The 72,089-nt window shown below is 31.8% G+C and overlaps 5 protein-coding genes across 5 annotated transcripts in view; 1 reads left to right on the top strand and 4 right to left on the bottom strand.

The window, feature by feature from the left end:
* Positions 1-1,100, bottom strand: part of LOC114286700 (HIPL1 protein) — a 6,998-nt gene extending 5,898 nt beyond the window's left edge. The window contains exons 1-2 of the mRNA XM_028229904.2: positions 815-1,100; positions 564-721 (exon numbers count right to left, since the gene is read on the bottom strand). Coding sequence (XP_028085705.2) covers positions 564-721; positions 815-890 — 234 coding nt within the window. The 5' untranslated portion in view covers positions 891-1,100. The remainder of the gene's footprint in view (positions 1-563; positions 722-814) is intronic.
* A 4,773-nt stretch (positions 1,101-5,873) lies between these two features.
* On the bottom strand, positions 5,874-13,388 carry LOC114286699 (uncharacterized). Its single transcript, XM_082871337.1, has 8 exons — positions 13,162-13,388; positions 12,645-12,753; positions 12,214-12,287; positions 11,857-11,946; positions 10,878-10,945; positions 10,714-10,755; positions 6,452-6,553; positions 5,874-6,055 (listed from the first exon to the last, which is right to left on the bottom strand). Exons 2-8 carry the CDS (start codon positions 12,706-12,708, stop codon positions 5,911-5,913), a joined length of 585 nt encoding a protein of 194 aa, XP_082727463.1. The 5' UTR covers positions 12,709-12,753; positions 13,162-13,388; the 3' UTR covers positions 5,874-5,910.
* A 16,354-nt stretch (positions 13,389-29,742) lies between these two features.
* On the bottom strand, positions 29,743-34,171 carry LOC145792045 (uncharacterized). The gene is made up of 4 exons (XM_082872529.1): positions 32,708-34,171; positions 32,172-32,624; positions 31,970-32,060; positions 29,743-31,286 (listed from the first exon to the last, which is right to left on the bottom strand). The coding sequence occupies exons 1-4, from the start codon at positions 34,169-34,171 to the stop codon at positions 29,743-29,745; spliced, it is 3,552 nt and encodes a 1,183-aa protein (XP_082728655.1).
* Positions 34,172-47,303: 13,132 nt separating this feature from the next.
* Positions 47,304-49,572, top strand: LOC114286698 (glutathione S-transferase U17). The gene is made up of 2 exons (XM_028229902.2): positions 47,304-47,786; positions 48,931-49,572. Exons 1-2 carry the CDS (start codon positions 47,466-47,468, stop codon positions 49,303-49,305), a joined length of 696 nt encoding a protein of 231 aa, XP_028085703.1. The 5' UTR covers positions 47,304-47,465; the 3' UTR covers positions 49,306-49,572.
* A 2,214-nt stretch (positions 49,573-51,786) lies between these two features.
* LOC114286697 (glutathione S-transferase U17) lies at positions 51,787-55,870 on the bottom strand. Its single transcript, XM_028229901.2, has 2 exons — positions 55,408-55,870; positions 51,787-52,464 (listed from the first exon to the last, which is right to left on the bottom strand). Exons 1-2 carry the CDS (start codon positions 55,723-55,725, stop codon positions 52,102-52,104), a joined length of 681 nt encoding a protein of 226 aa, XP_028085702.2. The 5' UTR covers positions 55,726-55,870; the 3' UTR covers positions 51,787-52,101.
* Between the last annotated feature and the right edge of the window lie 16,219 nt (positions 55,871-72,089).

The raw sequence follows: 72,089 nt of genomic DNA, 5'->3' as shown, positions 1-72,089 counted from the left end.
AATTTCAACCTATTTTCACAAATTAAAAATACTTAGAAAATCTTTTAATTGGCGAAAAAAAAAATTAAAAATTTTGGTACAAAAATACAATATTTTTAAGTTCACGTTTTTTATGCTGGATAAATAATTTGAGACATTGAGAATATTATCTAAAGCACACAATTCAAAACTTGAAACTTTGTTATATTTTTCTTTTTGTTTTTGTTTTTCAAGAATACCCATAAAATTGTACTGTAAAAATTCCAATAACTAACTACGAAATAGTTATCAAATTTAACCTCTATTTCTCATTTGTCAAATTACCGTAAATTTTTTGGGTGATTATTCAGTTTATAAAGTTCTGATTGGTAGACTGGGGTAAAAGTCCATGATTTATATTGGAGATGGGGAATAACATGAGACTAAATAATTAATAATTGGCTTAAAATATAACTGTTCCGGAATTATTAAATAATTTTTCAAAAATTTAGATCTACAATTGCAAATGCATCGTCGTGTAAATACATCTATAACATATGCAATACATGGGTAAGTATTATCAAAGATTAAAAAAAGAAACTTACTGCACAGAGGATAGATTTCACAACGGAGGCACATCCAGAATCAGAAATATTCATGGCTTGAAATTGCTTCTCAAGTTGCAAATCCATGGCTGTGTCACAGCATACTTTCCCATTGTGTGGACAGAAGACCAGAGGAGTCTTTGGTATGACGGGTGCCCCTAGTCCCAATTGCCACAAAACACCAATTTCATTCATTGAAATCAAAAAAATCTACTGGGGAGAGAGAGAGACAGAGAGAGAGAGAGGCTTACTCAAATCAGTGCACAAGGGGAGTGAAGAAGAAAGATGTGGAAGCAACAAGAAGAGGATGCTAAGAACACCTAACATTGGTATGGAGAGAGAGAGAGAGAGAAAGAACAACAGAACAATCCTCTTCTCTTTTTTGCCTCTTCAAAGATACAGACAAGCAAGCTAATTTGGACATGGAATTCTATGGCTAAAGTCCGACAAATAAAATAATACAAAATTTCCAAAGAGGTGAATAGATAGTCTTCCACTGTCAAAGTGAGTGAGAGAGTCTTCCACTGTCCTTTTCATGCCTATGGCGGTGTTTGGGAAAGATTTTTTTAGTGGTTTTTTTTGTTTTTTTTTTTTACTAAAAGGCAAATTGGTTATAGAACCAAAAAAAAAGAAATCTAAACAAAATATCATATCAAATTTCAATCATTTCATTTTTTTTGTCACAAATATTACATCACATCTAATTACAAAAAAATTCAATTATCTTCTCAAACATAAAAAAAAATTTCTCCAATAATATCCTACAACTAAAAAAACCTATATAAAAAAAAACTCATTTCCCAGACACTCACATATTCATCTCCGTGGATCACGGCAACTAGGTGTATTCTTTGACACCATAATTGGGCAATTGAGTCTCGGTTGGCCTGTAAATATCAAAACTAGTTTTTTTTTTTTCATATCATTTTGAAAATTTTCATCAGAGTTCTTTTGAACTTATTTTCCAAAGTCCGGTTTTCCCCATTGTGGGCTCATCTTGGTCCATTTTGTTGATTTGAATTCTTTAATTTTCAGTGAATTTTAGGTAGATTATTCATGTAAAAAAAAGTTAGATTGATCGAATATCAATAATTATATTTTTATATTATATTTGCCAGAAAAGTAAATAATTTATCTTTAAATTATGTTTATCATTTAAAAAAATAAATAAATAATTATGATCTAAACAAGTAACTACTGATAATTAATTAACTTAATTTTATCTATGAATAATGTACTCGAGACACTAAAAACTAAATGATTTAGATCAATGAGAGGGATCCAAATGCAGCTATAAGGATAGAGACCCTCCAGTCCATTTCAAGGTCTTTGAATTGGTGTTTTGAAAATCAAATTTTAAAAATAATTTAAATGTGAAAAAAATTCTTAGAGCAATTTATGTTGAAGACATTTGTTTTAAAATGACGTAGGTTTGATAAATAATCAAAATATCTTATGATTCTGGGTTGACTTGTAATATGTCACAGTTCACGGGGGTTGTTAAAAAGGAAAATGTTGAACAATAAATGTGAACCAAAATTAAGTAGTGGTTGCCTTTGTTGTAATGGAAGGGTGATTGTGCCCATTCACAGACCACATTTATTGTTCTTTATATTGCTTGGTTCTGGATCTGAATCTCATTTGACTTTGAATGCAAGAGAAAAATTTTGTTACATATCCGTTCATTTGAATGAAGATAAGGGCCATTTGAAGATGAGGGCTATTCTAGAACGCAGGGAAAAAAAATTAGTTTATTTATTTATTTGAATCATATTATTTTTTTATTTTTTATATTTTTTTAAAAAAATTAAAAAAAAGTCACTAAGTTAGTTTTTTTCTTATTTCCCAGAACAAGGCAAAGTTAAAGGGTGTGTTTAGTTTGTGTTTTGAGATAATTTTCACAAAAAATTTTGGAGAGAGAGTTTAAAATTTTCTTTTTGTTTGTTTGGTTATATATTTTGAAAATAGTTTTAGAGTTTAAAAATTTGAGATGATTTTATGTTTTATTATAATTGAGTAGATGTATGTAAGAGAAAAAATGATTGAGTAAGAGAGAGGAGAGAGAAAGTGATTTTGAAATTTTTTTTCAAAAAATTTGAACCAAACAAAATTTTGAAAAATTTTCTCGAAAATTGTATCTTAAAACACAAACTAAACAAGCCTAAAATGTTTGGGGTGTTGACTTTTTGACTATCCCTCTATTTTTTTTTGTTAAATCAAAAAATTAATTAAAATAGTCACTTTTTTAAACACTCTCACAGTTTTGGAAAAAATCTATAATACATACTCAAAAACACTCCAGTGTGTATTATATGTTCTATTTATAACGGTTATGTTCTTTAATTACGACTAATTATGATGTTAGTTATAACTTAATTATAATTTATTATTGTGTTAGTAACTATGACTCATTATTTTTTTTTTATAGTTATGATTAAAAACAACTTAATTATGATATTTATAATAATTAATATCACAAATGTTACAACTTGCGTAATGTATATCAAGAGCAGAAGATTTTCATGTATTTTCCAGTCCTCCTAGTTGTATTACTAAGCTGTTAGGAGATGATGCTAAGGGACTTTGTACCCCAGAGCTTTGTAACCCTTTTATCTATTATATATCAACCTACGTTTATAACACACAAAAAAAATATATTTTACACACTTGAGAATTTCACTCTAGCTGTGTGCTTATTCAATTATAAAAGGTCGCTTGCTTTGAAAAATAAAGAATACAGTGAACAAAACATAAAATATTATTGGATGTGCATACTACTCGAGCTATTAAATAAAATATGATTTTATATAGAATCATGTGTATTATTTATAATTATTTATCGAAAGTCAAAATATAATTTATAATTATAAAAAGAGTAATGTTATGCCAAACATAATTTTTATATAAAATGATATGACTTTATATGATCCTTTCATTTGATGTTGAAATATTTATTATTGTGATTCATAATTACAAGATTATCATTGTCATTTTAAATATAATTTGTATGCATAATTTTTATATACAAATCATATTTGTAAATTATTTTCCCTAACAGAATGTTATTGTCACATATTTTTTTATCTTTAATTTTCTACAAAAATATCGGGTGTGTTTGGTTTGTATTGTAGAATAATTTTTGAGATAAAAAGTACGAAAATTTATTTGGTTTGCTTTTTTCAGAAATAGTTTTGAAAATTTATTTTGGGGAGAGAATTTTAAAAAAATTGATTGATTTGATGTGTATGAGAGAGAGTGATTTTGGAAAGTAGATAACCAAACAAAATTTTGAATTTTTTTTAAAAAAAATTTGTTTGATTTGATTACTCTTGAAAATTTATTTGTAGAGAATTTTTCTCAAATTTTTTTTTGAAAAACAAACCAAACAAGGCCATCATTTCCCTAATTTAAACACTTAATTTTGCAAACTACAAATATTTTAGGCAAAATTTATTGTGTTTTACTCCATGTACAATTTATCTCCAAATATTTAGAAATAAGCACATAATCCCCTCATATCTAAATACGTAAATAAATAATCGTATATTTTAGTGCATAAGTCACAATAGAATTATAAGGTCATTGGTCAAACCACAATGATATAAAGTGAAATTTGCTCAATATTTGAAGGGTTGTTCAGCTACTAGCTGATGAGTTCCATTTTGTTCACAGACCTGATAAGGTGCGCATTTAAATATATATATATATATATATATATATATATATGTTTGATTAGACTAAAATTACGGAAGAAATGAGTTAAGTGAGTTCAATACACTTTCTAAGCATTCATTTGGCCTAGTTTAAAATGATATTTTTGGTTAAAATAGTCATAAAAGAAAAATAAAAAAAAAACTTTTTAACCTAATAATATAAAATGTCACATTCAAACTATAATCATTTTATTTTTTCTTTTACAAAACTAAAAAAATCAAAAAACTTATCTCAAATGAGATTTTTACCCTTAGACTAAAATAGTTAAAAAATCAAAAAATCAACATACATCCCAAACAAACAAACCCTAAATATGGAGATTACAATTTTAAACTAATAAGGATTCGTTTGGGAAGTCAAGTTTGGAGCTTTTTTATCTATTTTAACCACAAAAAATAAAATAAATTTTTTCATTCAATAAGACAAAATATTACATCTAACTCATAATCATTACATTATTATTCTCACAAAAAAATTAAAATAATCAAAAATCTTTTCCAAATAATATTTTTTAATCCCAAACTAAAATAATTTAAAAAATCAAAAATTCAAAAAACTAACCAACTTCCCACACCAATCCTAAATAGTGATTATTGTGACAGCAAGTCAAATATAACGGCTACCTAGTGGAGTCAAAAGTTCAAAAAGTAAATAACCAAACCAAAGTGAATTATTTCTATTAGTTCTTGGAAGTGGGGGATTATTAGACTACAATATTTTTTTAATTTAGCGACATTTGAAAGTGTCATAAAATTATTTATTTATTGATACTTTTTAATCTTGTGACATTTTAAATAAGTATCATTTATACTCATGCCATGGTAGATATTAATGGCATCTCAGTGACACTTGCAAGTACTATTATAACATCATGGCTAAAGATTTTCAATAATACTTTGATATTATGATGGACACTATTCGTGACACTACCAAGTACCATTAAAAATAGACTTAGTGGCACTTCAGTGACACTTGTAAGTATCATTACACCATTAAGACTAAGACTTTCAATGACACTTTGATGTCATGGTAGACACTATTTGTGACACTACCAAGTGCCATTAAAAAAGACTTACAATCTAAAAAATACCACCATATGCTTTTTTAATAGCGCTTGTTATGCGACAATTGATATTTTTAACAACTTTATAAATGTCACTAAATCCAATTCATTTGTGCCATAAATGGATATAAGTGTCATTGGAGCTTATTTTAGTGACTCTTTGCAAAGCTACTACCACTACTATGAAATGCCACTTACACTACTACAAATATAGATGAAGATCACATTTTTTGTGTGATGTATGTTTTTTAATCACACTTTTTAAGTTTTATTAAAATGTGATCTTTGGGAGTGTGATTAAAAATGGTCATTTTTAATCACACTTTTAAGTGTCATTAAAAAATGATTCATCACATCTTTTAAGTGTGATTAAAAATATTTAGATCACATCTTTTAAGTGTGATTAATAATTAATAAAACCTGTGATAAAAAAAAAAATCGACATATTTGAAGAATAATCAATATTATTTTTGTACGCGCGTTTGAAGAATGTAATATACACTATGTACTATATTTTGAATCACAACCATATATTGAATGAAATAATATCATATATTTCATAAATGAAAGTTAAATGTTCAAAAGTATATACAAAGGAATTAATAAAAAGTTTTTAACTGTGATTACATATATTAAAAAATGAAAAAAAAACTTGAAAAAACTAAGTTCTTGAATTCTTTGACTATATTTTGCATCTCTCCAGGAAATTTCTGACCTGAAAAATAAAAACACAAATTAATTCAGAAACCGCTAGAATCAAAAAATACAATCAAAAAATACATTATGAAAATGGAATAAAACTAAAGAATCATATAACATAGCTCAAGGAAAGAGGAGTCAGAAAGAAAAATATATATATAATCACTTCATTTTTAGGAATTAATCATCGCTAATGCTACTAATTTCAAGTCCTAACATAATGGAGAGTACATCTAGAATTTCAATGAGCAACTGCTCAATCACTTCGATAATATGTTTAAATTCTATCATGATTAAAATATGTTTAATATGTTTAAATTCTATCATGATTAAAATATATATGTTATAATTACAATGGCAATTCATGATCAAATATTTGCAATATAAAACATATGTATGAAATGACACTCACTTTTCATAGAGACCCTTAATTTGTCCTTCCAGATCTTCATTGAGAACTAGACTTTTCCTTCTATTAGATACCCCTTCAAAAGCATGTTCAAAATGTTCCTCACTGCAACAGATAGAAGCAATGAAAATAAGTTTTTTAAACCAAGAGATAGGAAGTGACAAAGCATTTTCAAGAGCTGTAAATCTAAACACTACCTATCAGAATTTTCCTTCCTCTGAATTTTGTCATTTGAAATTGATGTGATGTTTTCCTTCTTTTCCCTATTACTTCACTTGCTTCTTTGCAAAACCTCATGAGGATCCTCCTCCCTACGGTGACATATAGAAATCATCTCATAAAATGATATTTCCAGTTTTCTACATACAGAAATGATCAAGTGGATTCTGTAATTAGTGGGTCCAAACAGATTCTTGCCACATTGACAAGAGTAGGGATTTTACCTTAATGGTGCCCTACCCCACTATTATAAGGCCAGTTTCTGGCAATTTTTTGCCCCTATGGGGCCAATGGATGGCTGATATGGTGGAATTCTTGTTTCATGAGGCATTTCTCATTACATAAATCTCTCAAACAAATAAGAACTATAGTGGAAAATATAGGCCCCACGACAACAAACCACCGAAACCTAGACCTATTAGACAGATGAGTCACTAGGTAGAGACACAATTACCAATAGCCATTACCTTCCAAATTGTAAGACCTATCAAGACATGGATGGTCCCCTATCAACCCATATTCAGAATTTTTTTCCTTTATGTCATGCAACTTTAGTTGATTAATGTCAAGTTGCTCTAGTAGTAGTATGGGTCCAATGATATGAATAAAAGAAACTACAAAAACACAGAAGAACAAGCTGTACTTACATATAATTCTACACATAAAATTATTTGCATCCACAAAAAAACAAAAGAAACTACAGGGTCAACAACCAGACATACATATTACAAACTTGTGCTTTATTTAATTCAATATTTAAAAAATAAATAAATCACAAGGTTGTTTTAAATATTAGTTTTGTGTATGTGTGTTAATTATAAAGACCTAACTAATGAAACTGACAAAGCATCACTCGTAGAGTTATCCTTGAACCCACGATAACAAGAACCAACAAGAAGGTAAACACCATCTGGCTTCCTTCCATCTCTTACATGTAAAAATTATTTGATATATGAAACAAGTTTCATTGGATGTATTCATTACCTAAAATGACCATTACACAGTACTCAAGCTTGACATTCTAAGATTTAATATTTCATTATACCGATGATGGCTATATTATATATGATCTAATGGGCAATGGAATTGGCATCAAACAGAAGACAAGGTGTGAACAAAATAAGACCAAAAGAAAGGGTATGAACAAAAGAAGGCCAATCACTATCATGATGAGCACGTAGCATATTCTATTTATTTATTTTGTAGTAGTGATACTGATCTTCGGCTAACAGAGATAAGTTGTGTCAATTCAATCACTCTAGAGATATAATCACTAACTAAATGTGATAGAAATAGAAGGCAACAAACATCTAATGAAGCAAACAAAGTGCACTTCTTTCTTCTATTTATCTGAGAAAGATAATGCCGCAGAAACTAGGCTAGTTTTTTGAACATATTCTTGCTTCAATGATTAAAAACCAATCAATGTATGATAGTTAAAACTAATTAAAGAAGAATCAATGCACATCATTTCACAATTAATGGACAGATAGGCATCACATAATGCTAAGTATATAATGGAGAACTTAGTCTACATCATAAATATGACAACCCTCACCACTGATTAGTGCTAATCTATGATTAAGCATGTTAAGTGACTGATTGACTGAAATTCTGACTGATTGATTGAGTGTATTAGTTTGAATGCATGTCTATCTGTTTGACTACTAATGATCTGTTCATGTTTTAAGTTTCGAATTGTAAATTGAAGGCCTTATCGGCGGCCGAATCCGGAACTGATTAGTGTTTTGTGTTAATTAGAATTAATGTGATTTTATGGTAAATTTAGTTAAAATTTGATTTGGTATGATTAAATTGGATTAAATAATGTTAAATTGCATTAGTGGGCTTATTTACCAAATTGCCACTTAGTGGACAATTCTAGGACCATTTAGTTGACTCTTATATGCTAGCATTAGCACCTCTTCAGCCATTATTCAAGACCGAAAACCATAGGAAAGAGTGAGAGAGGAGAAAACTTGGCTTCAATTGAGATTTTACTTGGAGAATTGGAAGATTTGAGGGAACTTGCAAAATTTGAGTTTCTATACCTTGAATTGGAGACTTGAGGTAGGAGACTCACCCTTTTAATTGTGAGTTTGAGTTGTTCTTGCATGACTCATGGTAAGGTTAGTGATTTAAGGCATGAATTAGCTTAATATGTTGAATTGAGTAGGAATTCATGCATGCATGTGTACATTGTTGAGTTTTGAGGTTGATTTCATGGAAATCCTCACATGCATGTCCATATTCTAGCTTTGGTCCATGAATTCAACATGTTTTTGGAAGGATTGACTCATTTGTTCTTCTATTAGAAGCTTTGAAGTTGATTAATTCATGCATGTTGCATGTACATCATGTTCTTGAAGTTTTGTATGGTAATGGGTTCAATTGAACTACCGTTGGACATTGATTTTTCAAATTGATCTTTGAAACATGTCATACTATGAGTTTTAAAGTGTTTTCCAGAAAATTAGCCCAAAATTATCGATTTTGATGCTTTAAATGTTGAGTTTCATGCTTGGAGACAAATCTAGAAATTCAAGATTTTGGATCCACACTCGAGCGGGGAACTACACGCTTGAGCGTACACTCTGAGTTCATGTAGTCCGCTCGAGCGGGGAATGTAATGCTCGAGCGTGAAATGCGTGTATCCAGTACTTAGCATGTGTTTACAGTCCGCTCGAGCGAGGAAATGTACGCTCGAGCGAGGACTTGTGTCTAACGCTCGAACGGGGGTCGAGCGCCCGTCGAGCGTGAATTGTATGCATCCAGTACTTTTGCCTGAGTATACAGTACGCTCGAGCGGGGAAAGTCACGCTCGAGCAGAGATCTTTTGTCTGCATGTCCACTCGAGCATAGAAATCCACGCTCGAGCGAGACCCTTGTTTCAGCAAAAATTTGAAAAATGTTTTAAAGTGCATCTTTGCATCCTCATTCCATCCTAGGCATTCATAGGCCTAGTTTAAGGCATCTTAATGAGGATAATGCTATAGAACCACACCGAGTCAAGATAGGGGCTAAGTTATTGTTTCCCAAACGTGCAACTTAGTGTGTGTTCATCTTGTAACTGTGTAGAATTGGCATCCGAGGACGCTCACTAGCCTATCTGTAGCCCAAAACTCTGTGAGTAACAATGTTGTAAAGATATTCAATCATGAATATTTTCTGAATGATCAACTGTACTGCTTTCTGAAATGATATTTCTTACTGAATGAATACTTGTCCTATTTACGAACTGTATTCGTGGCATCCATAGCAATTTACTGTCACTATACTGTACTGCTACTGTCACAGAGATCTCTGTCGGTTCCTATGTTTGGAACCACTACTGTTTACTGATACGACGGCCATCAAATGACTGTTCGGTCTGTTAAGACCTACTGTACTGTTTTGCTATGGGATGTACCACATATGACTGCTATGACTGAATGACTGATATACTATTATAACCGACAGTTTTAAATACTGAAAGGACATTCATTCTTAACCTCTTTACGCACATGTTATTCACTGAGCTTTAGCTCACTATTTATGTATATATGTAGGTGTCCAGGTACTGGATCGAAGCTAGGAGCGTTGGGTTTAACTCCCTTTTTGTCAAGCCAACCACTGTGCCTCACTGAGAGGTTCCAAGTCCTTCAAGCTTAGGCTCGTTTGGGGTGTCTCAGTTCACCCTTCTGTCTCTGTTCTGTAATACTGTATAGACTTGTACTGTACTATTATGTTAGGGATTTGGTCCCTAACCTGAATGCCTGTATATGATGTATGTATATACTGTTTTAGTTCTGAATGTGAATATGTATGAAAAGTCTTTTTGCATACAGACTGTCACAGCTCATTGGACATCTCTTATTACTGTTTTGGCTTCCGCCAGCCCTTGTACTCTGTGTTACTGTTATTACTGTTAAGCAGGCCTTCGGTAATCACGGATTACTGGCCGGTTACGGTGCTAAACCCATAGGGGCGGGTTTGGGTCGTGACAATAAATAAGCAACCAACGAATTTGTGTATCAAACAGCTAATGAAGTTTAGGATATATGAACCTCGTGACCTTCAGCAAGTCCCTTCTTGCTCTTATTGTCATCCTGCAAAATACAAGTAAAATGAAGCTCATTCATGTTACTTTTTACTTTCATATTTAAAATATATATAGTAATATACATAAAAGAAATGAAAAAATGAAAATATATTGGAAAGCATTGATTACCAATTCCTTGAATTCTTTGGTGCTTTAGATAGCAGACTAGGAGCTTTTTGAACATCATCAAAATGCCTCTAAGAAATATGATACAATAGGGGCTAGTTTGGCATGTACTAAATAAGCCAAAAAGTCAAAAAGTCACTATCTTATTTAAGTCACATCATCTTATTTAAATCACATCACCTCTCTAACACATCACATCAAACCCAACCCAGACCCAACCCAAACCCACCAATAAGTCAAAAAGTGCACTTTTTTAGGATATCCCAAACCAACCCTAGATATCTCTTATTAGCAATTCAGTGACATGTATATGTATACACATACATGTATACATACACATACACATACATATATATATACATGTAACTATACCAGCTTGTTATGGTATACATCTATGAATCCCCTTGTTTTATCATTTGGTTCAAATGTTACATTCTCTTTTTACTTGTGATGCTCAATTTCTTCTATCAGTGTTACTCTGACATTGTTGAACATTTGCTTGAATTGCTAATAAGAGAATGCTAGAGCACCAAAATGATAAAAAAGATAAAACAATGCTAGAGCAACACTGATAGTGAGTATCACAAGTAAGAAAAGAACATAACATTTGAAAAAAATGATAAAACAATAGGATCCATAGATGTGTACCATAATAGGAATGACAAGGTAAAATAGTAATGTCCAGGAATTCTACTAATGTTTGGGGCATTGTGCTGCTTTTCATTGAAGAAAGTGTTTTTCATCATACCATACTTCAGAACTCCACTGTGACAGCAAATAATACAGTTTTCCACAGCATAAATTAGAAATCACGAATAACATCTTATATTTGTAAGTGACCCTTGGCAGTGAGTATTATTGGCAAACTATTATCTGTTTGACTAGGGCTGCAAGTGAACCAAACTGCTCATGAATAGTTGCAGCTCGGCTTCTTTAAAGCTTGTCTGTATGTATAAATGAACCAAACTCTAGCTAATCTTACCTCTGTGATTACAGGGGCAGGTTTCGCATTGTGCTCGAAATCTAGATCAATTTCTAATGCACTATTCTTTGGCCTTTTTGCAGCAGTTACCTTTCATCAAATGCATAGTCAATAATTAGGAATTCACTTCACAGAAAGGTGACACACTGCTGAGATCCATATGAATGGATATTGCAAAGATTTCAAAAACGTGAAGATTACAAAAATGTCTCTATGGTGCCCTCAAACAATCAGAGACCGTCCTCCACAAGATGAACTGAACTCAGTGAGAGAGAGAGAGAGAGAGAGAGAGAGAGAGAGAGATAACCACACCCAAACAGAAATAACTATCAATATAAAATAAGGAAATCTTCTTACCTTTATCTTGTGACAACTTTGACTCCTTTCTACATAGGTGGCATTCCCTTTGATTTTGACAGCAAAAGTTGATTCTAGTAATGTCAACAATTCCATTTATTATAACTTGTTTAAAATTTGTAGTAATAAATTTAATGAAATTACAATCACGGGAAGCAGAGCCTATGATTAGCTCAACCTTTATTAAAATTTTGACGATTCCCATTTGACGTAATTGATTCAAATTTGCAGTGATTGCTCTTAGGAAGCAGAGTCTTTAGTCAGCTCAACCATTATTATTTTCCAATGATTCCCTTCCTCTATATAATATCTTTATTTACAATTGTTGGGTTTAAGAGTTCTTTGTGATTATAAATTTTCAATGTGAAAATTTCCTTTTAATTATGAACTAGTGAGGATAATAAACTCAAGTTTCAAAGTAATACCACTACCTGACCCCATGATTAACACCAACTCCAGCAGATTGTTCTGTCCCACGCCCCTAGTGCTTGCCATCCTATATTTGTTGCCAATGATGCCTCTGCTCGAAATGGGGACTGTCTACTATTATGTATGTAATTAATTTAAACACAGTAATTCCTGTTTTAGATCACTATTTCCAGGTAATATGCAAATGACATAGATTTTGATTACAACAGACTCATCAACCATGAATTAGTTGGTGTGAACTGGTTTTGGGTCCTTACTACTGTGAGCATTTCTACTACGAAGTGTGAATCTCTTAATTTCTATGGGGATAAATTGTATGTCAGTCCATATGGCCAAATCCCCTTGTCGAATTAGCTAATTAAGTGCGATGCTTTAGACCAATTTTCAGGAAACTTTACATCGTAAAGTAGGATTATTTATACTCAATGACCATAAGCAACTCAATCCAATAATCAAAAGTATAGCAGTGTTTCTATGAAGAATAAGAAGAGAAGAAGAAAAGAGAAGAGAAAAATATACCTTAGTTATCGCCACCGCTCGCCGATCGCTGCCACTGCCGCCGCTAGCTGATCGCCTCCACTGTCGCCGCTCATCATTCTCCGCTGGTCGAAGAATGAAGATAGTGGCGGCTAATCCAAGAATATGCAGAAGACTAGGGTTAGGGTTTGGAGAGAGCGAGAGATAGAGGAGTGAGAGATAGGTTTGGTATTCAAACAAAAAGAGAGCAGTTATTTGGTTTGGAATTCCAAAAGATAAAAATGATTTGTTTAATGTAAGGGTGGGCAGCAGTTTAAAAAAAAAAAAGTATTTTTAATCTCATTTGTTTAACAAATTTAAAAAATACATATAATCACACGTTGGTTAGAAGGTATGATAAAAAAAAATGATATAATCACATTTAATTGAAAGGTGTGATAAAAAATAAATACAATCATACTCAATTAAATTAAGTATGATTAAAATATCAATTCGATTTTTTAATCACACTTGCATTAAAAGTGTCATGTTTTAATTTCTTTAAGTGTGATCTTTAAGCATTTTTGTAATAGTGTTTATATGTTCTTTTCAATGACACTTTTAAAAGGCACAACTAAGCATGCGTAATTGGCTATAAAAATTGTCCCTTATTTTATAAAAAATTAAATATTAATTGTCACATCCTATAGTAATTTAACATCCATATATCTTGTAATATTTTCATAATAATAAACAAATATTACCACCATAGGATTATCACATTAAAAACAAAGAAAATTCAAGCCACAATTATTTTTTGATCTAAAGATATAAATTTATTTATATTACAATAAAAATTATAAAAAAAAAATTCTACCACACTAACAAAGTCAAAGCTAAAAAAAAAAAAAAAAAAATTATTCCAACTATATATGTTCTCAAAAACTATAGTTATATCCATCTTTCATAGAGACAAATTACTAAAACAAATTCAGTCCCAAATTTTCAATCTCGCTTGTATAAATATTCTCTACTAGCATCCATAACTTACGAAATCTGCATCCAAAAGATAAACATACAAAAGTATTAGAAACTATATTAAGTTAATATAAATTTGTTAATGAAATTAGAATTTATGGAAGAAATATACCACATATGGAGCAAGCCAAGCAACATGAACTCCAATAGTTTGTCCAATTGTTTTGACAAGTCCATATGTTCCGGTCAAGCTCTTATTAGGTTTGATTGATACTTAAACATGTACCTCCCAATAGTCAGGTCCTAGTTCTTCCCCTTCTACTTCTTTAGATAGATTTGTGTTTTTAAGTACTTCGATTGCAATTGTTTCTGTTGGCCTAATGATACTTTTTAGAACAACTATATCTCCAACCTATAAATCAAAATTTAACTACTTCAATAAATATGTATTTACAATTAATAAATAATATTTTTTTAAAAAAAAAAAAACTAGTGCAAAGTGCTAATGATCATAACTGAAAGTGATATACATTTCTCTAGTAGATAAGCAAGCCACATGCTACTTGTCTACTTTTATATATTTTAGATACACACATATATATTTGAGTGAAAGGAAGCAAAAATATTTTGGGAATCAATTTATTATGGTTTAATCACTTAATTGGTCCACCACATTACAACAAATTATATGAAAGCAACAACCATAAGCCTTTAGACAGTATAAAACAATAGCTTAAAAAATTAGCAACAATCAAAGGCACCAATCAACAACAATCAAAACCATGCCCATTACCAATATCAGGATCCCTTTTCACTACTTTTGACTTTTTTCTATATGTTAGAAATGAAAATGCCAAGGTTTAATGACGTTCATGTACTTTTATAAGTTCAAAATGTCATTATTTATGATTGTTACAAGCCTTAACCAAGAAAGAAGAGCTCACATAGTTTCTCAGAAGCAGAAACAAAAACGAGAAAAAAACTTTCTAGAATTATACTTCCTCAAAGAGTATTGACTACAATTTGTTCATTTTTCTGTTTTGCTTGGACCCTACTTATACAAGTCTTTGTAAACAGATTTACAACTCGATTACAATTGTTTTAGTTGCCCCAAAACAGGGTCGAATAGAGTATTAATCCAAAACTTACTACTAACTAAAATTTGCCACCAAAACAGGGAGATATATTTTGGAACACTTTCTTATCATTCTACAATTCTAAGACAAGTTTTGCATACTATTCTAAAACAAAGCTGGAAGTAATGTCATATATATGATTAGCTCTTAGTGGGTACCTGAGTAAGAGTGACATCTTGTATAGATGATGAGGACTATACTTGATGTTGAGCTGCCATGTCAAAAGGACTAAAAGTTATTGTGACCTTATTTTTGCACACACACACATAGATATATGTAAGAAAACAATTAATAACTTATAAATTCAATCTAGGGACATGATTGACAACTAGAGTTGAGTGATCATCAAAGTTTTTTAGTTTAGCCCTCTCAATGTGACCCTACTTTGGCTAGACGTGATAAAGAGACCTCTGCAAGAAGATCAAATAGACTAAGTCATGTGATATCAAAAGAAGTATATCACGCCTACCCACTATGATACCTAATAAGATGCATCACATCTACTAAGCATAACTCTGAAGAATGAGTCAGTCCCCATGACCTAATTCTACTATAAAATGAGGTCATCTCCTGCTCGAAGTGGTCTCATGCCATCATAATACCTACCATGATTCCTAGAAGTCCCATGGTCTACCAACACTACCAATGATTGCCAACAAGGTGCAACCATATTCATGTATATATGAACGTCCATGATTTATAGAAATGAGCCTAAATATATCTCATTTAATTAACTTATGAAATAATCCAAAAGACTATTTTCAAGTTCTATAAGCAAATCTTGCTTTTTGTAACTTAAAATTAAACTATGTAGAAACAAGCAAATGCCAAAACGATTACGAAAGCATATACCATAAAATGCTCTATTTTAAAACAAATATTGTGTTTGAAAAACTGATTTTGAGTATCTCTGTTGATGAGGAAGCTTAACTACATACCATAAAACCAGTTGAATGATCCCAAAACAAATGCATGGGCAATTGGGCAAGCAACTTACTAATGATGTTTGGCCTTTATATCCATAAAAGGGTGGGTCTTTGACCATCTTCATATACCCTCAATACATTGCAAACATAGTTGACTTTTCCAAACCAATTATTTAATGAACAAAATTCATAATGTAGTATCCCACTGCATCTATGAAGTCAAGCCATAAAAATAATTTCATTTGCATATTTTAAATAAAGTAAATGATCAAATCTTCCCTTTAACATTCAACAAACATAAGATGCCAAACACTATCACAATTACAAGTAATATACATACTATTTACAAAAACAAATACACACACAAATAGAGGGCACTAGAACTCCCCATAATATAGTTCAAGAGAAGTCAATAAAGAAGGAACAAGGGATAGAAACAGACAGAATTGTAGTTCTTCCAATCTTATTTTTCTCACCTCTTAAAAATCCTAGAAAGAATGAAGAACTACTAGTTTGCACTGACCCATCAAAGCTACATATAATGGAAGCTGTATGGAATTTTCATTATTATTTGGGTAAATTACATTGACCTCCCCTGAGGTTTACCTTAATTACAAGGACCTCCCCTGCAGTTTCAAAAATAACACAGACCTCCCTTTCTTTTGAAACTAATATATAAATACCCCATTCTGTTATCCATCCGTCCAAATTCAAATAAATTCTGCTAATGTCATCCATAATTATTCTTCAAATTCCAATACTACCCTTCAAGGGAGGTAAGTGTAATTTACCCACACATACACATATATATATATATACATATATAAACACATACATATCATGCATGTAACTGTTTCTGATGCTCAAACTCTCTCTAAAATCTCTCTCTCCCCCAATTTTTGTGGCAGATAATTCAAAGGGAAAACCCTCATTACGCTGATCTAGTGAACTCTCCCAAAACCTATAGCTCGATTCGTTGTTTGTAGTTGTTGTTGTTGTTCTTCTTCACACCATAAAGTAACCTAGAGAGATTTAGAGAAGGTGGTTTGGAATCAGATAAGAAACCCATTATCAATGACACTTATTACTGTTATGGGTTTATCAAATCGAACTATGCCCAAGTTCATGACCTGGCTCATCATCTTCGTCTTCGTCACTTACATCATCTACACTCTGAAACTTGTCTCCTCTAATTCACGCAGTTGCGATGATGACCCTCTATTCACCACCACCCACAACCGTCTCGTTTCTCTCCAATCTTTTTTCATCTCCATCAACATCAACAGCTTCCGTTAGGATTTGAAGATCTGCATTGAGGATTTGATGGCCAAGCTTTTGCTTCACTGAAGCTCTCTACTCCAGAGTCTCACACTAAGCCAAGAAGACCTTTTCTCTCCCTCTATATATGTATATATATATATATAACAGATCACAAATTCATCAAATCACCACCGCCGTTGCTTCTAATTTCATCTTTGTAAACCATAATCGTCGATTGAATCCCCACATATACATACATACATACATAAATACACATATGTAGAGAGAGAGAGTGATGTGGTCAGAGTTGATTCTAGGGATCACGAGACAAATACATACATACATATATAACAGTCGAGTCAGCGAGCTCTGCCTCCAGCTCGTCGGACCACTCTCAACCCAAATCGCTAACCTGTGCATGCAGAAGGGGATAGAGAGAGACCGAGAAGCAAAGAGAAAAAGGCAGCAATAATTGCAGAAGAGGGAGAGGGAGAGAGAGAGAGAGAGAGCACACAGAGAGAATGAGAGGAAAGAGAGATGGAATGGGTACAGTGATATATATATAAGATATGTATGTGTTTATATATATATATTCTCTCTCTCTTTATATATATATGAATGAATGAGAGGGGTATTATGGTCAATTCTACTGTCAAGCTAACGTCGTTAAGGCTCTTTTAACGAGAAAGGGCTATTTGTATATTAGTATCAAAAGTAAGGGAGGTTTGTGTTATTTTTGAAACTACAGGGGAGGTCCTTGTAATTAAGGTGAACCTTAGGGGAGGTCAGTGTAATTTACCCTTATTATTTTTAATCCAAACCATTACATATAGTCAGCATAAAAAAATGACATATCTTATATAAAATGGTATGCACGCTCAATGGCAGATTGGAGGGGCAAAGTTTTGAAATCTTATTTGATTTGTAGAGCTTTTCTTCTTGGTTGGTAAATTGCCAAAAGGTGTCCCCCACCCCCAAAGGCCAATCCGAAATCTAGTAACACCCATAGAAGAGGTGGCCCCACAAGTTATTTTATGTTAATACACAAATTATTTTATGGTTATATATTTTCAATAAATTGAAATTTATTGTCACGACCCAAACCCACACTTATGGGTTTAGTGTTGTAACCGGCCAGTAATTCTTGGATTACCAAAGGCCTCTGAACAGGATAACATAAAATAGGGGCTGCGGAAGCAAATATACAAAATTATCATAGTCCATAGAACTGTGCAGACATACATGGGACATAAATTAGTCTTACATCACCTGTCACCCAATTACACAAATAGGGTCAAAGGGTACTTAGCCCAAGTACATATATACAAAACAAGCTCAACTTAAGCCTTCACATAATCCTCTCAAAAGGAACCTCCTCAGGAGGCACGGTAGTTGGCTGACAAAACAGAAACATAGGCTGTCAACTCCGGGCCTGGTCACGTGCATGTTCACCTACATACATAATATAAATAGTGAGCTGGAGCCTAGTGAATAATAACAGAGTAAAGAGGTTTAATGAATGTTGTCTATAACAGTTACAGAAAACAGACTTCAATAGTTGCCAGAATGAATTCGTAATGATGATCAGAAATCGTAGTACAAAACAAATATAGTTTCAGAGTCGTATTCATAATTAGAACTTGTAGGTAATCATACGTGGCACATTCATTAACACTAGCAGAAACAGTTGATCCATAAAGGGACGGCCATAAAGGCATACAGTTGACTCTCGTGCACGGAGACGGTACAGTTAGCTCATGTGACGTACAGTTGACCCATAAAGGACGTATACATAAGGATCCATAACAGTTGTCTCATGAGACGTACAGTTGACCCATAATTGGGACTTAACAGAACAGATAACAGATGTCCTTTGAAGCTAAGAATGCCACGAATACATTTCAGAAACATTGGACAACCATTCATTCATACAGAAAATAATATAAATAGAAACAGATCATCTTATACCATTCAGAAAATACTTATAATTGAACATAACTTTACAAAGTTATTACTCACAGATAACCGGTGGCTCCAAATAGACGGATAGAGTGGGTAATTCACTAAACTTGAGGCGCGTAACCTACATAGCATGATAGGTACATACATTAAAACACACGCTCGGATTGTACATAATTTATTTCGTTCGTTCCTAGTGTGCTTCTAGCCTTTATGGAATGAGGATGAAAAAATGTACTAGAAAATATTTTTCAAAACTTGCTAAAAACAGGGTCCACGGGCGAGCATGGCTTTCCTCGCTCGAGCAGACTTGCAAAATGTGAGGGCTCGCTTGAGCGCAACTTCCTTCACTCGAGCGGTCTTCAAACTTTGAAAAAGTACTGGTTGCTTGATTTTCATGCTCGATCCTCGCTCGAGCGTGAGACTTAAACCCTCGCTCGAGCATGACTTTTGTCGCTCAAGCGATCTGCAAAAACACACGAACTTCTAGGAGCTTGTATTTCACACTCGAGCAGACTTATGGTCGCTCAAGCGGAAGTGCACGCACTCAGAGTGGTCGCTTGAGCGTGAAAGCAGAATTCTAAAATTTCCAGATTTGCTTCCAAAGCTCAAAACTCAAACTTTAAGCATCAAAACTTGATTTTTTTGGGCCAAAACTTGAGAAACACTTAGAAACTCATAATTCATCATGAATTAAGGATCTTTTCAAGAAATTATGGCCAAATAACTCGTCAATTGTGCAAATATTCAACTTAAAATTTATGAATGATCCATGAACATGACATGCATGAATTTCTTTGAGCTTAAGCTTCTCAAAACATGATCAAATGCTACAAAACAACGTGAAACTTGATCGTTTCCCAAAATAAAGGTGAATTCAAGACATGCATGAGAGAATTCTTGAAAATCAAACTCAAAATGTGAGAAAATATGCATGTATGCACAGTATGGCTCAATACTCTTCATTTCTAACTCAATTCTTGCATCAATTAACATAATTCTTTTGTGTTCATGCATTATAGTCTAGATTTCAAGGCTTAAGGATAAAATTCTTACCTAGAGACTTGAGTTCACAAGTGTTGAAGTTGAAACTCTCAAATCCTCTTTAGTCTCAACAATTTCTTGCAAGTTACCCCTTCTCCCTTGTTGAACTCACTCTCACTTTTGGTCTCTCTCCCTTTCCTCACATTTGTAGCTCCAAAAAAAATGAAATGAGAGTGTATGGGTGCATATAAGAGTCCACTAGTGCCTTAATTAGGCTTGGATTTAATGAATTCATTAATTAGTCTTAATTGAGCACTAATTACTCTAATTTAATCATTCCGAAACGAATTTCAATTAAACCCACCATAAAATTTTAAAAATTCCAATTAACACATAAATCAAGTCAATTTCTGAATCGGATGCCGATAAGGCCTTCAATTCGCAAACCGAAATGAAAACATGAATAGATCTTTCTATGTTAAACAGATACATACACCCATAAGGCAACATATGATGCAACATTTCACTTCAATTATTTATTAGGCGTAATTAAGCATGAATTAACGTTAATCGTGGGTCAGTGTTGTTACATTTATACTATCTTCTTGTTCAACTAATAAAAGGCTGGCTTCACAACTAAATTTTATACAATAATTTATTTTTTGAGACATTAGAAGAAAATAATAATAAGTCAAAGGGTTCAAGCTTAATTAATTAGAGGTCGTGAAGTTGGCTAGACTAAAAGGTTAAGTATTTAAGTTTTGTTATAGGCTAGACTACTAATTCCCAGGCTATGGCCTCCTATTGATTGAGAAAATAAATAAATAGAATGATGAGTACAAGTTTTGATCAATGTTTTCCTGTACTAGAAATCAAAATACTCTTTTTTGATTGAGAATTTTATTTGTGGATTTAATGATATTTTTTATTTTTTATGTTAAAAATTTATCTTTTAATATAATTACATACGATGCTATTGCTATGAAAGAAATAATTAGAACTTTGTTGTCAAGTATGGCCCCTCTAGTTATAATTTTTGCTCCGCCACTGATATGTTTCAGTTAAATCATCATAAGACAGTAAATTTTATGCATAGCATAGTATCCCAAACATTGGATCACATAACAAACTTGGAAAAATAGAATTTATCTTCCCATATCATCAAATTATTACCCAAACACACCCAAAAAAAACATCTACAAAAAAAAAAAAAAAAAATCATCAACAGCCACATAAACATTGAGCAAATATCTAATATAAAATCAAAACAAACTCTAATAAAAGGATTTTTTTTTCCTTATTCATCCTTACAACAGGATTAAAAAAATAAATAAAAAACAAACAAATAAACATAGCAAAATAATGCAAGATCTTATTGAGACATTTAAACAAACACTAGCATGGCATTATATAAAATCACAATATAAATACAATAATAGTAAATCATAATTAACCTTTAATATTAAAAGATGAAAATTAATAAATTCATGGACTAGAAGATTAGACTTTCAGATTATATCAAGTTTTATACCTAAAATAAGAAGATCATAAATAAGAAAAAAAGATAGAGGTATTTTGTGTGTTTGCCTGTGTGTGTGAGAGTGAGAAAGAGAGAAAGAATACCTAATGAACTCAGTAGATTGTAGAAGATGAAAAACTTGCAAATTTGCGGAGTAGATGTTAGATAAGAGTGGCATGAAAGATGAATGATAAACCCTTACTTCATTATTTCGCTCCCGCCTCTTTATCCCGCCAAAATTTATTTTGCTTTACCAATTTCAGATTTATTGGACTTGTGGATTGGGTTAATGAACTCAAATTTGTTGGATTCGTGGATTGGATTGCTTCACCAAAAAATTAATTTTGTCCCACAACTGCTCTAAGTCTTTTAGTGTAGTTTAGTAGGTTTTTTTTTTTTTTTTGCCTTCCCATAAGTCTTGTTTCCTCTGTTTTTGTTATATATAGATATGGAGAATTGGTAATGAGGTGATGAATTGGTGTACCAAAAATTTATTTATTTATTTATTTTTAGATAAGTTTGTTCACATTTTAAATGAAAATAAATAAATATTAACTTTGGTACTTACACTCTTAATTAGATTAATTTTGACTTTTAATTTTAAATTTTTTTATCAATTTCGTCCAATTGATAATACCGTTAGTGTTTTTGACAAAAAATGATCATTGAATTAGTTGAGATTAATTTACTGAATCGAGCAAATTTATAATTTTGCTTATAAAAAAATGACCTGTGCATATTTTTCATTAAAAAATGCTAACAATTAGGGCAAATTACACTGTTGGTGCCTCTATTTTGGCTATTGTGTCATTTTAATTCATGTAATTTCAATTGAATCGATTTTGACCTTGAGTTTTTTATTGTCTCAAAAAATGCCATTAGATAGCTTGCAAAGTTTTTGGCTTAATGGCATTTCTCAAAATGCCATAAAAAGTAACTTGCACTTACTTAGTTTAGTGACATTTAAAAAAAAATGCCATTGCTAATAAAGTTTAGTGGCATCTGTTAATAAGTGTCACTAAAACAATTTCTTGTGTCATTTTTTTATCACATGCCATAAAATTGATGTTACTAGATTACATTTTTATTGTAATGATGTTGTCGCGACCCAAACCCGCCCCTATAGGTTTAGTGTCGTAACCGGCCAGTAATCTGTGATTACCAAAGGCCTAACTGAACCAGCAAACGAACGGGACTAGCGGGAGCTAATACATAAGAAAGTAAAACGTCCAACACGCTATTAACTTACATGAGACAAAACGCATTGCTATATATATGTATACATATGTATATCAAGGTATCACAAGTATGTTAAAATACAACCGAAAGAGGGAAGTCATCCCCACCAACAACAAATATAACGCTAGTGACAACCGACTATACACGGGGGTGAGTTCCAAAAGAGTGATCACTGGGTCACCAGCGTTCCGGCAAATGGGAATCTCGATGTGAGGCACAAAAGGGTGCTCAACAAAACTGAAGCAAAACCGTCGCCACTACGTCCCCTCCTGAACTGGATCACCTACAATACATATATCAAAACGTGAGCTAGAGTCCATTGAATAACAGCTGTGGAAAGGGGTTTTGAATGATGATCATAATGTAAGGCAAACCACAAACTGAACAGATTCTTATCTTATACAGAAAGCATAAAAGTATACGCGGTACATCCCACAACAAACTCATACAGACGGTTTAGAAAACTAAACAGGCAGTCATAAAGACTGGTACTTAGATATGATGGCCATCAACATAATAAACAGGAGTTCCAGCAATTGGAACTAATAGAGAGCTCTGCAATATTACGGGTAGGTGTTAAGGACGCCACAAAATACAGTGTAGTAAAATAGGATCATCATTCATTAAGCATAAAAGAAGCACGTCAGAACAGAAAATAATATAAAGCAGAAAAGAGATACTTTAGATTTAAACATATCTTTACAATAGTGTTACTCACAGTTGGCTTCGCGAATTACGTGGCTGGGACGTGGTGGTTGACCTACACAAACAGATACAAGCATAACATGTTTACTTTATTGTGCAATTAATTACTTGTTCTATAACTTATTAATTAGTTGGCCTAATTGTTCCGTATTCTTTTTACTGTCCGTGTAATGCATATGATCCTCAAATATATGCGGAAATCATGCCAACAGAGGCCTCGAAAGATGGAGAAGTGAAGTAGAAAACTGACACTAGGTCTGCCAATGTGTTGCACGTGCGGAGCCCCTTGGCCACACGTACGGGATTCTCACCGCACGTGCGTCGGATGGTGCAATTATTTCAGAATGTAAGGTGCCTCTCCTCTGTTTTTCTCACGTGCGGCCTCCCCGCCACATGTGCGACCTTGCCTCCCGCACGTGTGGTTCCCCATACCGTACATGCGGTTCTGGGTGTTCCAGAACTGAAATTCTGCTATGTTTTTTTAGCTTCAATCCTCCAAAAATCAAACCCAAAGTTGAACAAATCAGTCCTTAAAACTTACAAAAACATGATGAAAAAGTAAATTCTAAGTGCAAACCAACATCATAAGTTCAAACAAACTCATTGGTATTGGAAAAGAAAAGATCAAAACTTTGAGTGTAACTTTCCCAACTCAAATCCATAAATTCCTTCCTCCAACTACCAAAGATCAAGCAAAAGAAAGGAATTGAACATAATTGATGCTATGTATGCCATATATGAACATGAAATCTTGAATTTAGGGTTCTTGGCATAACCTACACTACTCCAATTCCTAAACCAATGCAAATTCTCCCATCTCATATGTTAATTCCCAAGGTTGAGACAAGAATTCTTACCTTAGCTTATGGAATTGTGAAAGATTGACTCTAACCCTCTTGCTACTCTTCTCTTTCTCTTCTCTTTCTTCTCTAAAACTCTAGAATTCTCTCTCTCTCTCTCTCTCCTTCCCTCTTATTTGAGTTCAACACACACACATATGTATAAGTTATCTAATTTACTTAACTTGAATTAATTAAATTAGAATCACGTCAATTAAATTATTTCTTACCGTAACCCAAGTTACCTTAACCCCACCTTGTCTAATTAAGGTGTATTAGGCTCTAACCACTTAATCCATTATCTCATTTATGCCCTGACAATTTAGCGAGTCAGACGGGTCTTTTTCATACCTTAACACCTCTGTCAAGCAAAATATGATGCACATGATACATGGTACACACGTAACACAGAGACAAATGGAGAATGCACTTATAAACACGTAATTAAAGTAAATCATAGAATTAACGGCTAACTAAAGAGGCGGGTGTTACAGATATGGCACTTCTTTATTGAATGCCACTAAAGCCTTTTATATTTGTGGCTCTATGACATTTTTCTAAGACGTGCCACAAAATATTATTTTGGTGACATTTTTTTAAAAAAAATATGCCATTAGTATAGTGTAGTGTGGGGTGTTTGGCAATAAAGATATTGGCTTTTTTTTTTTTGGTTAAAGTCCACAAAAAGATAAAAATATGTGAAAATAATTAATAAAACAAAATGTCATATCAAATCCATAATTATTTTACTTTTTCTCTTACAAAATCACATCTGACTATAAAAAATTTCAACTATCTTCTCAAACACAAAAAATTTAGCCTACTAAAATAGTCAAAAACTAAAATAACATACTAAAATAACAACTTCCCAAACACTCACTATATTTGACAGGATTAAACAGCGTAAACGCAATACTGATTATCATAGAGGAAGTAAAAATAGTTTTTTTTATTTATTTTTTAATTTTTTTAGTTTGTTTACTCAAGATGGACTAAAAAATATAAAATGACATAGTTTTTTTAAAAAAAAAAAAAACTTAAAAAATAAAAGAGTTTTTTTTGGGTTTGTCCCCAAACACTCCCTAGATTTCCGTCCATGTACATGATATGTTTCTAAAAGAAGGCCCAAGAGATTGAACTGTTTAACCCCAGAAAAATAATGTATGGCAAATTACACTAACAGTCCCTATAGTTTAGGACTTGTCTTACTTTAGTCTTTGACTTTTTAATTGTGACATATTTGATCCTGAATTTTGAATCTTGCTCCAAATAAGGACAATTAACATACCATTGCTTAATTTCAAGGGTAAAATAGTCAATTTGATAAAATATAAACTAATTTGACAAAAATAAATGTCAAAAAAATATTTTAAAATTTTTAAAAATTATTTCCACCCACCAAAAATAAAATTATGTAAAATTGATAAAAATTAATAAAAGTTACATTATTAATTTTTAAAAGTTAATTTTACATGATTATCATCCAAATACATAATTAAAATTAATTTGGTAAAAAAAAAATAAAGGTCTAAAATATTTATCAATTTTATATAATTTTATTTTTAGTAGGTAGAAATAATTTTTAAAAAATCAAAAAAAAATTTTTAACATTTATTTTTGTCAAATTAATTTATATTTTATCAAATTGACAATTTTACTCTTGAAAAATCCAATAATATATTCAATTGCCCTTATTTGAAACAAGATTCAAAATTCAGGGTCAAATGTGTCACAATTGAAAAGTCAGGGACCAAAATGATACAAGTCCCAAACTATAGGGACTATTAGTGTAATTCACCCAATAATGTAAAAATCTTGCTCATAAAATCCTTTATTATTATTATTATTATTATTATTATTATTATTATTATTATTTATAATAGACTAGCGTATGCCCGTGCCTAAAGGCACGGTATAAATAATATTGTGATCAAAATACAGTTGTAAATCATACGTATCATATTAAAATTTATAAAGTCCGTAATATTTTTTGACAAAAATATTGAAAAAATATTTAAAAAAATACTATTCTTTTTAAAAAATTGTAACAATTTTACTTGTATCACACGCTTTATAAAACTCGAATAAAATAACAGCAAAATAGTCCAAAACTCTGGTGATGCAGCCCACAAAGAAGCACCGAAATACTCCCACTGCCAACAAACAATAATTATTCTGTTGTTTATACCCATTAATATATATAATACTACCAAAATAAATAATTATTATGTTGTTTAAGAATTTCAATTCAGTAGGCTATCCATCAAACAATAAAAGCTAAATAAATTAAGATTCTAAAAATAAAAATAATAATGAATATAGTATTGTAATTTTCCAAAAATTGTGGAATTTTCGGACCCCCCTTCCCTTGTTGGTAATGGGTCACCCAAAGCTTTTTTTTTTCTTTTTTTCTTTTTTTTTTCTTTAGACTTCACTCTCTATCACTTTTCTTGCTTGCTTTTTCCATCTAGCCAATGACATTCTGTCCGCATAGTCTTCGTTTTGATGAACCAATTTCTAGAGCCTTCAAAACTTATAACATCTTGAAAGTGCTTAAAAAGTTTAACTATCCTTGGCAACAACCATAATTTATCTGGCAATAGATTCTAACACATTCAGATTTTAACACCTTCAAACTACTGAGTTATGGGCTGATAAATAATACAATTCTAATTTATGATGAGTTTGATGAGTTTAAAATTTTGAGTTATAGTAAAGTAGTTTCTAATCAAGCAAGTCCCCAGGGTTGGTTTGAAGGTTTAAAAACGTATCACCCATAAAAGTAATGAGTCACCTAGTGTACATCCGTGTCTAAATTAATTATAAGATTAAAATATAATTAAATTTAAAAGTATTGATTTAAAATGTAATTTATCAAATTTATTGACTTTGAAATGAATTTTGTAAAAGTACTCAACATAAATACACCCCAATAAAATTGAAGTAAAAATTGAAAAATATAATTTCTTATAAGAAAAACTCTTCTTTTCAGTTTTTGAACAAATCACACTACTATCATTATTTCTATTCTCTTTCTCAAAATTCACTTTTATGATCATTTTTTTAACATAACCCAATCTAAACCTAATTTAAATTGAGTTTTAAAAAAAAAAAAAAAATTCTACATAAACATAACTCAAAACTCAATTTAAACTCAATTTTCATACAAATTTAAATTCACCATTTTTTTAAAACAGAACTCAATTTAAACTCTATTTAAATTTTGAGTATAAATTATTCCACCAAAAAAAAAACAAAAAAACCAAACATTTTCTACAAATATTTTTCAAAAATAGTGGATTTAAAAAACAAATAAAAAAATTTAAACCCACTTTTTTTTGTGTGGTGTTGTACCGAGTGACCCCCTAACCTCTCTTCACTATCTCCCACTCATTCTTCCTCTCCATCTTCCGCCCTTTCTCTCTCTAATCTCTCCAGAAAGGTCTTTTTTCTCATTCTCTCCTTTTAATCAACACCTGTTCTCTCTCTTTCTCATTCTCTCGTCTCTTTCTCAGTTTTAACGTTTAAAAAAACAAATCTTAGAAAAACAAATATAAACTCAAATCTTAGAAACACAAACCCAAACATCCCTCAAAATCGAAATTCTCAAACATCCATGCCTCGTGGGTTGCCAAAAGGAGGCTTTTAGCCCGGACCAAAATAACCAAGAAATTAAAAATTTAAAAATCAATCCACATCCCAAACAGCAAAATAAAAATCAATCCACAAAATAACCAAAAAAATTAAATTTTAAAAATCAATCCACATCCCAAATAGCAAAATAAAAATCAATCCACAAAATAACCAAAAAAATTAAATTTTAAAAATCAATCCACATCCCAAATAGCAAAATAAAAATCAATCCACAAAATAACCAAAAAAATTAAAAATTTAAAAATCAATACACATCCAAACAGCAAAATAAAAATCAATCCACAAAATAATCCAAAAAATTAAATTTTAAAAATCAATTCACATCCTAAACAGCAAAATAAAAATCAATCCAAAAAATAACAAAAAAAATTAAATTTTAAAAATCAATCCACATGTCCAAACAGTGGCTATGGAGATGGTCTGAGGAGGAAAAAATAAGCTTTATTCATTGAAATTACCTTTCACAACAGTGTTGTCCATAGGAAAAAAAGAAGTAAAGATTCAAACCTTGAACACAAACCCAAACATCCCCCAAAATTTAAATTCTCAAACATCCATGCCCTGTGGGGGTACAAAAGGAGGCTTTTTGCCCAGACCAAAATAACCAAAGAAATTAAAATTTTAAAAATCAATCCACATTCCAAACAGCAAAATAAAAATCAATCCACAAAATAACCAAAAAAAATTAAATTTTAAAAATCAATCCACATCCCAAACAACAAAATAAAAATCAATCCATCAAATAACCAAAAAAATTAAAAATTTAAAAATCAATACACATCCCAAACAACAAAATAAAAATCAATCCACAAAATAACCAAAAAAATTAAAAATTTAAAAATCAATCCACATCTCAAACAGCAAAATAAAAATCAATCCACAAAATAACCAGAAAAATTAAATTTTAAAAATCAATTCACATCCCAAACAACAAAATAAAAATCAATCCACAAAATAACCAAAGAAATTAAATTTTAAAAATCAATCCACATGCCCAATTAGTGGCTATGGAGATAGTTTGAGGAGGAAAAAATAAGTTTTATTCATTGAAATTACCTTTCACAACAATGCTGCCCATAGGGAAAAAAGTAGTACAGATCCAAACCGCCCATGTCCAATTCAAAACCAATTGATTATTTTAACAAATCCAAACACACACAAGTTGAAAACAGAGAGATATGGAAGAGATGAAAACAGGGAATTTCTGTATGTATATTGATATGTCTATCTGTGTTGTTTAGCTCCTTTATATAAAGGAGTTACAAGCCGAAAGAGAAAACATTAATGATGAAAGCATTACTAACATAATAAGTAAAGTAGCACTAACATAGCACTAACATATAATATGCTAACAGCTACAATCATGGCTAACCCACTGATTGTGTAGTTTAATATAACAAAGCTAAATTCCTTCAATTACTCAATATGATTTCCAACACTCCCCCTCAAGTTGGAGAGTGAATGTTGAGAAGTCCCAACTTGTGACTCAGGTAATTGAAGCTATCCCGCCCCAAGGCTTTCGTAAATATGTCTGCAAGCTCATCTCGTGAAGAAATGTAGATTGGAGAAATTTCACCAGCTTGTAGCATCTCTCTCACAATGTGACAATCTATTTCAATATGTTTCGTTCTTTCGTGATAAACAGGATTTTCCGCTATATGCAATGCAGCTTGATTATCACAATACAAAGGAGCAAGGCCTTTTTGGTTGACTCTTAAATCTCGCAATATATATCGCAGCCATGTAATTTCAAGGCATGTGTTCGCCATGGCCCTGTACTCGGCTTCTGCAGATGAACGAGCCACAGTTGGCTGTTTCTTGGATTTCCATGAGACAAGAGAGTGACCTAGAAACACACAATAACCTGTAGTTGATCTTCTTGTTGTTGGACAACCTGCATGATCTGAATCACAATAAGCTTTCAACTCAAGATTGTTTATAGCCGGGAAAAACAATCCTTGGCCAAGTGTACCCTTAATGAATCGCAAGACACGAAGTGTGGCCTCCATGTGTGGTTTTCTGGGTTGGTGCATAAACTGACTCAAATTCTGAACTGCAAAAACAATGTCTGGTCTTGTGACAGTAAGATAAATTAATTTTCCAACCAACCTCCTATATCTCGTTGGATCATTGAGTATAGCACCATCTGTGGTTTGTAATTTCACATTTTGTTCCATTGGACACTTTTCTGGCCATGCCCCCGTTAAACCTGCATCTTGTAAAATATCTAGAGCATATTTCCGTTGGGACAAAAAAAGACCTTTCTTGGATCGCGAAAATTCAATGCCTAAAAAATACTTCAAGTCACCGAGATCCTTGATGCGAAACTGTTTGAGAAGGAAAGATTTAAGGTGTTCCATTTCTTCAAGATTATTGCTTGTAATGATAATATCATCAACGTAGATGAGCACTCCTGTAAAAGAATCGCCATTAACTTTGGTAAAGAGGGAATAGTCAGCCATAGATTGGTGAAAACCCGCTTTCTTAATAGCAGTTGAAAATTTGGAGAACCAGTTACGAGAAGCTTGTTTTAGCCCATAAAGAGATTTATTAAGCCGACACACCAGATTCTCCCCCTGTCGGCAAAGGCCAGGAGGAGAAACCATATAGACCTCCTCATGCAAGTCACCATGGAGGAAGGCATTTGTAACATCAAGTTGGTGAAGAAACCAATTACGAGCAGTAGCAATAGACAAAAGACAACGGAGAGTAATAAGCTTGGCAATAGGAGAGAAAGTCTCAATGTAATCAACACCCTCGATTTGGGTGTAACATTTGGCGACGAGACGAGCTTTGTAACGCTCAATGGTGCCATCAGATTTGTATTTGAGTTTAAACACCCATTTGCAACCAATGGGTTGATGACCAGCCGGTAAGGGCATAAGGGTCCAAGTGCGATTGAGTTGCAATGCATCTAGCTCAACCGTCATAACAAGTAGCCAGTTAGGATCTAAAGCAGCTTGAGCATAGGAAGTGGGCTCAGTGGGGCCTGAAATGTTAGTAAGAAACACACGGTGCGAAGGAGAAAAACGGTGAGCGGAAAGGTAATGAGACAAGGGGTGTTTAGTACCTGAAGGAAGAGCCGGCAGCGAGGATGACGGAGCAGGGGAAGCAGAAGCAAAAGACAGAAGGTAATCGCGGTGCCAAAGAGGGGGCTGCGTAGAACGAGTCGAGCGACGTTGGGGCAGGGAAGGAGGAACAGAGGTAGGAGAAGGAGGCAACGAGGTAGGCGAAGGTGGAGGATTTTGGGAGGAAGCGGGTGCGGGTGCGGATACGGGTGCGGATGCATGGGTAAGGAGGAGGTGTGGTCTGGTTGAGAAAGAGGTAAGACAGTAGGGCGAGTGCAAATTGGGTTGGAAGGAGAGTTGGGCTGGTAAGGAAAAAAAGTTTCAAAAAATTTGACATCCCGACTCACAAGAAAAGTTTTAGAATCCAAGTCATAAAGTTTGTAACCCTTGTGGCCGGTGGGATAACCAAGAAAGACACAACGTCGTGCATGGGAGGCAAACTTATGAGCAGGATGAACAACGGTAGCATAACACAAACATCCAAAAACACGAAGATGGGCAAGAGGCGGTAGTTTATGATAAAGTAACTCAAAGGGAGATTTATTGGCCAACAAAGGGGTAGGTAAATGATTAATGAGGTATACAGCGGTTAGCACACACTCACCCCAAAAAGACAAGGGAATGTGTGATTGAAAACGCAAAGCACGAGCAATGTTAAGAATATGCCGGTGTTTGCGCTCAACCACCCCATTTTGCTAAGGAGTGGAAACACATGAGCGTTGAAATTCGACACCAGTATTAAGAAAAAAATCCCGCATGGAAATAAATTCGGAGCCATTATCGCTTCTAAGAGTTTTGATGCTAACATTAAACTGATTATAGACTAGGGCAAAGAAAGCTTTAAGCAAGGCCTGTGTTTCAGATTTGTATGTCATCAAGAAGACCCAAGTACATCTAGTAAAATCATCCACAATTGTAAGGAAGTAACGTGCACCAGTATGTGAGGGAATGCGATGTGGACCCCAAATATCACAATGAAGTAATTCAAATGGTGAAATAGTTAATGTTGTACTTAAGGGAATGCGGATTTGCTTAGCCATAGGACAAACAACACAATCATTATTAAATGAAATAGACATTGAGGGAAACAATTTAGATAAGAGTTGAAGACGAGCTGATGAAGGATGCCCAAGACGTTGGTGCCAGATTAAGGACGGTGATGAGACATGACAGGAAAGTGGGGCTGTGGTCAACGGCGACATGTAGTAGAGTCCATTATTCTGCTTCCCCCAGCCAATCATCTTCCCCGAAGCCAAGTCCTGGATGACACAAAAATCAGCAAAAAGAATGATGCAGCAATGAAGGGATTTGGTGAGTTTACTAGAAGACAGTAAATTTAAACGAAAAGAAGGAGGTCTAAAGTGATGTCTTTATTGAAAAGAATGGTGCCTGTAGAATCAATAGGAACTGACGATCCTGTAGGTAAGGTAATGGAAGGAATAGGAGATGGATGACTATGAGAAAAAAAAGAGGAATCGGATGTGATATGATCCGTGGCTCCACTGTCAAGAATCCATGAATGAGAAAAAATTGAATTAATGGATGGAATAGAGGGATGAAACTGACTTGCTGCATTAGCAAAGACATCGGAGGTTTCGAAGGATGATTTGGACAAGTTTGCCATGGCAGTGGTGAGTTGTTTGCATTGCTCCTCAGAAAGTCCAGCAAGAACCTGGTGCAAGATATGGGTTGCCGAATCAGAATGACTAGCAAGGTTTCTGTGGGTTGGCTGCTGTTGTGTGGAAGGGTCCATGGCGTGAACTTGGTGGATGGAATGGTTTCCACGCGGATTGGTGTTGTTTCGTTTGTTCCGATCACGCTGTTGTTGTTGAATATAGCCATGATTGTCTGCATTGGTGCCCTTTCCACGAAACAACCTGTGTCCAGGCGGGTATCCATGTAATTTGTAACACGTCTCGATATTGTGTCCATCACGATCACAGTAGGAGCAATGTAGATCAAAAGAGGATGAACGATCTCCGAACTGATTTGGATTTCCGGAACGAGAAGAGTGATTGAAGGATGAACGATCTCCTGACAGATTTTGGGTTCCAAAACGAGAAGAGTTGGAGCCTTTGTACTTATGCACTGTTGCAGCAACAGAAAAGTTTTCTGTTGAGGAGGAACCAATTTCCCGTTGTTTTTCTTCTTGAGTAATTAAAGAATATGCCTTCCGAACACTTGGTAATGGATTTATGAGAAGAATCTGACCACGTATGGCATTGTAAGACTCATTTAGACCCATGAGAAATTGCATAATTTGATCTTGTTCCCGTTGTTCACTGTAAACCTTCATTCCACCACAAGAACAAGTGGGTTGAGTTTTATAGGATGCAAGTTCATCCCATAAAGCTTTGAGTTTTGTATAGTATGTGGAGATAGGCATAGAACCTTGTGCATGTGAACTGATTGATTTTTGGATCTGGAAAATTCGTGGAGCATTGCCTAGAGAAAAACGATCATGGAAATCGTTCCAGATCTCATGTGTCGTCTCAGCGTACACAACACCATCTGCTAAATCTGCTTCAACGGAGTTGAGAAGCCATGAGAGAACCATTTTGTCACAGCGTTCCCACAAGGCATAATCGATAGGCTTCTTGGTTGTGTGCGGGGCTTTGATCGTACCATTAACAAAACCAAGTTTGTTTTTGGCAGTGAGAGCAATCACCATGGAGCGTCTCCATGTTGCATAATTGTTTCCGTCAAGACGCTTCGAGACCAGGAAAAAGCCTGGATGATCTGATGGGTGAATAAACAAAGGGCTTGAGGGTTCAACCATGGAGTCCTTATTCTGGTTGTCACCCATGTTGAGTGAAGGCAAGGGTGTGGAAACCCTTGAAAGCTTCAAACAATAAGGATATCAAGAATCACCCAAACCTTGCTCTGATACCATGAAAACAGAGAGATATGGAAGAGATGAAAACAGGGAATTTCTGTATGTATATTGATATGTCTATCTGTGTTGTTTAGCTCCTTTATATAGAGGAGTTACAAGCCGAAAGAGAAAACATTAATGATGAAAGCATCACTAACATAATGAGTAAAGTAGCACTAACATAGCACTAACATATAATATGCTAACAGCTACAATCATGGCTAACCCACTGATTGTGTAGTTTAATATAACAAAGCTAAATTCCTTCAATTACTCAATATGATTTCCAACACAAGTCAAACCCATTTCAAAACCAATTGATTATTTTGACGGTGGAGGAATGAGGCGCTGTGGCGGGAGAAGAAATGAAGAGGTGCTGTCTGTGGAGATCGGAGGTGACGCAGTGATGGAGACGACGTAAAGCGGCGTGGCTGTGGAGAGAGTTTGAGACCTGAGAAGTTTGAAGAGAGAGAGAGAACAAACATGAGATGTTTGCTCTCTTATGCAACGTTGCTTCGTGGGGTAGTGAATGGGGCTGCTGATGCCTGATGATGATGAGATGAAACTGTGGTTTGCAAAGAGAGACCGTGAGTGACAAATGAAAGTTAAGGATCATCTCAGCCGTCCATTAAAATAAATCCTGACCATTAAAATGTCCTAATAGGACAATTGTCTCTAAGACAAATTTAAAAATCCTCTTCCCTTATTATATAGATGGTACTATGTAATTGTACGTACAATTAATTTAATATTTAAACAAATTATACATGCTTTATTTTTGCTATCAAGTATTTTCATTAACTGCATTCACACTTCCCAAATTGATTATAATCTTTCACTACTCAGTGAAAAAAATTAAACTCCTTAAAACTTTAAAAAAATATATATAAAAAGTTGAACACGAGGCCACGCCACGATGCCACATATTTGAAGAAATTTAGTGTCAACACGATTTGACAAAAATATTTTAATAACCAATTCATCATTTGACAACAATAGCTTTTAAATTAATTTTTGAATAAATTATAAATACTATCTTTAAAATTTTATTAAAATATAAATCGCCTCTTGTGCTTCGGAAAATTACATTCCACCTTCTGAAATTTCTAATTTTATAATAAATCATTCATTTTATTAATAAATTATCAAATCAATTAACAGTTTTTAATGATGCTCTAAATATGTTTCAATTAATAATTTAAGTAATTTTATTATTGTATAGAAGAGTAATTATAAATTTCTTTTTTTAATTAATTCTATTAAATAAAAAAATTTAACGAGAAGTATTTGGAATTTTTCAAATTATAAAAAATAATTTATACTTTAAATAAATTTTAAGAAGTGTATTTATAATTTACTCTTAACGTTTAGGCATTTTAAGTAGTTTCTTTTCTGTATTTACCTTTGCTTCTCGAATAAAAATTTACCGACTTTATTATGTTATAATATTCAAATAAAGACAGCGAAAAAACTAAAACAAAAAATTGCCAAATGATTACAAGAGTAACAAGACATAATAATAATGCCATCAAGACAAAAATAAAAATAACAATTATTTACTTAATAGATATGCTTACATGCTGCAGATATACTTGTATTCTATGGGGTCTTTTGGGAAGAAAATAAAAAATCAATTTTTAGTTTTTTACCTATTTTGAATCATCATCTCTCATATTTTTTACTTATAAAAAGACAAAATACATTAAAACAATCAAAAAGTCAATTTTTTACTAACTTTTCAAAACACTCCTCTAGACAAAAGTAAATTATTGTCATCATGCATTTAGCGTATTATGGCCTCTCTTAAGAGCTGCGTTAAAAGTTACTTCTTAACTTTTAACTCTTTTTGGAACATATCATCTCTCATATTTTTTACATATTTTTTTTCCAAAAAAAAGTCAATAAAAGCCAAAAAATCAGCTTTTAACTATCTTCTCAAAACACTTCTATATTAAGGTTGTGTTTGGTTTAAGGATTTGGATAGTGATTTAAAAAAATAAAGTGAAAAGGTGGATAAAATATAATTATATTTCATCTATCTTTTTTCATTTTTCTTTTTATCCATTAACCAAACACAAGTAGGTTGAATTTTTTTGAAATTTAGATATATATTTGAGAGAATTTAAAGGTCTATATGATCTACCACGAGTCTCATTTTTATAAGTTGAATTTACTTTATAGGCTTTTTAGTATATATCATTTATGAAAAAAATTACATCAATACCCACCAACAATTGAATAAATTAAATATCAAGAAAGGGATATCATAGGTTTTCAATTTTATTTCACCACTTAATTCTTGTTTGTTTTTTCATTCTCCTTTTTCTAACAGAGTTAAAAATGAAAAACACACAAACTTACCAAAAAATTAGGACTTGCCACAGACAGAATAAAACAAGCATGCAAATACTTTTCATTTACATAATTGATAGGAAAATGATTTTTCTCCCGAATTTTTCTTCCCCGAATCCCCCGACTGCTCAAAACGAGGGCAGTTTCCTTTTTTTTTCTTTTATTTCTTTTTTCTTCCCTCCTTTATGTCTGAAATGCAGAGAGGAAGAGGGAGAGGGAGAGGGAGAGGAAGAGAAAGAGAAAGAGAGAAAGAGAAGAGAAGGGAAGAGAGAATGAAAAGAGAGAGAGAGAGAGGGTCGAGGCCGTCACCGATCGCCGCCTCCGCCGATCGAGGGTCGAGGCCGTCGCAGCCCAACCCGATTTTGTTTTTTTTTTTTCTAGATCTGAAATGAAGGGAAAAAAATAAAAATGTTGATGATGGTGATGGTGATGGTGATGTTGATGATGAAGATGAATGGTTGAAATGGTTGAATTTTTTTTTTTTTTTTGTGGATCTGTTTTTTTTTTTTCTGGATCTGAGATGATATTGATGATGAAGATGAATGGTTGATGTTGGTCTCGGTCTCTCTCTCTCTCTCTCGCTCTTCTTCTTCTTCTTCTTCCTTCCCTTCTTCTTCTTTTTTGATTTTCTTCTTCTGAAAAAAAAAGTAAAACGACAAAACGACGTCGTTTTGATTTCGGGGGGATTCGAGAAAGGGCAAATTCGAGCTACATAACATTACTATAATTGATATTATCACATATTTTTGTAGTCGTTTCTAAATTTATTTCTAAATTTAATCACAAAAAACAAAATAAGTTTTTTAACTCAATAAGACAAAACATCACATTCAATCCATAATCATTACATTCTTTCTATCACAAAAAAACCAAAAGGCCTTCCCAAACCAGGCATTTTAGTCCCAGGCTAAAATAACCTAAAAAACCCAAAAATTAACCCATTTCCCAAACGAACCCAAATATGTTTATAATCTCAATGCATTGTTTATAAATTAATAAAAAATAATGACAATATATTGAAATATTATACACTATGGCCTTGTTTGGCAAAGTTTTTTTTTTTTTTTTTTTTTTTTGCTGCTTTTTGAGCTAAAATCTATAAAAAGACAAAATATGTTAAAATAGTTAATAAAATAAAATGTCACATCAAAACCATAATTATTTCACCTTTTTTTTTCTCTCACAAACAGTACATCCAATTACAAAAAAAATTCACTAATCTTCCCAAATACAAATATTATAGCGTACTAAAATAGTCAAAAACTAAAATAGCTTACTAAAATAGTCAATTTCCTAAACAAGACCTATGTTTAATTTTGAATTTTGAATTTTTTATATTTTTGTCCTTTTTTCTCAGTATTTTAACTAATTTTTATTTTTTACACCTAACCTAAATGCACTTAAAAAGAAATATATTTGTGATTTTTTTTTAAAAGTTACTAAATACAAAGAAATACAAATATATATATACATATACAAAAAAAAGAGTATTTTTTTATTTATTGACTTTTTTTAAGATTTCGCTTATTTTTAAGTAAATTTATATTAATTGCATCTAAAAAGTTAAAAAAAAAATTAAAATATTGTGAACAAAAAATTCAAAAACTCAAAAATTGTATTTAAAAACTTAAAACCAAACGAAATGAAAAAAAATGTCAAAACAAATCACACCTAATAAACTTTATAGTTTTTTAAAAAAAAAATCACAACTAAATTTGGAAAAAAAATCCACAACTAAACTTTATAAATTTTAATTATTAAAATAATAAATTTTGTCATTAGTATGTAATTATTTTTAAAAATCACACTTAATTTTTAATTTTTCCAATCTTATAATTGGATTACGTGTTGTGTCCAAGTGGAGAAAGCGAGAGAGAGAGAGAGAGAGAGAGAGAGAGAGAGTGGTACGTGTTATTAGTATGAGCCACACAAGCCACCTAACCACGAGAGTTATTTAATGGTTGAGGAGTATTGTTCCACCCAACATAAAGTGAGTGTTTAGGAGGTGAGTTTTTTTTGTAATTTTTTTTAATTATAGAATACTATTAGATAGTTGAATTCTTTATGAGTGTTTAGGAAGTGAGTTTTTTTTGTAATTTTTTTTAATTATAGAATATTATTAGATAGTTGAATTTTTTTATAGTTGGATATAAGATTTGTGAGAGAAAAAGTGAAATGATTATGAAATTGAATGTGATATTTTGTTTGAATTTATTTTTTTTAATTTTGTAAAAAAATTGTCTTTTAATAAAAAAATTCAAAAAAATCCAACACACAAACCTCCCAAATTAAGTCAATCAAATCAAGCTTTAAATCTCTTTCTGAGCCTCTGTTTGGCAAGTTGGTTCTTGGGCTTTTTTGGCTATTTTAGCCACAAAAGACAAAATAGGCTATTTTAGCCATAACAAACAAAACATCACATCCAACCCATAATCATTACATTCTTCTCTCACAAAAAAACTCAAAAAAGCCAAAAAGCCAAAAAGCCCTTCCCAAACCAAGCTTTTAAGCCCAGGCTAAAATAGCCAAAAAAGCCAAAAAGCCAAAAAGCCAACCCACTTCCCAAACGGAGGCTCAATTTGGTCAGCTGTTAGAAATTTTTTTTTTTTTTTTTCCCTTAGACAAAAAAATTGCGGGCTTCATAATTTTAGCCAATGAAATATGAAATCTTTTGGGAACAATGGTAAAAAATCAATTTTTTTAGCTTTTTAATTTTTTTAGTCAAAAAAAACTATTTTTTTATCCAAAATAATCTATCTTTTTGTCAAAAAAAAATCAAAAAAATTAACTTTTTACCAATTTCTCAAAACACCCTACTGGAGCATTGTTTGGAATTGTCCGCAAACTAATTTCTCCTTAACCACCCCATTATAGTAGGATAAATTACAAATAGGGGCGCTTTGCTACCATACTAAAAAGTTAATTTTTTAGTTTTTTAATTTTTTTTAGTTACATTACTTCACTATTTTTTTTATACAAAAAAATTAAAAAGTCACATAAAGTTAAAAAATTAATTTTTTTATCAATTTTTCAAAACACCATATAGGCGAGGATTGTTTTGAAAAATTGGTTAAAAATTAATTTTTTCCCTTTTTTTTCTTTTACTTTTTAAAAAAATCTGTAAAAAAAATGATATGATTCAAAATAGATTAAAGGGCAAATTACATTAATAATCCATATAGTTTAGGGTTTGCGTCACTTTAGTCCCCGACTTTTCAATTGTGACACATTTAACTCTGAATTTTGAACCTTGTTCCAAATAAAGACAATTAACATATCATTATTTAATTTTAAGGGCAAAATCGTCAATTTGATAAAATATAAGCTAATTTGACAAAAATAAATGTCAAAAAAATATTTTAAAATTTTTAAAAATTATTTCTACCAACCAAAATAAAATTATTTAAAGTTGATAAAAATTAATAAAAATTACATGATTAATTTTTAAAAATTAATTTTACGTGATCATCATCCAAATACATAATAAAAATTGATTTGGTAAAAAAATAAATAAATGTCCAAATATTTATCAATTTTATATAATTTTATCTTTAGTAAGTAGAAATAATTTTTAAAATTCAAAAATAATTTTTTAACATTTATTTTTATCAAACTAATTTATATTTTATCAAATTGACAATTTTGTCCTTAAAAAATCCAATAGTATATTCAATTGTCCTTATTTGAAACAAGATTCAAAATTCAAAGTCAAATGTGTCACAATTAAAAAGTCAAGCACCAAAATGATTCAAACACTAAACTATAGTGACCGTTAGTGTAATTCACCCTAGATTAAAAATAAAAAATTACCTCTTAGCCAAATTCCTAAAACAACCCATAATTTCACTATTCACAAAAAGCTCTAATAATAACCATGGTGTCGCGTCAACAATTAAATTGATTTTCAAATAATAGATTTTACAATTGGTTTGGGAAGTGGGTTGGCTTTTTGGCCTTTTTAACTTTTTTGGCTATTTTAGCCTAGGCTAAAAAGCTTGGTTTGAGAAGGATTTTTTAGTTTTTTGACTTTTTTTGCTTTTTTTATGAGAGAATAGTGTAATGATTATGGGTCGGATATGATGTTTTGTTTTTTGTGATTGAAATAACCTACTTTATCATTTGTGACTAAAATAGCCAAAAAACTCCCTAACCCAACTTGCCAAACGGAGGCTTAATTTTGACAATAAGGTTCATTAACTAATAATTTTTCTATTCACGTAATATTAAAAAAGGATTACAACTATATCGTTAATTTTGTGGTTGATGTTGTTACATTATCAAAAAATGTTTAAAAATCTTAAAATATTATTTTAAATTTAAAAGTGATATTTTATAGGGGAATTTATTTTTCACCTATTTATGTTTCTCTTAATCCAAATAATTTTATTATATTTTTATGAGTGATATAATTATCGAAATACCCTTAATAATAATAATAGGATGAAGTGCATACTAATGTTTAAATTAACAATGTGAATGTTCCGTGATGTAAATATTTAAATTGTCATTGTGAACATTCATACCGTTAAATATGAATATTCACATCACCAAATTGCAAAGAGTTCAAAAAATATATGTAATGATAAAATTACCTATAAAATATCTTAAATATGATAATTAAGATTTGGTGAATCAAATATCAAAGTAATGGAACTTAATAAAATACAAGAATATGTTTATGAACTAATTGTGATATAAGTATTTAAAAAAAAGATTTCTTAATAAATTTTCCAATTTTATAAACATCAAACTTATGGATTATTGTATTTTAATACAAAGAATAATTTTATTCAGTGTTTGATTTTAATTTTCTGAAAATTGAGTTTTATTTTTTGTTTTTAGTGAATACTTTTTAAATTTTAAGTAATTTTTTTTTACTTTTTTAGATGTACTTTATTTAGATATATCTAAATAGTAAATTATTTGTGAAAAAATATTTAAAAAAATTAATAACTACAATGTGACACTCTAACTGTTTAATTAATAAAAATAAATACATAAATTATAAAAAATATATATATATATGATAAGATAAAATAAAATATTTTATTTTATAGTTATACGTACTAAAATGTAATCTAACTTAAAATTAGAGGCTTTGTTATTACTAAAATATAACAATATGATTAATATTTTGTTTGGGACCAGATCAAAACAACTATGGAATTATTGAAATCTTGAGGTCAAAGTGAAATTAAGGAAAAGATGAATAACGGTGGCGCTTTTAGCTTAGCATACCTATGCACAATCATGACATCTTAAACTTAGAGCATCCACAATGGATACACTAAGCTGTGTGTTAGTGTCAGGTACCAAGTTTTGGCTAGCTGAGGGTGTTGTTTGAGGCTGCAATGGAGCTGTTAACGTGTGTGTTAGTGGTGTGTATTAGTGTCAGATGTTAATATGTGTGTTAACTGCAGCAAGCGTTTTAGCCAGTGAATGAGGGAGTGAACGTGTGTGTGGGACGTCTCCCCGAACGTCCGACCGGAAGTCCCCCCAGACGTCCAGCTCCAAATCCTTGAAGAAAAGAAAAGAAAAAAAAAAAAAATTTGGTCTTACCGGTTGACTGGTCGGACGTCCGACCGGTTGACTGGTCAACGGCAATATTTTTTTTTTTTTTCCTTGTTGGGATTTTTTTTTTTGACTTGAAATTTAATTTTAGGCTTGAAATTTTTGATTAAACTAAATTATTTATTTATTTTATTTATTATACACACACACACATATATATATATATATATATTTTTAACACACACCTTAATACACCTCTTAATACATCCATTGTACCACTATTCACTCATTATTCACTCACTAAATTTACACACTTTAACACACAACTTTAATACATCCATTATGGGTGCCCTTAGGCCACCTAATGCTAGCATGATGATTCACCATGGTAAAAGGAGAATCACCTCCTTAGATCCAAGTATAAAAAAGGGGCGGAGCAGTAACTTGAATAAACAAACAGTAACTTGAAAATAAGAAAATAATAGGGTTAATATTAAAGTGAGTTATATTATATCTTGAACTACTATAGTATGTTTTCTATATCTCTCGAGTTACCATAATATATTTTACGAATGTTTTGAGTTATCACAATTTATTTTATATAATTTATGTTTTATAATTATATTAATGTTTCAATTATGTGGATTATTTTCTGAACTCTAGGTTAAATAGAAACCCATGGATATGTTTATTTAAATTTTAAAAAGTATTTGTAAATAATTGTTTTCTGTAAGTACCACCATGGGAGTTCCATGTCTTGGGGGATTTAAATAACCATTGACCCTTGTTTTGCTACTTTGTGGTCCTCTGTTTGTCATGAATATATTAACCCCTGTTCTGTTTGTCACTCTAGGGACCCCTGTTCTGTTTTGTTCTGTACCGTGATTATAGTTATTTACGTAATTTCTGTATTTCAATTTCTATCACTTTTGTTAATGTTTTACCTTAAATAACTATCTACGGCTATTTTATTGCCCTATATTCACAGTATAATATTTCTCACTCTACTATGTGCTTATAGCTGTTATCCCTTTCGGGTGATGAGATTTATAGGGATCAAGATGGGAGATAAATCACAGTGTTTTTTTTTTTACTATCTGTATTTATGATTGGACTCTTGTAATAAAATAAAAGCCCAAATGACTATTTTTGTTTCTTTGTAATAAACTTTTGGTACCTATTTATTTTTTGATTTATTTATAAATTATCTGTTTGCGCTACTAATACCGTAATTTTAGAATTATTTTATTTTCTTGTCTTGTTTTACACCAAACCTTTGGGTATCGGGTTGGGTTGTGGCATACACAAAAATATTTAAAATGTACTGAATTTTCATTCTTTTTATATATATTTTTGGTATTTAATGAATTTTTTAAAGATTTTTTTTACAAATATTATACTTTCTAAGTGCATTTATGTTATGTGTGTCTAAAAATTTAAAAAATTGCTTAAAATATTAAAAAAAATTCAGTGAAAACAAAAAAATATAAAAAAGCAAAATAGACTTTTTAGCCCAATAAAATAAAATATCACATCAAACTTATAATCATTACATTCTTTCTTTCACAAAAAGTCAAAAAAACTAAAAGGCTTGTCCCAAACGAGACTTTTTAGCTCAAGGTTAAAATAATCAAAAAGTTAAAAAGCCAATCCACTTCCCAAATGAACTCATAATATTAAAGACGGATTACAACTATATCGTTAATTTTGTGGTTGATCTTGTTACATTATTCAAAAATCTTTAAAAATATTAAAATATTATTTTTAAATTTAAAAGTGATATTTTATAAGGGAATTTATTTTTCACCTATTTATGTTTCTCTTAATCCAAATAATTTTATTATATTTCTATGAGTGATATAATTATTGAAATACCCTTAATAATAATAATAGGATGAAATGCACATTAATGTTCAAATTAACAGTATGAATGTTCCGTGATGTAAATATTTAAATTGTAAATGTGAACATTCATACCGTTAAAAATGAATGTTCACATCACCAAATTGCAAAGAGTTCAAAAAATATATGTAATGATAAAATTATCTATAAAATATCTTAAATATGATAATTAAGATTTGGTGAATCAAATATCAAAATAATGGAACTTAATAAAATACAAGAATATGTTTATAAACTAAGAGGGAGATTTGTGATCTGGATTGGGCCGTGGGAATAGCCAGGCAGATTTGGGCTGGACACAGTGGGCCATGGTAGCATGGGCCTGTTTAGATAGGTTGGACCGAGCTGTTTGGCTTCATGGTACAGAAACCAGTCAAGTGAGGATTCGACCGAGATATCCGCCGCCTCATTGGGTTCCACGGTTCGAGAGTTAGCTCGGCAAGAAGGCCGACGCTTAACCCGAGCTCGGCTATGCCGGGATGCAACTGAGCTCGATCGTCATTTAGTACGGCGAGTGGAGCGCTCTAGCTAGCCGCATGATATGGCCATTGATAGCCGAGAAGCTGCAACTCGGCTGTCGAGCTCCCAGTAGAGTGGGCTGGCAGTTTGGTTAGGTGGTGTTCAGCAAGATTTGTGCTGACAGATGGGATAGCAGCAACACGTGTTGAGAGACTAATGGGAGTAGATTTGGGGCGCAGAAGCTGTATAAGCGAGTCTGCGCCCCCATGCTGAGGCAGATGAACATTTGGTAAGACTTATATTATACACTCAATCCTCTCTCTCTCTTTCTATATCCCTGTGTGTGTGTGTCTAACTTGATCGTCGGAGGAGGATTCCGGCCACACACCGCCGGGTAGCTCACCGCCGTTGTGCTCGCAGATTGATCGGACAGGTAGGAGCTCGGGAGAAAGGAATACGGGCTTGCCGGAATATTTGCTCCCCGTACATGAACTAATTGTGATATAAGTATTTAAAAAAAGATTTCTTAATAAATTTGCCTATTTTATAAACATCAAACTTATGGATTATTGTATTTTAATACAAAGAATAATTTTATTCAGTGTTTGATTTTAGTTTTTTAAAAATTGAGTTTTTTATTTTTTATTTTTAGTGAATATTTTTTAATTTTTAAGCAATTGTTTTTTTTTACTTTTTTAGATGTACCTTATTAAGATGTATCTAAATAGTAAATCATTTGTGAAAAAATATTTTAAAAAATTAATAATTGCACAAAAATATTAAAAATGTACTGAAGTTTCATTTTTTGTTTTTTGTTTTTTGTATTTTTGGTATTTAGTGAATTTTTTAAAGATTTTTTTTTACAAATATTATACTTTCTAAGTGTATTTATGTTAGATGTGTTTAAAAATTAAAAAAAAATTGCTTAAAATATTAAAAAAAATTCAATGAAAAAAAAAAAAAAAAAACAATATTTAAAAAAAATGAATTTTGAAAACTGAAAACAAACTGACTGATTAATTCTAAAACTCTGATTAAAAATCTTATTAAAATATGAGAGGTAAAATATAATTAATTGTTAAAAAAGTAAATATTTGAATATCTAATAATATTTGAACACACACGTTTTTAGAAAAGAAGTCTAATAAATTTTTGGGTAAATTACACATTGCCCCCTTAAAGTTTTACTCATTTCTCACTTTGGCCCTTTAAGTTTAATTTTTCTCATTTTGACCCTTCATGTTTGCAATCATTCCCATTTTATTCATAAACGAACTTCTACCAAAAAAATTAACAGAATCTACTACATCACTAATACATCAGCTCTATGTATGATGTAAAAAATTCACTAAAGATGCAAAAAATAAAAAATAAAAAAATTGAAATTTTTTTTAGTCTTTAGTGAACTTTTTTTTTTAAATTTATTCATAAACATTATTGCATTATAGATACATCTAGATTAGATGCAGCTGAAAAAAATAAAAACAAATTTAACTAAAAAAAGAAAAAAGTTCACTACAGACGATAAAAAATAAAAACACACTGACTCAAACACTTGTATTTTCAATTCAAAAATAAAAAATTTACTATCATTTTTTTCGTCTTTAGTGAACTTTTTTCCCTTTTTAGTTAAATTTATTTTTATTTTTTTAGTTATATCTAATCTAGATGCATCTATAATGTAATAATGTTTAGGAATAAATTTGAAAAAAAAAAAAGTTCACTAAAGACTAAAAAAAATTTCAATTTCAATTTTTTTGTTTTTTATTTTTTATTTTTTGCATCTTTAGTGAATTTATTACATAACGTATGGAGCTAATGTGCTAATGACATGACAAATTTTGCTATTTTTTTAGATGAAAGTTAGCCTAGGAATAAAGTGGGAAGGGTTGCAAACATGAAGGGTTAAAGTGGGAAGGATTGCAAACATAAATAACCAAAGTGGGAAAGATTGTAAACATAAAGGGCCAAAGTGAGAAAAATTAAACTTAAATGGCCAAAATGAGAAATAGGTGAAATTTAAGGGACAAAGTGTAATTTATCCTAAATTTTTTAATACAAATAATATTAAGAGAAAATTACAATTCAGGCCTAGTGTGAAAAATAATTATAAATTTATAAAATTTTTATAATTTTAATTAATATTTATAAAATTTATCACTGATTAATAATTACTTTTTTATAAATAAAAAATATCACATCAGTATGATTTTACAAAAGCAATTGAAAATCAATAAATTTTAATAATTAATATTATAATTTTTTTCATAAATATGTATTTTTTTCCCTAACACCTAGACGTAATTACCCCTTCTATAAATATCACACATGTGATATTTTCCCTAATATTAACAATAAAAATGAAAGTATAAAATTAGACAAAATATATATATATATATATAAATTTTAGTATAAAAAATATAACTTTATTATAGTAAAAATGACACTAATTGTTGTCTAAATTAAAATTAGAAAACAAAATTTAACATAATAATATCAAACTTATTAAACTTACTGTGTTTTGTCTAACATTAGGATAAAAAATTGATAATATTTTTTCAAATTGGATTAATGAAAAAAAATAAAACATAAGAAAGGGGAATATAAATGAGATTTTATTTTCTTCCTTAGGATTTTTAGAGACAATTTTAATATTATAAATTTTTTATAATTCATTAATTTATTTTTAATCGAATAATCTTTAAGTTGTGTAGACAATTTTAATATTATAAATTTTTTATAATTCATTAATTTATTTTTAATCAAATAATCTTTAAGTTGCGTCCAAATCATGAATTTTTATATTAGATAAGTATTTTTTTTTTTTTTTTCTTCCTTTGGGATTCACAAACTTAAACTTAGGGCATATACCCTATCATTTTCCCTTCTATTTAAATAGACCCACGCACAAGAACCAAATACACATCTCACACGCACACACCATTGCGCATCGTGAACAGTATTTCACCCACTGTTGGTTTGCTTCTCTTCTCTGGAAACAATGGCGAAAAGCGAAGTGAAAGTTCTGGGAGCATGGCCAAGCCCATTCGTGATGAGGCCTCGAATCGCACTCAACATGAAGGCGGTGGAGTACGAGTTCCTCCAAGAGCAATTAGGTGCAAAGAGCGATCTACTTCTCAAATTGAACCCGGTTTACAAGAAAATCCCGGTTCTGATCCATGGAGACAAGCCAGTATGTGAGTCGCTAGTCATCGTACAGTACATTGACGAGGTTTGGACCTCCTCCGCTCCTTCAATCCTTCCTTCCGATCCTTATGATCGTGCTCTGGCTCGCTTTTGGGCTGCTTATATCGATGATAAGGTATGGTATGGTATGCCTTTTAGTAGAGTATTTTTTTATGCGTATTGCTGTTTTTTGGGTTGTGTTTGGACTTACGTTTTTTTTTTTTTTTTTACTATCCATGTAGATCGAGTGATTTGGTGAGAAAATATAAGATACTAAAAAAATTCTTTTTTCATGTTGGCTTTATAAATTATGCGAGAAAAGTAGTTTAAGTTTGGGTTTGACAGTTGATTTTTCAGTAGTTTTATTTTTTATTTTGTTAAGATAAAATTGTTAGAAAAGTTCATACATTTACAAATGTTTTTTATTTTTATATTTTTGGTTACTAAAAAAATTTAAGTATGTTGGTGTGTGTGTGTTTTTTTTTACCTTTTACATCCTTCTAATAATCTTACAAAATAAAATAAAATAAAATAAAATTTATGGTTTTGGAAGATTTGGATTCAAATCTTGTGTTTTCCATCATCTTTCTCAATCTAAATTATCTATTTTTTCCCCCATGACAAACAGAGTCAACTATACAGTATTTGATCTATTTCTTACTAGTTTAAGCTTTTGTAACCATTGGCGTCCCGTCAAGCTCTTCAAAATTATTTTTTAATTAAAATTTTCAAATAATAAACATCATCAAACTCATTTGTAACTTATCAAAATTTACGATAGCTACAATAATTCGTGTCATAACGAGGCACTGTACATGTATATCGCTACTTGTGTGTTACCTGTCCGGCCGGAAGTTCGGCCGGTCAACTAGTCAATCGCATTTTTTTTGGTAAAAACTTTTTAGCTGATAACTTATCAATTTAATAATAATAAAAAAAAAAGATTAACAAACACAATAAAAAAATAATATTTAATAAGAATAAGTTAGAATAAAACGTTTGATACATTTGGTGTTAAAATGTAACTAGCTAAAATAATGAACTAGCTTTAATTTGACTAAAAAATTAAAGATTTTAGCGTGGATGCTCTAACACTATATGCACCTAGCTAACCCACAAACATGGTCTTGAAAGTTGCCATATTTTAGGGAAAAAAAATTCACAAAAAAAAAGAGTCTGTAATCAAATTGGGAGATTATATGGAATTGAAAAATTGATGGGTATATCTAGCCTTTTATATGATTATTTGATTATGTATTTCAAATGTGGTGGTGGTGCAGTGGTTTCCATCACTGAGTGGTATAGCCAAGGCTCAGGGAGAGGAAGCAAAGAAGGCAGCAATTGATCAAGTGATTGAAGGTTTAGTGCTATTAGAAGATGCCTTTGTGAAATGCAGTAAAGGCAAGAGCTTCTTCGGCGGCGATCACATCGGATACCTCGACATTGCATTCGGCTGCTTCCTCGGGTGGCTGCGAGCGATTGAGAAGATGAACAATATGAAATTTCTCGACGAAGCCAAGATGCCGAATCTGGTCAAATGGGCTGAGAAGTTTTGCAGTGATGTTGCTGTGAAGGATGTTATGCCTGAAACTGATAAGCTTGCTGAGTTTGCTAAGGTGCTCATGGCCAAATTCAGAGGACCACCTACAAACTAGAAATAAAGATATCCATAATAGCCATAAAGGCCTTCAGTGAGAGGCAGATGTTGTGAGGCAATATTTACTGTTCTTGTCCATTTGGGTTGTTGAGAATGCAGTTCCTGTGATGAATATGATGGATTGGTGGTGCCAATTCTAGTTTGTAGGTGGTGTGTTGTTGTCCTTTTGAATTTGATAACCATTATGTTTTGGTAAGTGTATTTTTTTGGCTTATTTTCGTATTTAGTGAGACAAAAATAAGTCAAAATAAGTAATTTTTGTTTACTTACTTTCGTCTTTAGTGATTTTTTTTGAAATTTTTCAAAAATATATATATACTTTTTAAATTCTTCTTGACAAGATGGATAGAAAAAATTTTGATGTAATTTTGAAAAAAAAAAATCACTAAAAGCAAAAAAAAATTGAAAAAAGAAGTGACTTTTTTTTTGTTGCCAAAATGGGTGATGTGAAGTTTGTCCTAAAATATTTCTCTTGGGAAAACTTCCCTCAGCTGGTGAATTTTTGTGGAGAAACTAATTAAAAAGAAAAATGTATGGTTGACATTGGTTTGAGATCCAGCTAAAAAAATCATATATATATATATATATTTTATTTTTTTTTCAGTATTTTTTTTCTAATTTGTATCAATTTAAAATTTTTCCAATTTATCTAATTTAGAAGGATTTTACAATTAATTTTTTAAATATATATATATTTTTTACTAAAAACAATAAAAGTTAGTTATTTTATTTTATTTTTTTCAAATATGGGAAGAGAACATAATGTGGCATATACCCAATGTATCTTGCTTTTGACATTTCAAAAATTTAGATCATGAAGCTCGCTCCCAATCAATGTTTTGTAGCAGCACAACATAACACTATTGACCGGTTTAAGTAGTCTGTTTCTTCAGCACTAAAAGTTGGCTTAGCCTCCGTTTGGGAAGTGGGTTGCCTTTTTGGTTTTTTTGGCTATTTTAGCCTGGGCTTAAAAGCTTGGTTTGGGAAGGGCTTTTTGGCTTTTTGGCTTTTTTGAGTTTTTTTGTGAGAAAAGAATGTAATGATTATGAGTTGGATGTGATGTTTTGTTTGTTATGGCTAAAATAGCCTATTTTGTTTTTTGTGGCTAAAATAGCCAAAAAAGCCCCAACTATGGCTTCCCAAACGAAGCCTTAGAAACTTCATAAACCCTTCAACAACTCATTTTCTAATTTGTTTATTTATATTTGGGGTGATTGAGAATGGTAGTATACACTGGCGGAGCTAAGAAATTAAGTTAGAGGAGATACTTATTAATTATAATATTAAAAATTTTAATAAAAATATTTCATATAAGTTTTTACAATTGACTTCAAGAAACATAATATATATATATATATATATATATATATATATTATTTGTAACAAGTATATCATGAATAATAAAAAAAAAAGTCATGGATATAAGTTTTAAAATAAATTATATAATGATAAAGTAATTTTTTATACAAAATTTTAGTAAAAATTCAATATAATAGTAATACCACGTTATCATTAACATATGATATTACCAACCAATAGTAAAGAAACATATAAAGGATGAACCCCAAATGTAAAATGTTACTAATAATTCAATAAATTCCATATCTTTGTTGAGATTAATAATAATTGTATATCAATAATGATAAATATCACCATTGTATTGAAATTTTCATAGATAATAATATTGACTTATCGTAATATCTTTATTTTTAATAAAAAAACAACCATTATTATTTTCATAATTTTAAAAATGTCATTGATATTTCACTCTAAGGCCCTATTTGGTTAGGTTTATTTCCAGTTTATTTCAGCTTTGAGCTTAATTTAAGCTATTTTGATGTGTTTGGTTCAGTTAACAATACAGCTTATAGCTTTTTGTAAGTCAAAAATCAATTTATTCTTTAAGTGGGGAAGAAGAAACTTAATTTATAAGTAAAAAATCAGCTTATATTCACAGTTATAAGTTATAAGCTGTTAAGTTATAAGGTATAATCACTTTCCTACAACTCTATCAAACAGGGCCTAAATAATATTATATAATTTTTTTTATTTACAATATTTTCTTTATGTGTGAAAAAAAAAAAAAAAAAAATCAAAACCCACCCCGGGGGGGACCCCTGCTCCACTGTGGCTCCGCCACTGGTGGTATAGTGTTACAACATTAGCGATGCAACGAAAAAAAAACACTAGAGAAAGTACTTAGAAAATAGAGAAAGTACAGAAAATATAGTTTACGGTGCAAATTTAAGGTTAGTTATTTAGGCCTCGTTTAGCAATTGAATTTTTTAGTTAAAAAATTATTAAATTAGTTAAAAAGTTAATAATTCATACTAAAAAGTCAAAGATTCTCTTTTCTTTTTACTTTTTGCACATCTTTTCGTAAAAAATTAAAAAATCATCTCCAACATACTAATTTTTTTTAACTCATATTTTAACCAAATAACCAAAAAAATACTAAATTAACATGTTCTCAAACGAGTTAGTCTAATAATCCCATCACATTTTGCAATTCAAACTCATTACAAGTGACGCAAAAAAACACATAAAACTCCATACAATGATTATGAGATTAAAAATCCTTCTCAGGATTAAACATCTCTATAACGTTAATCAAACATAGCCCCACACACAACAACAACAACAACAACAACAACAACAACAACAACAACAACAAAAAAAAAAAAAAAAAAAAAAAAAAAAAAGAAAAAGTAGCATAAAAGATCATCTTGGACAAATCAAGTTGAGCAAATTTATTGACTTGTGAAGTGAGTGACCAAGTTTCATTGGGAGATTATTAAGCTTTAGCATTGGTTTGAAACCTCTTGGCTATCTCCAAAAGCTTCTCTGTTTCAGGGAGGGTACCTTTCACAGCCTCATGTGAGCAAAACCTCCCAGCCCATCCCACCAAACCCGGCGTCTTGGTTTCGTCAAGCAACACCACCTCCATCATCTTCTCTGACGCCTTGATCCACCCTAAGCAGCATCCAAATGCTATGTCAAGGTATCCAATGCTATCCCCACCGAAGAAGTCCTTTCCTTTGCTACACTTGGCAAAAGCATCCTCCAAAACCACCAACCCTTCCTTTAGCCGCTCAAACGCTGCCATTTTTGCCTCCACTCCCTCCGCCTTCCGCGTCTCCATCATCATCGGCAGCAACTACAACCATTTAAAAACATAAATCATGCAGAAAAGGGTTAGCTTATTGATAAATTGAATTGTCATATACGCTTGTGTTTGACCCTTTTAAGGACATCATAACCCAAAGTGTGTTTAAAGTTAGAGGAATAGTATGAGTGAGAAAGTGCGTAATTTTTTTGAGCAATGCTACGCACACAACGGGTGGAGTACAAAAGGTGGACACAGAACACTGTTCACAGGTCGCCCGCCAAGAAGATCGAAAAACACCATGATAGCTACGATAGACGCATAACATCCGTGGTCAACAAGCTTGACGACCGCGGTCAACACCATGATAGCTGTGGTCGACAAGTTCTTACCAATCGTCCGAACAGATAACCGGTGAACAGTTCTGTGTTTCCATTCTCTGTGCTCCTAGACTTATTAGAATTGTTATCGTCTCTTTGTAGTTTTTGAATTTATAAATTTAAAAAATATATATGAAAATTGTAAATAAATAAATAAATAAAAACTTACGTGTTGTCTATTTTTATCATTTTTAAAAAGTATAAACAGTTTATAATTTATACTTTTATAACCACAAAATCTTCGGTTTCACATTTCTTTTTCTTACACTGACCCCTTGGGTCACCACCCATCATCCATCGCCACCACCAATCACCCTACATCCAATTAGGTGGCTTCCTTCGTCAACCATCTCTAATGGTCTTCTCCACTTATAAAATGACAATAATTTTTGGCCACTATCTCTGAACACAAACTCGATGGCCGACAATCATTTTTAGGACACCATTTTTGAAGGTTGATAGCCACTTTTGGCCACCACTTCCAACTAACTACCCATTTCACTTATTTTCAAAATAAGTAATTAAAACAAATTAGTGTGCTAAAAATGTAAAAATATGTTTGTTGTTATCATTTTATCTAAAATAAATTTAAGGATAAATTACAAATAAACCCCTTAGGTTTGCTTAAACTACGACTTGCCCTTTGTGATTCTGGAAATTACATCATGTCCTTTCAAGTTTCTAATCGCATAACAAATGACCATTTTTATCAATAAATCATCTAGTCAATTGACAATTTTAATATTATTCTAAATATATTTCAATTAACAATTCAAATAATTTTATTATTGTATAGGAAAGTAGTTATAAATTTTTTTTGTTAAATAAAAAAATTATCATGAGGAGGTATTCCTAATTTCTAGAACTACAGGGATAATTTATATCTTAAGTAAATCTCAATAGGTGGATTTGTAATTCACTCTAGATTTAAAGATGTTCAATGTTTTTGTAAATAACAAATAGTAAACTATAAGGGTCTGTTTGGTAACGTTTACGTTTTCAGTTTATATTTACAAAAAATTTATAAACTGGTTTTTGTTTATTTTTTGAAAAATATAAACTATAAACGCGTTTGGTAATTGACAAAATGTTTAAAAAAATTTAAAAATATAAAAAGAGTGAGAAATGACAAGTGGTGGCAAGTGGCGGCAAGTGGCAGCGGAAGATGGTGGTAGAAAGTGGTGACGGTGGGTGGTAGGTAGCCGGTGGTGGTGGCGGGCGGCGGGTGGCAGTGGCGGATGGGTGGGTGACGGTGGCGGGTGGTGGGTGGTAGCGAGTGAGTGGTGGTGGCGGATGGCGAGTGGTGGCGAATGGGTGGTGGTGGCGGATAGGTGGCGGGTGGGTGGGTGACGGTGGCGGGTGGTGGGTGGTAGCGAGTGGGTGGAGGTGGTGGTAGTGGTGGTGGTAGTGGTGGCTTGTGGTGGGTGGTGGTGGCAGGTGAGTGGCGGATGATAGGTGTAGGTAGGTGGTGGCGGCGAGTATGTGGCTGGTGGTGATGGTGGGTGGGTGGGTGGATGACAGTGGCGGGTGGTAGCGAGTAGGTAGTGGTGGCAGATGGGTGGTGGTGGGTGGGTGGGTGGCGAGTGGTGGGTGGTGGTGGCAGGTGAGTGGCGAGTGGGTGGTGGGTGATGGTGGTGGTGGTGGTGGGTAGTCGGTGGTGGTGGCGGATAGGTGGCGAGTGGCAGGTGGCTGGTGGTGGCGGGTAGCTGGTGGTGGCTGGTGGTGGCTGGTGTGTGAGTGATGGAGGCGGGTGGTGGTGGCGGGCGGTGGATGGTAGTGGCGGGTGGTGGTGACGGGCGGTGGATGATAGTGGCGGATGGTGGGTGGTGGCAGGTGGATGGCAGGTGAGTGGTGGGTGGTGGTGGTAGTGAGGGATGGGTGGTGGGTGGTGGTGGTGGCGGCGAGAGATGGGTGGTGGTGGCGAGTGGGTGGCAGGTGAGTGGTGGCTGGTGGGTGGCAGGTGGGTGGTGGTGGCGGGTGGTGGTGGTAGGTGGGTGGTGAGTGGTGGTGACAGATGGTGGTGGCGGAAGACGGTGGTGGAAAATGGTGGCGGGTGGTGGCTAGTGTTTGGTGGTAAAAAAAAAAAAAAAAACTCAAAACTCAAAATGGAAACACATTTTTGAGTTTACATTTTCTGATCAAATTTATAAACTGAGACCACTGATTTATAAATCAAAAATTTACCAAACAAGTTTTTATTTGAGTTTTTAAAATTTTTGTAAATATAAACAGAAAACTGAAATCGTAAGTGTTACCAAACGACAAACAACCACCTTAAAGCCAGTTTTTTTATTATCAAATCACCTGTCTATTTTTTTATATATTTTTTTCAAAAAAAACAAAAAAATTAGCTTTTTACCTATTTTCTAAAACAAACCAAGTGTTCCATTTGATAAAATAAAGAAAAAAAATATTAGTTAATTTTCGAGTACCATGGGACATTGTTTGCATAGTACTCTTAACAAATGAGATCCTGCAAACCACTATAGATCCCCCTTAACTACCTACATATGACGACCACATCAATAATGTAACATGATACTCTACCACTAGTAAATATGTTTATAAACTCATAAATTTCATCAAAAACATAAATCGAACAAGAGGCAAGTACCTTGTCATCAACATAGGTAGCCCAGAAGCGGGCAAGGGCAGCATCATAGGGATCAGAAGGGAAGATAGAGGGACCAAAGCTCCAAACCTCATCAATGTATTGTACAATGATGAGAGACTCACATACAGGCTTGTCACCATGGATGAGAACTGGGATTTTTTTGTGAACCGGATTGGATTTGAGAAGTAGTTCGCTTTTGGTACCATATTGCTCTTCAAGGAACTCGTACTTGATGGATTTCAAGTTGAGGGCAATTTGAACCCGGTTCACGAAGGGACTAGGCCATGCACCCAGAAGCTTTACGTCACTTGTCGCCATGGTCAACTCTCTTATTCTCAAGTTTTACAGAGGGAATTTTGGGTGTATGAATGAATTGGGAAGGAGGAAGAAGGAAGTGTTGACATTTTTATACAAGTGTATGGCTTGGGAGAGAAGACAAAGGAAGGCATGAACATAGGGAGGTGATTCATTTTTTAATTTTTTGATTGGCATATAAATATTAGAAATGGGGTAATTCATTTGACTTTTACTCTAGCTTGTATCGTAAGATGAAAACAAAATATATTATAATTTTTCATTTAAGTGAAAATAGAAAAAAAAAAATTATAATAACAATTACGTTTTTTTCATTATTACTTTTGAATGAGTTGAAAACAAAGAATATTGGGGTGTTTTAGGAAGTTGGTAAAAAGTTAATTTTTTCATTTTTTGACTTTTTTAGTGACTTTTTTCACCAAAAAAAATGACTTTTTTGTTGACTTTTTTGCGACTTTTTTTTTTAGAAAACTTGGTAAAAAGTAAAAAAATTGACTTCTTATCAAGTTTCCAAATTGCCCCATTATATAAAGATATAAGTGATATAAAGATATTAGCGATATATTTTTTTTTCTTAATGGACTTTTACTCTAGCTTGGATCGCAAGATTAAAAAAAAAAAATTATAATTTTTCATTTAAGTGAAAATATAAAAAAAATTATAATAATAATTTCGTTTTTTTATTATTACTTTTGAATGAATTGAAAACAAAGAATATTATACCAATATATGAGTGGTATTTTTTTTCTTCTTAATGCACAATCTCGATAAAACATACACAATCAGCCAACATGTTAGTTAGTTACCACCATTTTTTTTTTTTTTTTTTGGGTGAGAAATGAAACCTCTAAAATAAGATAGTTTTTTTTTTTTTTCATTTTTTTTTCATTAAACTTATAAATCAAATACAAGAAAAGAAGTTATATTATTTTTATTCCTTATCATTTCTTATCAAATCACAATCTAAACATATAGTTAAATACAACGTAATATTAATAAGTTCTACCACTTATGTATATCTTTAATACTATATTAAAGACAACTATGATAACACATCAAATGATAAGATATAATAATAAATAAATAAATAAATTATTATAACATTAAAATCATGTCTACGTTTTAAAATTTTCAATGAGTGGTAGTTATAAATGTTTTGGGAGAAAAATAAAAAGATTTGTATAAAGAAAAGGGATTCGGCTCTTTTTTAGTTAAGTTTCTTAATTAGAGGGTATTGGTAGACTTATATGGGACATCATGGAGACTGATGATTTAAATGATTAATCTGTAAAACATATTAGATATTTTATTTTTATAAAAAATTATATTAATTAAATATTAATAATTATCTAATCGAATCACATTTTTATAACACGGATTTCGCAATACGTGGGGCCCAGTCAATAAAATAGAATAATGGAGTGGGGTCAGTCAATCCATTCTCATCGAACAAAGAGTTATTTTACGTTAAAAAGTCTTCGTAAAACCATCCAATTAAGGATCTATAGAAAGGACAATATTAAAAATATTAAATTTTTTATTAATAAATAATTAAATATTTTATATAAATGTCAAGTCCACATTTTTATAAATTCTGCATTGATATTTGATTATTTATTTAATAAAAAATTTAAAAATTATTACTTTTTTCCTATTAAAAAATTATCTCCAATTTAAAACTTTAATTTTACCATCATGGCGGTGCGAAGATCGTAACATGTGGGGCCCAGTCAATAAAATATAATAGTGGAGTGGTGGGGTCAGTCAATTCCTCCCCATTGGTCAGAGTTATACGTCGGGGTTTTTGGAAAGTCAAAAAAAAAAAAAGTTAATTTTTAATTTTTTATCTATTTTGATTCACATTATTCCTCATATATTTTATTTATAAAAAGATAAAAGAGATTAAAAAAAATAAAAAAATTATTTTTTTATCAATTTTTCAAAACATCACATTATCAAAGTCGTCATAAAACCATCCAATTAGGGATCTATAAAAAAAATTATCTCCAATTTAAAACTTTAATTTTATCATCCTATTATGGCCTCGTTTGAGAAGAGGCTAATTTAGTAATTTTTTGATTATTTGATTAAAATATGAGCTAAAAAAACTAGTATGTTTGAAATGACTTTTTGATTTTTTACGAAAATATGTGCAAAAAGTAGAGAGAAAATGCCTCGTTTGGGAAGCAGTCAGTTTAGCCAAAAAGTTACTAAAAAAATCAAAAAGCCAACAACCCATACCAAAAAATCAAAGATTCTCTTTTCTCTCTACTTTTTGCACATCTTTTCGTAAAAAGTCAAAAAGTCATCCTAAACATACTAGTTTTTTTTAGCTCATATTTTAACTAAATAGCCAAAAAGTTACTAAATTAGACTCCCTAAGTTTTATAACGAGTTTTGTTTTAAATTTTAAATTTTCATTTTATAATATTTTTAGTGTATGTTATTCATATAAAAAAGTTAATTTAATAATCATAATCACCTTGCTTGTTTTCATTTTTCAAAAAATATTTTTCAGAAAATTCTACATTCTTATTTTTCGTATTTTTTTGTTTTTACTGAATTTTTTTTAATATTTTAAGCATTTTTTTTACTACCGACTTGTATATTCGGGACATAGTGAGATTGCACGGGATCCCAGTGACGATCGTCTCAGATAGAGATCCTCGTTTTACTGCTAGGTTGTGGCAGAGTTTGCAGAGTGCCTTGGGCACTAAGTTGACCTTTAGTACGGCTTATCATCCTCAGACTGACGGGCAGTCCGAGCGTACTATTCAGATCCTTGAGGATATGCTTCGGGGTTATGTCCTTGACTTTAGTGGGACATGGGAGAGGCACTTGCCATTGGTGGAGTTTGCCTAAAACAACAGTTTCCAGTCTAGCATCGGTATAGCACCGTTTGAGGCCTTGTATGGCCGACCGTGTAGGTCTCCAGTTTGTTGGGTCGAGGTGGGTAATGCACCTTTGTTGGGTCCGGAATTGGTTAGGGAGACGACGGAGAAAGTTGAGCTTATCCGTAGGAGGCTTGTTACAGCCCAGAGTCGCCAAAAGAGTTATGCCGACCGTAGAAGGAGGCCTTTGGCGTTTGAGGTAGGTGATCATGTCTTCTTGAAAATATCACCTAGGCGAGGTTTGATGAGGTTTGGGAAGAGTGGGAAGTTATCCCCTCGGTTTATTGGTCCTTTTGAGATCCTTGAGAGGATTGGCGAGGTTGCCTATCGTTTAGCCTTGCCGCCGCAGTTGTCCGGAGTGCATGACGTGTTTCATGTGAGTATGCTTCGAAAGTATGAGCCGGATCCATCGCATGTGTTAGATTGGACCGACTTAGAGGTAGATGAGGATGCCTCGTATGAGGAGAGACCGGTTCGGGTCTTGGATAGGCGGGATCAAGTCCTGCGTGGCAAGACCATTCCTTTGGTGAAGGTTTTGTGGAAACATCGCGGAGTGGAGGAAGCCACTTGGGAACGTGAGTTGGAAGTCCGCGAGAAATACCTGGACTTGTTTATTGATGAGTAATCTGGTATTTAGGTTATGTAATGTTGTTGGACTTAAGAGCTTTATATATGTCTTAAGTTGTAAAACATTGGTAATGTTTTGGTTTAATGAAAGTACGTTGTAGAACTTACCTTGATATGGAAGTTGATTATGATATTGCATATGTTAAAAACTCCATTTTCCTTATATAATACTAGCCTATCACCCGTGCTATGCACGGGATAATTATAGATATTTATATTTTTTTTAGATTTTTTTAATATATAAATTATGTTTTTTAAGATTTTTTTCTTATCACTAATCATAATATATGGGGAAAATTGAAAAGGGTATTGCAGTAACTATATACGAATTGTATCTATAATTATTTGTATGAGGGGATTTTAAATGTTGATCAGGAGATTTTGACCAAATCAATAATTGCAGGCATGTGGAAAGATATGTGGATTGAAAAAAGTTAATAAATACTGATTAGGGGATTTTGATCAAATCAATAAATGCTGAGTTTTTTTTTTTAAATAAAAAATTTTAAAAATTCAAATTGGGATATTGAAGCTCCCATAAGTTTTGGGGGTTAAAAACTCAATTTTGCTTAATAGATAGATAGATATAGATAGATAGATAGATAGATATATCTTTTTATTTTTATTTTTATTTTTATTTTTGTGTGGTTTCTATTTGGGTTTTTTTTTTCAATTTATTTAAGATGGAGTTATGGGTATCTTTTTTTAAAATTTAATTTATCTGTGGTTTCCATTTGTTTTTAATTATTATTATTTAGGTAAATTATGATGTGAGTTAGATATGTGATAGACATGTTAGCTTTATTGATTTAAAGTTTATTTAGATAAAATTTAAAGATTTTTTTTTTAGTTTTTTAGTTTTTTTTGTTATGTTATAATATAATATATAAAATATAGGTAGATATCTACAACTTTAATAGAAAATATTATCTGATTTTTTTGGGAAGAGAAAATGAATGCAAGTTTTAATATTTTTTTAAAAAAATTTGTGAGAGAGATTAGGAGGGAGAGATTATGAAATATTTTTGTTATTAAATAAATAAATCATTCAATAGTTTATTTTAATCTATTTTGTAAATTAAAAATCAATAATTTTGAAAAATTGATTAATTTGTCCCATTAAGTGATTTAAAATTTTGATAAATATATATAAAAAAATACATAATTATAATTCAAATTTAGATGTTATATCTTTTTGAGATCTATAGCTAAATTTTTATCTTTTTTATTTTTATTTTTGTGTGTAACCATAGTATATGGGAGAAATTCAAAAGGGTGTTGCAATAATTATGGAGAAATTAAAAGGGATTGTGGGTTGGGAGAAGTCAATAAATGTTGAGGTTGGGTTGGGAGAAGTCAATAAATGCTGAGGTTTTTTTTTTTAAAATCAAAAAATTAGAAAATTAGGATTAGGAGATTGGAGCTCCCACAGGCCTTGGGGTTAAAAATCCCATTTTGCTTAATATATAGTATAGACTACCCCATTACCCGTGCTATGCATGGGATAATTATAGATATTTATATTTGTTTTAGATTTTTTTTAATATATAAATTATGTTTTTTAATATTTTTTATAAAAATAATTTAACAATTTGATCACTAACCATAATATACGTGAGAAGTTGAAAAGGGTACTGCAGTAACTATACACGAATTGTATCTATAATTATTTGTATGAGGAGATTTTAAATGCTGATCCGGATATTTTGACCAAATCAATAAATGCAGGCATGTGGAAAGACATGTGGATTGAAAAAAGTTAATAAATGTTGATAAGGGGATTTTGACCAAATCAATAAATGCTGAGTTTTTTTTAAAATAAAAAATAAAAAATTTAGAAAATTCAGATTGGAATATTGAAGCTTCCACAGGCCTTGGGGGTTAAAAACCTCATTTTGCTTAACACGGAATAATTATAAATATTTATATTTGTATTAGATTTTTTTAATATATAAATTATGTTTTTTAAGATTTTTTATAAAAATAATTTAACAATCTTATCACTAAGCATATTGTATGAGAGAAGTTAAAAAGGGTACTGCAGTAACTATACACGGATTGTATCTATAATTATTTGTATGAGGGGATTTCAAATGCTGATCAGGGGATTGTATCAATAAATGCAGGCATGTGGAAAAATATGTGGATTGAAAAAAAGTTAATAAATGTTGATCAGGAGATTTTGACCAAATCAATAAATGTTGAGTTTTTCTTTTTTTAATAAAAAATATAAAAAATTCAGATTCGAATATTGAAACTCCCATGGGCCTTGGGGGTTAAAAATCCCTTTTTGCTTAATATATAATATAGATATAGATAGATATAGATATAGATAATATAATATAGATAGATAGATGTGTTGAAATTTTCAAGGAATTTTGTTTATGCTAGTTTTTAATGCATTAAAGTTTAATTATGAGGGGGTTTTGACCAAATCTCCCAAAAGGCATGGGGATTGGGAGACATTAATAAATGCTGAGGTTTTTTTTTTTTAAATCAAAAAATTAGAAAATTAGGATTGAGATATTGGAGCTCCCACAAGCCTTGGGGGTTAAAACCCCCTTTTACTTAATATATAGTATAGACTAGCATATCACTCGTGCTATGCACAGATTGTGTTTACAATTATTTATATATGTGAATTGCGATTTTTAAATGTCTTCTTTTTTTTTCTTTTTTTTAAATGTCTTCTTTTTTTCCTTTTTTATATTATATTAAAGTTTAATATTTTGATAATAATCATATGTGTTAGACTTTTCAAGCAATTAAATGTCTTTTTTTTTATTATTATATTATATTAAAGTTTAATATTTTGATAATAATCATATGTGTTGGACTTTTCAAGAAAATTTTTTTATGCTTGTTCTTAATGCATTAAAGTACTATTATGAGGGATAATAATCATATGTGTTGAGACTTTTCAAGGAATTCATGTGTTGGATTTCAAAGAATTTTTTATGTTTGTTCTTAATGCATTAAAGAGTTATTATGAGGGTAAGACTTGGGGGTTGAGAGAAGTTAATAAATGCTAAGGTTTTTTTTTTAAATAAAAAAAATCAAGAAATTTAGAATGGGAGATTGGAGCTCCCACATGGCTTGGGGTTAAAAACCTCCTTTTGCTTAATATATAGGATAGATAGATAGAAAGATAGATAGATATAGACATATAGATAGATAGATAGATAGATAGATAGATAGATAGATATAGATATGACACATACCATTTATATGACACAAGGACCAAAGTACCGGGACAATTGCTGCAATTTGCCCTCATCTAAATTAAAGGGATTTAAAAAGTAAAAAAAAATAAAAATTATAATATTAAAAAATGTTCACTAAAAAAATATAGATTAAAAATTAAAAATTAATTATTGAAAACTCCATACTAAACAAGGTAATGTTTTCTATTAATTTTGAAAATTAAAAAATTAGTATTAATTTTTCCTCTGTTTTTTTTCTCACAAAAAAAAAAAAAAAAGCTTTTTTTTTTTTTTTTTTTTTTTGTGGAGAGGGGTTTTGACCTGCGATTTTTCTAAAATGAGTGTTCTAGACGGAAAGGATAGAATTGGTTCAGACAATGAGAAAAAGTGTTTATGCAAGGGGCGCTTTCACTATGAGAAAGAATAGTCGGTTTTGCATAGGGTGCCTTCTTGGATAATAGCTTCAATACTGGCATGCATGATGGGCTTAATTGTGAGACATATGAGAGGGGCTTTACTGCGAAAATAAAAGAAATGGCTTACAGAGTGTCTTCTTACTTCACGACTTCAATACTTGTGAGAGAGAAGTAGGCTCAAGTGTGAGAGAGAAATGAGGGTTTCTAGGAAGTGTCTTCTTGGGTCACGACTTGAGTGTCCGTGCACATGAAAATGAGTGATAAGGGTCAAAGTGTGTCTCTTGGGGTGACGGTTTCAATGCTCTGAAACACAAAACCATAGCATTTTAATAAAGAGAAATAATTAGTGATAAAATATTTTTGTCTTCTTAAATACAAGAACAGAGAATTTATTATTGGTAACGAAATATTTTTGTCTTTCACAACATAACCTTATGAGACGAAAAATATATTCATCGCGCAATCAATCAGAATTTATTAGTGACGAAATATTTTCATCTCCCACAACTTATTCTTCCAAGACAAAAATATATTTGTCACCCATTTAATAGAAAGATGAAACGGCATCGTTTGCATGATGGAGTGTTTATTGATGATGAAATATTTTCGTCTTCCATAACTTATCATTCCTAGACAAAAATATATTTGTCGCCTAATAAATGGAAATATGCAATGACATTGTTTAATAGGTAGGGAATTTATTGGTGACGAATTACGTTCGTCGCAAAAAATATATATATTTTGTGACAAAAATGTTCGTCTCCAATGAGCTAAAATAATTCGCGCCAATGCAAATGAAATTGGCGCCTGAATTTTGCAGACGAAATTTTTTTTCGTCTCCTATACGTTTGAGAAAAATTAAAACAAACGATAAAATTAATATTTTGTCATCTTTGGGTTAAATTTTAAGTCACCAAATTTTGTCACAATAGCCTAGATTTCTTGTATTTTGTTTCCTTATTTAATTATTATTATTATTTTCTTTTTGTGGAGAGGGATTTATTGTGAGAAAGAATAGTAGCTTTGCATAAAATGTCTTCTTGGATAATAATGTTTGCATGCACAAACGGCTTAAATGTGAGAGAGAATAGAGAAACTTCAGTGCGAAATAGAAGAGATGGTTTATAGAGATTGTTTTCTCGAGTCACAGCTTCAATACTTGTGAGAGAGGAGACTCAAGTGCGAGAGAGAAATGAGGATTTGTAGAGGGTGTCTTTTCGGGTCACGACTTTAGTATTTGTGTGTGTGTGAAAGTAAGTGATTAAGGTAAGAGCGTTTCTTAGTTTCTGACGACATTTTAATAAAGAGAAATAATTAGTGAGAAAATATTTTCGTTTCAAACTCATATGTTCGTTGCCTAATCAACAAAAATACAAAAACAATGTTGTGTGGGGATGGAGAATTTATTGGTGATGAAATATTTTCGTCTCCTTCAACTTAACCTTATGAAACGAAAATATATTCGTCGCACAATCAATCAAAATGCAACACGACACATGGAGAATTTATTAGTAACGAAATATTTTCGTCTCCCAAAACATATCCTTCCGAGACAAAAATATATTTGTCGCCTAATTAACAGAAAGATAAAACGAGCATGAAGCGTTTATTGGTGATGAAATATTTTCGTCTTCCATAACTTATCCTTCCCAGACAAAAAATATATTTGTCACCAAATAAATAAAAAAATGAAACGACATTGTCTAATAAGTTTGGAATTTATTGGTGATGAATTCCTTTTGTCGCAAAAAACTTTAAATTTTGTGACAAAAATGTTCATCTTCAATGAGCTAAAATAATTGGCGCCAACAAGAAAAAAAATTGGTGCCTCTTTTTTTTCTGACAAATTTATTTTTTCGTCTCCTATAGTTTTGAAAACAATTAAAAGAAATAACAAAAGTAATATTTGGTCATGTTTGGGTTACATTCTAAAACGAAAATAAATTTTATCACCAAATTTTAAAAATTAATTATTGAAAACTCCATACTAAACAAGGTAATGTTTTCTATTAATTTTGAAAATTACAAATTTTTTATTATTTTTTTCTCTGTATTTTTCTCACAAAAAAAAAATAGCTACATTAATTATCTTCCTTTTTTTTTTTTGTTGAAGAGAGGTTTTGACCTTCGATTTTTCTGAAATGGGTGTTCTAGACGGCAAGGGTAGAGTTGGTTCAGACAATGAGAAAAAGTGCTTGCGTGCAAAAGGGGCCTTCACTGTGAGAAAGAATAGTGGGTTTGCATAGGGTGCCTTCTTGGATAATAGCTTCAATGTTGGCATGCACGAAGGACTTAAATGTGAGACAGAAGAGGTAGGCTTTAGCGCGAAATAGAAGAAATGGTTTACAGAGTGTCTTCTTGAGTCACGACTTCAATACTTGTGAGAGAGGAGTAGACTCAAGTGTGAGAGAGAAATGAGGGTTTGTAAAAAGTGTACATGAAAATGAGTGATAAGTATCAGAGTGTATCTCTTGGGGTTACAGTTCCAATGCTTTGAAACACAAAACCACGGCATTTTAATAAAGAGAAATGATTAGTGATAAAATATTTTTGTATCCTTCAATACCAGAACAAAGAATTTATTATTGGTGATGAAATATTTTTGTCTTCCACAACTTAACCTTATGAGACGAAAAATATATTCGTCACGCAATCAATTAGAATTTATTAATGACGAAATATTTTCGTCTCCCACAACTTATTCTTTTGAAACAAAAATATATTTGTCGCCTATTTAATAGAAAGATGAAATGACATTGTCTGCATGATGGAGTGTTTATTGGTGACGAAATATTTTCGTCTTCCATAACTTATCCTTCGCAGACAAAAATATATTTGTCGCCTAATAAATGGAAATATGTAATGACATCGTTTAATAGGTATGGAATTTATTGGTGACGAATTACGTTCGTCACAAAAAAAATTATATTTTGTGACAAAAATGTTTGTCTCCAATGAGCTAAAATAATTCGCGCCAATGCAAATGAAATTGGCGCCTCATTTTTGCACACGAAATTTTGTTTTCGTCTTCTATAATTTTGAGAAAAATTAAAACAAACGACAAAATTAATATTTCGTCATCTTTAGGTTAAATTTTAAGACAAAAAAAATTCCGTCACCAAATTTTGTCACAATAGCCCAAATTTCTTGTATTTTTTTTTTATTGATTTTAAGCATTTGGTGACGAAATTTGGTTTTCCTCTCTAAAAATAATACATTTGGAGACGAAATTATTTCCTCTCTAAAATTTTTTACAATGGTGACGACAAATTTCGTCTCCAAAATGGCGCCAAATCTTCCACCAAATTTTCCAAGGGCGGGAAATTGTTTTGTGACAAAAAATAAAATTTAGAGACGAATAAAATTTTTGTCACCTATTGTTTTATTTGATTTTAAGCATTTGGTGACGAAATTTGGTTTTCGTCTCTGAAAATAATATAACTGGAGGCGAAATCTTATTTTCATCACTAAAACGTGCATATTTGGAGACTAAATATTTTTTCGTCACGCGTTTTCGTCACCATAGACCTTTTTTGTTGTAGTGGAAAGTGAATCAAACACCTTATGAAATGTGGCATGAGAGAGTACCATCCTACAAATACTTAAAAATGTGGGGGTATTTGGCTAAAGTGGCTATTCTTAGTCCTAAAAAGACTAAGATAGGTCCTAAAATTGTTGATTGCATTTTCATTGGTTATGCCATGAATAGTAGTGCATATCAATTTTTGATTCATAAGTTAGAACATTCCGAAATGCATGTAAATACTATTATTGAATCTCGGAATGCGCCTTTCTTTGAACATGTGTTTCCAAACAAGTTTGGACAAGAGACTAGTACTAATAAAATATCTTATGATGCTATTACTAGTCATGATCAAGAACATGATTAAGAACAAGAGCAAGAGATAGATCAAAATGAGGAAGAGGAACCTAGGCATAGTAAACATGCTAGAACTTCAAAATCTTTTAGTCCAGATTTTCTAACATTTTTGTTAGAAAATGAGTCTTTAACTTTTAAAGAAGCTATGTCCAGTCCTGAGACCCCTTTTTGGAAAGAAGCTGCAAATAATGAAGTTGAATCCATCCTAAAAAATCACACTTGGGAATTAGTGGACTTACCACCAGGCTATAAACCTCTTGGGTACAAATGGATTTTTAAAAGAAAAATGAAAGTGAATGGATCAATTGACAAATATAAAGAAAGACTTGTGGTCAAAGGTTTTTAACAAAAAGAAGGTCTTGATTACTTTGACACATACTCACCGGTTACTAGAATAACATCCATTAGAATGCTAATTGCCATTGCATCGTTGTGCAATCTAGAAATTCATCAAATGGATGTGAAAACCGCTTTCTTAAATGGTGAGTTAGATGAAGAAATTTACATAGAACAACCAAAAGGATTTTCTGTTTCAGAAAAAGAAAAGAAAGTGTGTAAATTAGTTAAATCATTATATGGTTTAAAACAAGCGCTAAAACAATGGCATGAGAAATTTGACAAAGCAATGATGTCAAATGGATTCAAAATTAATGAATGTGACAAATATATTTATATTAAAAACACAAACAAAGGCTATGTTATAGTATGTCTTTATGAGGATAATATACTTATCATAGGTAGTAATAATGACATGATTAAAACTACCAAGAAAATGTTAAATAAACATTTTGACATGAAGGACATGGCGATTACTGATGTAATTCTTGGTATGAAAATTACCAAAACATCAGAAGGTTAGGCGTTGTCACAATCACATTACATTGAGAAAATACTTGACAAATTTAGCAAAGATGATGATCATCTTGCTAGAACACATGTGGATGTTAATTTATTTCTTTCTAAGAATGTACAGGAAAGTATTTCTCAATTAGAGTATGTCCAAATTCTTGGAAGCTTAATGTACTTGATGAACTGCACTAGCCTGGATATAGCTTATGCAGTAAGTAAATTAAGTAGATATACAAGTAACCAAGGAGTCACACTAGAAAACAATTATAAGGGTTCTAAGATATCTCTGATTTACTCGTAACATTGGACTAAATTATACTAGATATCCAATAGTACTTGAAGGATACTATGATGCAAACTAGATATCGGATACTAGAGACTCAAAGTCCACTAGTAGGTATGTCTTTACTCTTGGTGGGGCGACTGTATCTTAGAAATCTTTCAAACAGACTTGCATTGCTAGATCTACTATGCAATTAGAGTTTATAACTTTAGATAAAGCTGGGAAGAAATAGAATGGCTTTGTCACTTCCTTGAAGATATTCCAATGTGGCCAAAATCAGTGTCTGCTATATGCATACATTGCGATAGTCAATCAGCAATAGATAGAGCACAGAGTTATATGTATAACGATAAGTCACGACACATTCGTTGTCGACATAGCACTGTGATACAACTACTCTCTAATCGAATTATTTCTATTGAATATGTGAAGTCTAAAGACAACCTAGTGGATCCACTAACCAAAGGGTTAGCAAGAGAGTCAGTTGAAAATTCATCGAGGGGAATGAGACTTAAACCTATTAAATAAGAGTTACTACAACAGCAACCCAACCTAGTTGACTGGAGATCCCAAGATTTAGGTTCAAAGGGACAACCGAGTTTTGTATGACTCATAAGGATCACTAGGAAGTCAAACTCCTACCCAATACTAATGATGAAATAGTGATGTCTGCAGCGTTTTAGGTTAAGTAATACTTTTAATGATTCTTGTATCTACGAATACCTGCTGGAGTATAGCAAGATACTCTTCATAAGAATCACCTATATGAGTCTGAACTAGGCCAGTTCTATGAGATTTGTGAAGGGCTACAATTCTCTAGAGCACTCATGAAAGACCAAGTTGTTCAGGGCCAAAATGAACACAATAGTGAGAACTAAACTGTGTTTGGTGATATACTGTGTGAATTCTATTGTCTTAGTTTATACAAATGGTTGAACAGTTCAAGACATCATGTTCACTAGTTAGCTAGTAAATCCGATAATGTCTCACAAGAGAAGGTTCAAAGCCAAAAGCTACCTATCCTTTGCAGAATATTTCTAATTTCTATACTCTCTGTAATTAGCTCATATTGTTGTATTTTCTTTCCGTCAAATTCCATTCATATGAGGGATTGTTGGAATTTATGGTTTTATAGGCTTATTTTGGGCCAACTTTGAGCCCAAATTTGAGTGGGCCCCACACGTTTTTTGGGGTGGGGAGGTGACGTATTCCTTGCCGCATAGCAAGTCACACGGTGCAAACGGTTTATCAAAACCATTTATCAGAATGGGAACTTGATGTCATTTTCGGGTTCTTATAATGGACTATTAAAGAATAAAATGTGGGTTTGTTTGTAATGGTAGTCCCACATTAGAAACTTAAGAGAACTTATGTGTGTATATAAGTTTTAGGTGGCAACACTTGGGTTGGGCCCCAAGGGGCACCCCAAGTTTGTAGAAGGGAGAAGTTATGGACAAAGTGACCTTTGGCTCAAACCACTACACACGCGCGCCGCCCATCCATCCGTCCAACTGACCAACCGAGCCATGCCGGGCGCAAGTATAGATCAAGTCGGTCCTAACATTAATTTTTTGGACAAAATTTATTTGAATGTTTTCAAATTCTTACGGGAAAGTTATTTGAATTTCTAAACGAAATTAATTTAATTTTGCGCCAATTTTTTTTGTCCAAACAGTACCCTCTTTCAGTCTATTTTCCAATAGGTTCAACAGGTTCAAACTGTTCTAAATAGTTTGAAAAACTGCCCAACAGTTTCAGACAGTTTTAGACAGTTTTAGAACTGCTAGCAGTTAGCAGATCTGTTAAATTTCAAAACTGTATCTGTTCAGGATTGGTTGCACCTGTTCATTCAAATTCATATCTATCCGAACATGCACCTCTTGTTTATAAATACTTGATCATTTCGGCAGTGTTGATCATCCTGAATGTCACGACCCAAACCCGCCCCTATAAGTTTGGTCCATGACTGGCCTGTACATAGGCCTCAAAACAAAATTTCACGAATATTTATTCAAATACGGGGCCTTAAGCAGAAGCAAATACCAACATAAAGACAATGCCCATTGAGTTTGTGCATACACGAAGACTTAGATTAATTTAAGCATTTAAATACGCTTTCCATAGTTACATATATAATCAAAGAACCTATACAGATCTCACACACATATACATAAGACTCAATGAAATACATAATTCTCCATTACAAAGTTAAAGCCTCGACACGGGGGCATAACCCGGGCAGCTTGACAAAAAGGTGGACCTCGATACAACTCAAGTGTTGATCACCAATGGCTCACCTACATATATATAAAATAAAAGGGTGAGTAAACGCCCAGTGAGTAACATTAAAGTAAAAAGGTTAATGAATGATGTCCTTAACATTAAGAAACCAGATTTCACAATTCTAAAATGTATCTTAAATCATGTTAAAACTGTTGTGAGAATTGAATAATATTTATCTTAAATCAATTTTATATAATAATAGTGAAAGCAAAACAGATTCTGGAAAACTAGGTTTTACAATTCAACAAAACTATATATACATATATATAAATGAATAAGTAAAAGATGAAAGGGTTCAGAAAATAACGTGTGTGATTGTGAGAGGCACGTCAAAGACGCTGTCCTAAAGTCGTTATGCGCTCCCTCCGTGCAGGTTCTAACGATCACAAACGACTCCAAGATACAACCCAAAAACTTTACAGGGTTTGATACATTGCACAGTTGCACTAGAAGAATTTGCCAAGAATGTATCAATTGCCCAGAAATATGAAATATAAAATACTGTAAAGAGAAGAATGAGAGAGAGAGAGAGAGAGAGAGAGAGAGAGAGAGATCGGAGTACGTTGTATATCTTTTCTCAATAATAGAGTCCTGTATAAAAAGGATCTATGGTGTCTGTTAGGAACAGACATACCTATTCTTCTTGAAACCTAACACATATTTAAAATTCAAATAAATAAGACTATAAAAGGAAATAAATAAATAAAAATAATTAAAGTTTTGAAGCTTTTAGGAAATCTCCAACAATCCCCTACAAGATTCAAAACTTTGTAAAACAGTCAAATAATAAAAATAAATAAATAAATAAATAAATAAAAATAATATGGGCAACTTTAAAACCATACAATGGGTGTAGTTGTTTTTCAAACTTGAACCTCACTTTGTGTTAACAATTTCATTCTGAAAGAATTTTAGTGAACTAGGTCTTGAACTAAATCCTTTTAACAGAATTCAACATGTCACACATATGGTATGATACATAACTGTAGCGCGGGTTAGCACTATTAGCAGCCATGTGCTCAATCTTGATTCTCATGAGAGTTTTAGGAAATAGCCCTGTTTCCACAGTCGTGGCTTCACGACGCTCTCACTTAGGTGAATCCTCCAAAGATAGAAGTGATGGATGTCTATCTTGCGAGAGTTTGCTCGCCTCGTATTCATTTAGAATAAATACTCTTTCTTAACCATTACATTTACATCAGCACTGATTTCTTAGGGATGAGCAGAAGAATATAAATAATAAGTTTAATAAAGTCTCCTTTAAAGTGCTGGAATACGAGTCACACTATAAGGATTGTTCCTACCCATTGAACTTCTTTCATAAGATCTCCAATCACAGAAGTCGGGTTACTTCCTTAGTTGACTCCTTATAGGCTTAGACCCATCCCCCTCGACAAATCTAAGACTACACTCTTAGATAAACCTTTTATTAACTGATCAGCAATATTTTTTTCAGATTTCACAAAATTCAAAGATACAACATTTTTATTCACCAAACTTTTTATAGATTTATACCTCACTTGCATATGCCTATTCATCTTTTTATTAGTATATACTTGTCTCACAAGTTTTATTACAGCTCTATTGTCACAATGTATAGAAATAGCAGGTATAGGATTTTTCACAAGTGAAATATCAAGGAGCAAATTTTTAATCCACTCAGCTTCAATACACGTAGTGTCTAAGGCTATAAGTTCTTATTCTGTTGTACTTCTAGAGATAACTGTTTGTTTTTTAGAACCCCATGATATTGTTGCTCCACCTAACATAAATATATACCCAATAGTAGACTTAACATCTAAGTTATCTGTTATCCAATTAGCATCACTATAACCTTCTACCACATTAGGAAAACCACTAAAGCAAAGTGAATAATCTAGAGTTCCTCTTAAATATTTAAAAACTCTTTCCACAGCAATCCAATGATCTTTACTA

This window comes from Camellia sinensis, chromosome 5 (genome assembly GCF_055761805.1).
Source record: "Camellia sinensis isolate YWXY chromosome 5, ASM5576180v1, whole genome shotgun sequence".
Classification (NCBI taxonomy): domain Eukaryota; kingdom Viridiplantae; phylum Streptophyta; class Magnoliopsida; order Ericales; family Theaceae; genus Camellia; species Camellia sinensis.
This window is presented reverse-complemented; position numbering and strand designations above follow the sequence as displayed.

Coding starts and splice junctions, on each gene's coding strand:
- LOC114286699 (XM_082871337.1), bottom strand. CDS start 12,708: ATGGCAAGCACTAGGGGCGTGGGACAGAACAATCTGCTGGAGTTGGTG. Junction 11,947..12,213: donor AAAGTTGTCACAAGATAAAG/GTAAGAAGATTT, acceptor ATTTGATGAAAG/GTAACTGCTGCAAAAAGGCC. Junction 10,946..11,856: donor CTGCCCCTGTAATCACAGAG/GTAAGATTAGCT, acceptor CATATTTCTTAG/AGGCATTTTGATGATGTTCA.
- LOC114286697 (XM_028229901.2), bottom strand. CDS start 55,725: ATGGCGACAAGTGACGTAAAGCTTCTGGGTGCATGGCCTAGTCCCTTC. Junction 52,465..55,407: donor CTACCTATGTTGATGACAAG/GTACTTGCCTCT, acceptor AAATGGTTGTAG/TTGCTGCCGATGATGATGGA.
- LOC114286698 (XM_028229902.2), top strand. CDS start 47,466: ATGGCGAAAAGCGAAGTGAAAGTTCTGGGAGCATGGCCAAGCCCATTC. Junction 47,787..48,930: donor CTGCTTATATCGATGATAAG/GTATGGTATGGT, acceptor GTGGTGGTGCAG/TGGTTTCCATCACTGAGTGG.
- LOC145792045 (XM_082872529.1), bottom strand. CDS start 34,171: ATGGGTGACAACCAGAATAAGGACTCCATGGTTGAACCCTCAAGCCCT. Junction 32,625..32,707: donor CTTTAGACCTCCTTCTTTTC/GTTTAAATTTAC, acceptor TGTGTCATCCAG/GACTTGGCTTCGGGGAAGAT. Junction 32,061..32,171: donor TAGTCTATAATCAGTTTAAT/GTTAGCATCAAA, acceptor TCCACTCCTTAG/CAAAATGGGGTGGTTGAGCG.